The sequence below is a fragment of the Ictalurus punctatus genome, chromosome 24 (assembly GCF_001660625.3).
Source record: "Ictalurus punctatus breed USDA103 chromosome 24, Coco_2.0, whole genome shotgun sequence".
Classification (NCBI taxonomy): domain Eukaryota; kingdom Metazoa; phylum Chordata; class Actinopteri; order Siluriformes; family Ictaluridae; genus Ictalurus; species Ictalurus punctatus.
This window is the reverse complement of record NC_030439.2, coordinates 15,551,424-15,623,512: the sequence shown is the minus strand read 5'-3', so window position 1 is coordinate 15,623,512 and position 72,089 is coordinate 15,551,424. Positions and strand designations below refer to the sequence as shown.

At 40.0% G+C, this 72,089-nt stretch overlaps 1 protein-coding gene across 2 annotated transcripts; it reads left to right on the top strand.

Moving 5' to 3' along the window:
* Positions 1-12,532: 12,532 nt before the first annotated feature.
* tshz1 (teashirt zinc finger homeobox 1) lies at positions 12,533-60,748 on the top strand. Of its 2 annotated transcripts, XM_017454855.3 has the most exons (3): positions 12,533-12,669; positions 14,670-15,367; positions 56,170-60,748. In XM_017454855.3, exons 2-3 carry the CDS (start codon positions 15,328-15,330, stop codon positions 59,538-59,540), a joined length of 3,411 nt encoding a protein of 1,136 aa, XP_017310344.1. In that variant the 5' UTR covers positions 12,533-12,669; positions 14,670-15,327; the 3' UTR covers positions 59,541-60,748. The 2 variants fall into 2 exon arrangements, with proteins under 2 accessions (XP_017310344.1, XP_053531300.1); XM_053675325.1 differs by lacking the exon at positions 12,533-12,669 and having other exon boundaries at positions 14,124-15,367.
* Positions 60,749-72,089: the final 11,341 nt, after the last annotated feature.

Genomic DNA, 72,089 nt, shown 5'->3' with positions numbered 1-72,089 from the left:
CTCCTGCCCTGCAGTCACTCAATGCACCTGTCCAGACTATGACACTGTCTGACAGGACATTTACAAATTGGTCTGGGGCTCCTGGCAGTGGGTGTGGATTCAAAGTCTAGTTTTCTGGTTAATTGGTTGAACATGGACTACAAAACATATATAAGGAATACTCTGGTGTATTTTCGTTCTAATCTCTATCCACATATCTATCTCTAGAACAGTGTCAATAATTCTGACACATTTGTCCTGTACTGAGAATAGAAACCCTGTTTACTCTGAACTCATGAAAGCCTAAGGGCAAATGTTTTAGTGTTAGTAACCTGTGAAAAATATGTATTTTCAAGGCATGTGATTGTGTTTAAATGTGATGGTCTATAGGTTGTTTAAAAACCCCATCTTGGACATCTCCCTCCATCCATCCATCCATCCATTTTCCATACCACTTATCCTACACAGGTTCGCAGGGAGCCGGGAGCCTATCCCAGAAACCCGAGTACCCAGAGGAAACCCCCAAAGCACGTGGAGAACATGCAAACTCCATACACACAGGGCAGAGGCAGGATTCGAACCCCCAACCCCAAAGATGCGAGCCATGAAAGACACGCAGGTCATTTTAATAATCCGAATGGGCCACTCAGGCAATCAACATAAGCAGCTGCATAACCCGACTCTGAATACTCTGAACTTTCCCCACATGTTGATAAATATTGACTTTTGAAATACAGTCGCTGACTATTCTTTCAGAGAATACTTTCACTGAGTGGTAATGAATTCGCATTAAGCAGTAACATATTTGTTTACTGACAGAATTCAAATACCGCCCTTAGATGTTCCAACTACAATATATTTCCAATAACAGTATCCTGTTTGTGGTTTCATTCTCCTTACAGGATAATACGTTAAAATTCTGGTCCATGGTGATGATGACACACATGCTACTAATAACATAACTCGAAATAAAAACATCTCTTTAGTGTACCTCATTGTTGAGAATTGGCATTTTCACATAGCAAGAATGAGCTATACATCAATGATCTCACTTGCCAGTTGCATTACATCTGAACATTTCACAGCAAATATGTTGTGTTCATTTCATGAGCTATGTTTGAGAACGGCGAGACTTCATTAACGCTGCATGCCTCAATACAATGCTGTATAAGTTTATGTCAACTGTCAAGCATTTACCTTGCCGCAAAAGCAAAGCTGTTAGACGTTTTGTGGCTGTGTTTTCTCGACAGAAGAACAAAACAAACGAAACAGTATTACAAAAATGTTCTATTGCATGGATGAGGTCACTTGAAATGATCCTTTAAAATATGTAACCGTTCTCATCGTGTTCCCCGCTATCGCAGATAAAAATCATATTAATGACGTTTCTCCTGGAAATAATGATAGCGCTGATTTGTTTCAACATTGTCTCTAACTGATTGATTATAAGGTGATTTATGTTTTAATATAAAAAGCAGCCGAGCCCGAGCATCTAATATAATCCTCAGTTTTAAAAACAACTTAATGAGCTGATGGATAAAAAAAAAGGAATGATCAGGTAAAATGGATGAAGGAGCTTATCGGCTGTGACTCGTCTATACGTTGCTTCTGAGTATGAGTGTGTGTGTGTGTGTGTGTGTGTGTGTGTGTGTGTGTGTGTGTGTGTGTGTTTGTGGGTGTCTGTTATGAGGAGTTTTAAAAATAGATTACGATGATAATTGAATTTCATGTATGACAGGAATAGAAAAACCGGCCACTGAGATCCGGTTTAACTGAAATCAGCAAACCGTTGCTCTTTCCCGTCTTCAATAAAAACGCAAATCAGAATCAGGGGTAGGGGTAGGGGTATGGGGTAGGGGTAAGGGTAGAGTAAGGGGGAGCATCTCAGTCTTCTGCCAGGATTATTAAATCGTAAGAAAATTTATGGGTGACACTTTATAACAATTAATCAGGAGAGCTGATTAATAAAGTTATGCCTCCCTCCACCTCCTCAGTTAGGGCAGAAGCGGGGAGGTGAGCGGCGGCTGTCGTCACGGACGGGCGTGTTGTCATTTCCTTTGATTAATGCAGTACGGCGAGACAGCTCCTCCTCGAGCTCGTGCTGGTTTAACACTCAACCCCTAAACGCAGTGCAATGGAGGGAACGTGCACTCAAGAACTCCCATAGCCGCAAGGAGACATGTTAACTCGGGGGTGGGGTGCGTGGGGTGTATGTGTGTGTGTGTGTGTGTGTGTGTGTGTGTGTGTGTGTATGTATATGTATGTGTGTGCACAATCTTTCATATGGGGTTTTAAAAACAGATTTTGAGGAATGTCACCTAGTCAACCGACAACGTTGTCAGTGTGATTAAATGAGTGTGATGAATTAGCTTTAGTAACATTCTTGTAATTGCACTTGGGTCAGATGTGTGTGTGTGTGTGTGTGTGTGTGTGTGTGTGTGTGTGTGTGTGTGAGAGAGAGAGAGAGGGGGGGGGGAGCAGTGGAGATAAAATAAGCTGAGAAATGGTTGAAATTCTAAGTAACTACTAAAAGAAAGAAGGAAAAAAAAGGGTGAGAATTGGCAGACTCGTCTGAGGCATTCGTGCCTGCCTGACTCCGATTTCCAGAGCGTAACCTTGAGTAAAAACACAGAGGAGCCACATTGAGGAGGACAGCATCCGTGTTCATGTTCCTGCCTGCTTTTGGACCAGCTCCGGCGGCCTGGGTGGCTCGGCCTGACCGTGCTCTCTGATCAAAGGCACGAGGCGTATAAAAGGCGTTTATCTGAGTCAGTGTGAAGCTCCTATTTCTGGCAGCGAGGGCGAGGATTCGCTGGATGTGAGGAGGGAGGCTTGGCTGAGACGGTGCGAGCACTCCGGTGCCTCCATAAACTAACTCCTATAAAAACAGCCCTTTCACTGCTTAATGGTGTTCAGCGAAGCCAGAGTGTCGGCTAATTTTAGCTCCCTCTCTTCAGAAAAGCGCTATGCTGGAGGCTTAAGCATTCACCTACTAGCAATAATTCTAGTGGGACTCTCCATGTTGGTGCTTAAATCGTATCGATCGCTTCCCAGTTTATAATAGAGCTGCACAAAATTATAATAATTATGAGCACGGAAGAGGATTCTGAAAGGAAACGATCACATATATATGGCCTTTTGAATAAAACTAGATTTATACACGAGTGGATAAACAATTCTCCAGTACCATGAGAATATGGAGGTGATCTTTATTTCTCTTCACTCTCTTTACGTATTCTATTGTTGCAGAAACAAATTGTCAATTTAAAAAAAAGGTATATTTTTATTTTCCCCATTCCACAACCATGGGGGATGCAAACTTTTGCAATCACCTGTATATAATCCAATAGCATTCAATGTATTTCATTTAAAATGTTTGTTTTTTTTAATGTATAGATTGGCTTTTTCTTGAAAAAATGAAATCTCCTTTGATTTGCAAAGATGTAGAAGGTTGCTCCATAGAACATATTGTATGTAATTATTACAATTTACATTTACAAAATAATTAGAATTTTTTTTTAAAGGTTTTAATAGAAATCTTAAAAGAAATCCTTATAAATTTGCATAAATTTATGCATTCACACAGATCTATCATATATATATATATATATATATATATATATATATATATATATATATATATATATATATATATATATATATATATGTATGTGTATATATATGTATGTGTATATATGTGTGTATATATATATATATATATATATATATATATATATATATATATATATATATATACATACATATGAGACATATGAGAGGAGCAGCAGTTCTTCAGTTCCACGGGAATATTTAGGTGATCTTTCTTTCCTTTGCTACACGAAGAGCTTCCACTGCTGCCCTCGGGCTATATCTGGGGCTGAAAAAGCAATATATCAGCCTGTTTTCTTCCTCTGCATGCCCATATATGGAGAAGGGTGTTGTGCATATGCCTGTGATCTTAAATTGTAGCATGTTAATATTTACGGCTGGGAAATATCCCATTCTTGTTTGTACATTTATAGCACGAGGCCTTTTTTATCATCATTACTGCTTTCAGTACGTTTATCTAATGAGGACAGTCACTTTCTAAAACGTTGAAAGCCATCTGATAATAAAACGTTTCAACAAAAACTGATTTTGGGTAGTAATGTACGGTCAAGAGCAAAAATTTGCATCCTTTTAGGGTCAAAATATTGCAATGTATAGGAACAAATTTAGTGTGTTAGGTTTCATAGATATTATTTTAATTATCACAACTAATAATGTTGGTCAAAGAGTGTATGTGTGAAATTATAGATATAGTTATAGATAATGAAAAAGAAAACCTTATATGCCCACTGTTTGCCTTTATATATATATATATATATATATATATATATATATATATAATTCTTCCATGTCCTGTCATTGGCAATAGTATCCTCTCAGTTGTAATATTTGTCCACCATTCTTCCTGTTATATGTATATATTATAACTCTGAGAGATAAACAGTCATACAGTGCAAGTCAAACATCAAGAGGATTTATGTCTTGTTTTGTTTTTTTACCAACAATATTTTTTGGTTGATTTGAACTCATATTTTGAATTGTAGCTCACTCACATTTAATTTTAACATCTCAGAATTCCATTATTTTGCAAACAAATATATATTTTTTAACAAAATGGGTGAGGCTACTTTTTGCATGCAACTGTACTGTACATGTGATAGCATTCAATTTAAAAGGTTTAGTAATGTGTTTTTGTGTCTTTTTTCCTACAAATATGTTATCATCTGATAACGCTGCTAGGGGATTAGTGGAAAATATAGAAGGCCGGTACATAAGTCATCATTTTCAGTTATATTACCATCAGAAAGCCAAACACAAATGGAATTTAAATGTAAATTTTAATGTAAAATTGTAAATAAATGGCTCACAAAATTCCACAAACATGCATTCATTCAGGTATGTCCATGTGGTCATATATACACATTTCTAAATATATATGCAGTTTAATCTTAAATCTAGTTGTGTGTGTGCTTTTTTTTTATTGTATATCTTGCCTGCTTTAAAAAAACAAAACAAAAAACAACACACAAAAAAACGCCTAGCTGTTAATTGGGTATATGAACAATTGTTTCTAAGAAAATACTTAGAAACAATTGTACATATACCTTCTCTGTTAAATAATTAACTCCCAAAATATGTATATGTATGTGTGTACATATATATATATATATATATATATGCTTTTGTCTTCATAATTCAGATACAATTGCAGTTCAATGCAAAGCCTAATACTTTGAAAGTCATACACATATATAAAGCATTACAACATGCATCTAGGACCTCTAGAAAGTTCCAGAAGATGTGTGTTACATTGCACATTTCCCTTTGTATCCAGTCAAAGCTTTATGCACCTTGTGGTAATGACACAGGCAAATGTTTCAGGGCTACTAGCTCCTTCTTAATGGCTCAAAAAAAATGCTAATTGTAGCAGATTTTGCATGTCTCTAAGCAAACAAATGATGTAAACGTGCGTTAAGAGCACGCTCACACAGAATGACCATGTTCTCAGATGGTAAATATGCCGCTTAACTCCAGATGCGTTCCAGGAGCTGATCATAAGCTGAGCATAGCGTTGGAGTCCAGCTTGTTTAGCTATGCAGGAAAAGGACATGCAGGAAAACAGGAAATCTGGTTCACACACACAGCACACTTCTACAGTGTGCAAAATATTCGGAATGATCATATACACTCATTGGTCATTTAATAGTAACTTCTGTACGGGTGTATGAGCCAATCATGTGGCAGCAGTGCAATGCAAATAATCATGCAAATACAGATGAATGTTCATTTTAGAAATCAGAATAAAGAATAAAAGGGACTTAGTGACTTTGAATGTGGTAGTACAGGTTGTTTTGGTTTTTTCAGAAACTGCTGACCCAACTCACACAACGGTCTGTAAAGTTTACCAAGAATGGTGTGCAAAACAAAAAACATGGGAGAGGTGAGAGGAGAAAGGCCAGACTTGATCAAGACCACAAGAAGGTTACGGTAACTCAAATAACCACTCTTTACAACCATGGTGAGCAGAAAAGCATCTCAGAATGCACAACATGTTGGATCTGCATTGCGGTCCTGCCACATGATTTGAATGAGCAGGCCGACAGGTGTCATAATTCAATCATGTAGAACTATTTGCTTTAAAAAGCCATGAAGGAAATCAAAGCACAGGAGAGCAATTATATGTTTAAAGCATGTATCTTTAATTAGTCACCATATAATATTCATGAAAAAATGCATGAAAAATGCTAAATAAAAACAGTAAAAAAAAAAAAATATATATATATACAGTCCGTACAGAGAACACGACCCACAGGTCAGCTGCAATGGCCGACTTTTTTTTTTAAAGCACAAAACTGAGAGTGATACACACATTCCGTATCTATTCATGTCCTCATTATATGTGTGAAATTAGAAAAAAACTCTATATGCACACTATAATAAACATACAACTCGCTATCACACTTGCTGGTATATCAGGGCATCTAGTTACAACTTCACATATAGATTATTCAATGCTATGCTTTTGGAAAAACAGTGAAATATTCTAGCAGCTTCTCTAAAGAGGAAAAAATTCGATATTTATACTTCTGCAGCTGTTTAGTATGACACTTCACTACATGAGCACATGAGCACTGCAAATACTAATTTATAAGACTAGAAAAACTGATATTATATATATATATACACTTTAAAAAACATTAAATAAACCATAATTGTTAAAACTGCTCCTAGCTGTTAGAATATAAATAATGTAGAAATGCATCTAGTAGATTTAGTAGGCAATTAAAAATGACATGCCACATCTGGAAATATTTTTTTGGCCTTTTGGACATTATTACTTGTGGTATTGCATGACAGATTATTATGCTGTTTACAACCGCAAGTATTCTGAAGTAAACTTATTTAAACTGAAACTTTCCAATGAATATATGATTTATATAGATATTTTCAATCAATCTCGAATATTTTGTAATTTATTGGATGCTTAAGCAGTGTTATATAGTTTTCAGCAAATAGACCTACTAAGAAATTCAAATGACATGCCACATCTGGAAGTTGTGAACAGACATATTCTTTTGGATATTATTGATATTAGTGGTACTGCATAACATATTAATAGTGCGAGTATATCGGGGTTCATTATAGGGTTCAGATATACATACAGTATATGTGTAGTGTGCAAAGTTTCAAGAGAAGCCAAAGTCCTTTATTAGCTGTGCAAGCAAAGAAAACAAATCAGATCACTATTCTAATATACATGATTTTCTGTATTTTATGAAATATTCAATTTCATTCTTCACCCAGTGTTATTACAATAAATGAAATATATACTTATACATGTATATCAAAGATCAAATAATACTGACAAATACAACAACAATAATAATAATAATACAGTTGAACCACCATATATATATATATATATATATATATATATATATATATATATATATATATATATATATATATATATACTTCTATTTACATTTTACTTAATGTGCATGATGGTCAGAATGATAATAAACATACTATCATGCTTACAAACTGGCTATCATGCTTGCTGATATACCAGTGCATCTAATTACTAACTTCACATATGCATTATTTAATGCTGTACTTTTGAAAAATGTAAGATTTAAGATTCTAGCAGCTTCTCTGAAGAAATAATTAGAATTTTGTACTGCTGCAGCTGTTCTATAAGTCATTTGACTACATGAGCACTGCAAACAATGTGAACTGCGCTGAATTATGAATAATGAAATTTATTACAGAAGCAGGTAGTATGATATAAAGGTAGGAATACACTAGTGTACAGGCCTCTGTGTCCCAAGTGCCTTGTAGTACAAAGACAATTGCAACATGGCCTAAAGCAGATCATGTTAAACACACCAACAACACATAATACACAACTTTTTTACCTTCGGACAGTTAAGAACATGGATTAACAATATTTAAAATATGCTCGTGTTCATGACATGCCCCTTTCAGTATATTCAACAGTATAATAACTTCTTCTGTGCTTTCTGAAAGAGATGAAAGTGTAATGCGGGAAAGACTTTGGAGTTTGTGTGCTGGAAGGACTTTGGATTTTCCTCATCAGTACTTAGTTAAACTACAGGAGAAATGAGTTATGTAAAGCTGTGATGGGTCACATACTGACTCGTTCTTCTGAGCAGGCTGACATTTTAATTATGCTCCCTTATCTGATGGATTTTCAGCTAGTCCTCACCACACGTCATAAGCCTGCTCTTTATTGTTTTCTTCTTTATCATATATCCTTAGATTCAGCCTGTCAATGAGACAATGAAACTCATTTGGCCCAACTTTGACTGAAGTTTGAACATGCTGTACATTATAGAATAACTTTTTTTCAAATCTATCGTGTTCAAAAAGTGCATGAATCAAGTATATCAAGAAGTAACAGTGAGGGATTTCGGTCCCATGTGACACAAACTGGTATATAGATGAACTATGATGTAGAATTCTTTAAGCTGCAAAATAGAGAGTACTTTATTGATCTTTATTGAATTTTATTATACTCAATATACTAAGGAATGAATTCCTTTTTATTTTATTTTATTTGCTTACATCAAATACATCATCATAAAAATATTTATGAAATGTTTAATATTTAATTCCATGTTCCACCCAAGGCTATTAAAATAAATTAAATACGTACTGTACTGTATATACTAATGCTAAACACCACGTAGGTCTAAAGCGGTTTTGCTATTTGGTATGGCTTTGAAAAAAAGATATAAATATATTTATATATTTTACATAAATAGTACAAATGGCACTGATCCAATACCCAGTATATCGAATCATATCAGATTGTGTAAGAAATGGCAAAGCTTGGACTTGAATTTGGAAAATAAATTTATTCGTGGAACTGGAAATGTTTACATATGAAGCGACTTGAACAGTTTTCCCTTTGTTTGCATTGATTTTAGTATATGTATACTTATTTGTATATGCTTTATTATATATACAATGTAAGTGATTTTTGTGTGTGAAATAAAAAAAACAAAACACACACTTTAATGCTTAGCAGTTAAAAAAAATAATATCATGGATATTAGTATTGGCTGATATTAAAGATTTGAGTATCGGTATCGAAAAATGAAAAGTGGTATCATGCCATCTCTACTAAATAGCTATACTATAGTATAAAACGGTGAGTATGTTATATAGTATTTAGCTAGTAGTAACCTAGTGTACAAGGTTCTGTGTCCCACATGCTTCGTAGTACAAAGATTATTCAAACGTGCCTGAGTACAGATCACACTAAACACAGAAACACTGATCTTTTTTAGAAAATAGCCTGAGAGGAAATGTTGTTTCTGCTCTAGCGGTTCTCATACAGTTGTACTAACAGTGCGAATAATGACTTCACTATAAACGCTAGCACGTTGAGTAAAACTGCTGTAATGCAATATCATAAATGACACCTAATATATCCATGATTAAACTCTTTTTCCTGTTGTCTGATATCCCAGTTTGGCAACCGTACCACATATATACATATATTAATAATATAACATTCTGTAGTGCAAAAATAAACAATGTAGTCCAGTACAATATTTTACATGAATATTAAAAGTATAGGTAAGTGTCTATTAAGTAATAATCATCGTATAAGCATGAGGACCTCTGACTATGTTCTCAACGATGATGTCATCACCTATAAAATGAAAATATTAGACATTAGATTTAGTAAGTCTTAAAGGAGATCAAGAACCTTTTCATCTCCGTGTGAGTGAAGCATGGTGTGAAATGGCATATACAGTCTTGTTTAACCTACACAGAATGGTACAGATGTTTCAGTTTGGCTATTTTTTTTATTATTTTTTTTGCACATCTGTGTAGATGCTTTGTTTTACATCCACAAATATATCATGAGTAAAGTCTTAACACAGCTTTCCAAAAAGAACAACAGAAATTCACAAATACCTAAAAGAAGTGTTGTTTTAGAAAGAAAAAAAAAAAGCTTCTTTTTCCTTTCAGAAAAGAAAAGTGTCGTTGGAAAAGGCTCCAAAGGTTCTCCACCCACACAGAGAAATAAAAACAACACTGTTCTATGGTATGCTCAGATCTTTAGATTTTGACGTGTCTATGGACATGCACGATGGCGCCGTATAGCTCGCAAGCAATTTCGGCTAATAATGTTGATCTAATGTGACGATCCGTGCAGGAAAATCTCATTCGGAGATGGACACCCTGAATCTCCTCGTGCTTCACGTCCAATCCCTGCACCAGCTACCTTAGACTTAATAGGTAAGAGCAATAACCTTGTGTTAGTCATCGACACAGCCTGAGAGTTTGTGTGAAAATGGAAACGCAGATACGCCACAGAACAAAAGAAGAAGAGTTCTACAGAACTACAGAGTGAAAATATGGAAAATGAATAAGTAACGAATGATTATCAACCTGTAAACCTGTCGATTCATGTATACGTGACGATGTTGCACGCTGTTATGAATAATAATTGATGCAGATGTGTTTAGTCGTGTCACAACCTCTCACAAACACTAACATATTAGTATTAAAACTATTCATAATCAATATACCTGGATTTAAATTTTGCACTCGTTTTAAAAGCTCTATTATGCTTTATTTATTATGCTTTATTATTTTTTATTATTATTATTATTAGAATTTAAGTTTCAATGTCCAATAAAGCCTTATGTAGTGAAGTCTGTCTCAGAGGTAAAAATCCAGATGTGCAGGAGCCTAAAAGCAAAAAAAAGATTTTCTACATAATATAGTGTGCCTGAAAATAGTCACAGGTGGACAGAGACGCAGAAAAATGCATCTCTCCTATTTGCTCTCTCTTCCTCACACACTCAAACATGCACATGCTTACTTAGCTTATTTGGTAAAAATCTGTTATAACCTACAATACATCTGGTGAATAAAGAGAAACTGTTTATATATTTTTGTTTGCATGCGTCCTGAGTGTGTTTGCTCATTAATAATTGTATTAATGACTAATAGTTACTCTAATAGTCCACAACACGACTGAAAAGACACATTTGACTGCACTGTTTTTAATCACTTTCCTGATAAGTTCGGTTTATCATATCAAAATGGCGGATGGAAAAGAAAAGAAAAAAAGAAAAAAGAAAAAAAACTTACAAAAAGCCAAATGGCCAAAATAAAATGTCTGGATTTTACCCATGATTCAGAGGATGAACTTCAACGCAGACTACGTCCCAAATCCTCACACTACACTACTGTATGACAAAAATACTAATATAACTAGTGCATGTGGCGTTAGTCTATTTTTAACTCATTGTTTGGTGCGGATTTGGGACGCAGCCCAAGTGATTAAAATATGCGCAAATCAGATGCGCAACTATAAACGCAGCAACTTTCTCCTTAGGCCACATGTGTCTTTTGTACTAAATCGATACACAGATTGACTCTCTCTCTCTCTCTCTCTCTCTCTCTCTCTCTCTCTCTCTCTTTGTGTGTGTGTGTGTGTGTGTGTGTGTGTGTGTGTGTGTGTGTACTCAGGTTTACTTGTGCGTAAAAGCGAGAGTGGTCTTGTGGTTTACCTGAGTTCTCTCTCTCTCTCCCTCTCTCTCTCTCTCTCTCTCTCTCTCTCACACACACACACACACACACACACACACACTAACTCTGACCATCTTTACTGATTCGGGAGAAATAAAGTGAGACTTTAAAGCCACATCACTTCTATTGTTTTTGCACAAAAAGTTAATTAACGCATATAGGTCATCATATTCTCAAGGATAAAAAAAAAATATATATATATATTGTGAGATTGTTGTAAGTTATTAATAATAGTAATAGTAGTAATAATAGTAGGCTAATAATACGCGAGTAGAATTATTTAATATAGCCTACATTAGTTAAAATAAAAAGGTCATTCAAAGGTTGTGTATGGATACATTTTGCTCCTGATGTTCTTCAGGTCAGGTTCTCTGTAGGCTGTTATTTATTTCAGAGGTTGGTTTATATGTATATAAAGTTCCTATAAAGCGCAGAGCCTTGTATAGTCACCGTGGTGTTTAGTAGCAGTAGGCTATTTTCCTTAACACTCCACGTTAGTGCACTTTTTATACACTGAGAGTGCGTACAGTGAGACCAATGCTTCAAATCAGTCTTACTGTATTTCAAATAAGGACGAAATTGTTTCTTTTTCACTATTTTGTTCTAGCCTACGAATCGCGAGAGAGAGAGAGAGAGAGAGAGAGAGAGAGAGAGAGACAGAGAGAGAGAGAGAGAGAGAGAGAAAACAACAACAACAACAACAACAACAACAAAACACATATATTCAATACTCGACCACGCGCTGGAAGATTTTTTTTTGTTGCAACGTTCCGGTTGTATGCTGAGGCGTGTGTGTGTGTGTGTGTGTGTGTCCCGCTTCCCCTGTACGAGTTTCTGATGGCAGCTCGGTGACGTAAGACGCATCAACGACAGGCGACAGGCAGATTCGCGCGAGACGCGGGGATGGGCGGATGGATGGGTGGATGGATGGGTGGATAGATGGACAGATGCTGGGGCGGAACTTGGAAATATTTCCGCATTATTATTCGCCTCTGCCTGCCAGGCGAAGAGCGTAAAACGCGCTGCTGGCAAATATCTCAAGGATGCGCTGCTCCATAAAAGGTAAGCAGACCGCTTTCCACACCTAAAGAATCGGTTTGGCATGATTGTGTATATCATGTTAGAGACGCCGTAATGGACGCGCGCGTGCGTGTGTATGTGTGTTACCGCAACTGCGCGCGAGCGAAGTTACAGTTATTAGAAGGCACTGCAATTCGGAAACAAGAGCGCTGTAATACATACCTTATAGATGAGTCCGGTGTTCGCGTGCATGTGATCGCTAGCAGCATCCTCTTCTCTCTCTCTCTCTCTCTCTCTCTCTCTCTCTCTCTCTCTCTCTCTCTCTCTCTCTGTGTGTGTGTGTGTGTGTGTGTGTGTGTGTGTGAAGCACGCGTGCTCCCCTCAGCCGCCGTAAGGAAGACTATTTAAAAATCCGCTGGAAGGAAGGTGCATCGTCCGCCAGGCGCTTTCAAGGCCACCCCCTCCTTACAAAAACATCACTTAAAACATCAAACCCAGCCCCAATATCGACTTCAAAAAGAATGGGTGATGAGTCGACGACTAAAAAAAAAAAGAAAGGAAGAAAGAAAGAAAAACGAAAAGTTCTCCTTTTGTTCGTCTCAGCAAAGTGCTGCTGAGTTATAACGCTTTATAACCGGTCTTCACTTTATAGGCTAATGCAAGGAATACGTCACGTAGTTTATGCATGTATTACAATGGAATAAGCAGCCTAATTAACAAGCAGCCGTGCATACTTTGCGTATTAAATAGTGTGCACGCTGCTCAGTAGCGTACTTTTTTTTCCCACCCCATACTATTTAGCACGCGCTCTCAGACGTGGCCAGTGAACTTATTTCCCGGAGTCCCTCCCCTTCCCGTGCAAAGTGCTTCACTTCCTAGTAAGGTGCAACGAATCATCCTGCAACTTCCCACGCGTTCTTTACAAGAAAAAAAAAAAAAAAAAAAAAAGGAGAAAAAAAACCCCACACGAAATGATCAAATAATGTGTTCACAAACGCAACATTGGATAATAAGTCGGTCGTTTTGTGGGCGTGAAAGTTTTCCGCGTCCTTATAATAAACACGCGGCACGATCAAAGAGATGAAGGAGAAAGTCATCAGATCATAAAGTGTGATGTTAAGTAAGATTTCTCAGCAGCAATCATGAAATGAGTATACTTTCAACTGGAAAAAAAAGATCACACCTACCAGTGCGTCATGCTGCAAATAGTAAACTTCTTGCGTTTGAGCGTGCGTGAAGTGAAGCGCGTGAAGTGAAGCGCGTGAAGTACTACTTGTCTTTTTTCCGTTTCTTCCATTGAGATGTCACTAGACGCGCGTGAATATGTTATAGTCACACGTTAGGATAAAAAAAAGACGTCTATTATTATTATTATTATTATTATTATTATTATTATTATTATTATATGATCCGTTTTCTCTAAGAAGAAAAAACAAAAAAAATACAAAACAATCAGCTTCCCTTTTTTACTCCAGTCGACCCTGTGCGGGAGGAGGAAAGAGGAGAGAGAAGAAGAAAAAAAAAAAAACAGAGCAATTAAAAAGATTGACAGCTCGGATTTCACTGTCAGAGTGACGCTCCTGGAGGGGTGGAGTGTAGAGGAGCAGGAAAGGCAACTCGATGCGTCTGTCTATCAGTTGAGACTGTCTGAAACGCTCTCCCGTCTTCAACGTGCGATCCTTATATATATAAATATATATATATATTTTATCTCCAGCGACCAGCCGAAGCCTCGAGCCTCACCGTTTCGCTCCCGGTACTTTCACCAATTAGTTGCTTTTTTTTTCTTCTTCTTCTTCTTTTCGGAAGAGCACCTGGCTAGATTTCTCTCTCCCTCTTTCTTTTTGCAATCTTGTTTATCACGCCCGAGATCAGCTGTCCACATGTCGGCCGAGCATGCACGGACACTCTCGTTTGTGAATACCGGAGGGAACGTGGGGAAGCTGAACGCTGAAAGCTCCTCCAAAACCGCGCGCGCGAGCCGTTCCCGCTGACTGACTGACGTTAACCGCGTCTCCGTCTTGTCTTTTCTCCGAGTGCAGGAGCCTGAGCCTGATCCTGAGCCGCCCTCCTCCCAGGGACGAGCGCCTAGACGGACGGAAATACAGTCGGACTGGGTGTTGTTTTTGCGTTGGGTTTTTTTTTTTGGGTGTGTGTGTGTGTGTGTGTGTGTGTAAGTTTCCTCCCTTTTCTTTACTGCTGTCCCGGTGAAACGTCGCGCTCGAGGACGATCAGGGAGAAATGGACGGAGCGGCTGTTCAGCAGTGACCGAGCTGTGCGCCGTTACACACCGACACCGGAGATACCGCTAATGCACCGAGTCAACAAACGGCTCTGGCCGTGAACTGTCCTACCTTCAGTTTCGCAGCAGTTTACAGATTGATCCATCAACAATCTTTGCTTTCTTCTTCTTCTTCTTCTCCTTTTTTTTTGATAAAGAATTAAAAAACTGGGCAACACTGCGAGCTGAGACTTTCAAATCAACTGAGTGACTCAAAAAAAAAAAAAAAAAAAAAAAAAAAAAGAATAAAGGAGATCTCCAGATGCGAAATTAAACCTAACATCCTGATCCGGGTTGTTAAAAAGAAAGGACCGAGAACAAGATTGACCTTTTTATTTATTTATTTTCTTTTTTGTTGTTGTTGTCACCTGTATTTCGATTCTGTATGAAAAGTCAAGTGGAGAGAGTTGGAGAAGAGCATGCCGCGGAGAAAGCAGCAAGCGCCGAGGCGATCTTCAGGTAAGCCCTTTCACACACACACACACACACACACACACACACACACACACTGAACGCATGCGTTGAAGTGTTTGCTTGTAAAACATCAACGTTTCAAAACATATCAGTTGCATCTCACAGGCCGCACAGAGTTCACTATAATCACACTATAAGCATGTTACTACAAGCAAATGCTTTCGGTCTTGTATATGATCTACATCCAGGGGCAAAGCGAATACGGATTGAAATCAGAAACTTTGTGTGTGTGTGTGTGTGTGTGTGTGTGTGTTTTAAAAACTATGTTAAAAATGCGAATCTAATCGCGCCCAAAAAACCCCCCCTGGACAATAAAATGCACTTTTCCAGAGTTTTCTGCACTCCTGTGTAGTTGCCTTCCTGGATTTGATGCTTGATTGATCGCCTGTCACGTGGCCGCCTTTGATCTATTCATTCCCGATAACCATCAAGTGAATCATTCACCATGGAAACGCGCATGCGCGCTTCCCCGAGCCTGGACACGCAGGACAACTTTTGCCCCCGCTGATGAGGCGGAGGGGAGAGAAAAGAAAAGAGGGGGAGGCATTCTTGGACTTTTTTCTTGTAATCTCAGATAGAAATGAAGCAGAGAAAATGAGAGAGAGAGAGAGAGAGAGAGAGAGAGAGAGAGAAGAGGTAACCAGGGTGTGTCCTATCACTAAATCATCAATTTCTTTGTTTATAGAAGATACAGACTTTGTAACGAATAATAATGCATTTTTGGATGAAATGGATTGTTGTCTGTTAACAGGAGGCGTGCGAAATCAGTTCTTCGGTCTTTCGTTACTACTAATCTGACTTTCTGTTCCTAGTGTTTGTTTTGAAGCTTCGTCTAAGTGGACAGTTGCCTAGCAGTGGACGTGTCCTTCCTCTGAGACAGACAGGTCTGTCCCCCCTTGGAAACGAGAGCTCCCTCTGATGGAATAGCACTGACAACGAGGATTCAGGAAAACACGTCTCGGTAGTACTTAGGCCCAGAAATCCGAATTATGAGACGAAAATCAGTGACACCGCATAGCTGAGTTACACGAGACACTACTCAGTATTAAAGTGAAGCGCTGACATTTAGGCACATGCCTGTCCTTACTAGGCTTAATTTCATACTCCTAACTTGAGGCGCATCAGTGTGAAATGGATTTTTATTTTTATTTTTTATTTCCCGAACCTGGCTGAGTCAAAGAGAGACTGTCATTAAGAGTTTAAAGACTCTCCGAGGTGAGATGGCAGCTGGTAATGTGACCTGGCAGGTTGTACCTAAAAAAAAAAAAAAAAACAAGCCATCAAACCCCCCTGCCTGCAGTGAATATTGATTTAATTGTCTGTCTTTTGACAGCCATATGCATCATTGGCTGTTATGGTCAATCAGAATTTGGCAGGCCCGGTTTTCCATCAATCCCACGGCATGACACTCTGCACAATCGAAACCAAAACAAACAGGGATACCCGAAATAGTCCGTGTAACCTTGAGGTGAGAATGAGAAGAGTGAAAGGAAGTCTTAAAAGAGCATCTTTTTTCTTTTCTTTAAAGTTATCGTGCTGTGATTCGTGACTACTTTAGCGTTCATTATGGAGGACTGAGGCACACGGCTGTGTCCTGTTTCCGCTCCTCCTCCGTTCCAGACAGTCTCGGTGTGCTTTATTCACAGTTACAGCCTCGTGTTGTTGTTTTTTTTTTCTTTTCTCTTCTGGTCAGAATCATTATCCCCGCTCGGCCCGTCGCTCCGGTCGTGTTGGTGCAGTGGGAGCCGAGTGTGTCGGCCTGCTGCAGCCATTCGTTTCGATTTGCTGCCTTTCCTCTGAAGCGTACACATGCAGGCCTCCCATATCGAGCGCAGAAGCCAGAGCAGCAGCACAGGAGAGCGAAAGTCTGTATTTACATTCGAAGCCTTTTGAAGTCTCCTCCATGGGAGATGGACTCCCAAAAATTGACTGCAGTGCATTTTATTTCATTATTATTATTTATATATATATATATATATATATATATATATATATATATATATATATATATATATATATATTTTTTACACAGTCCTGGCTTATATATGGGCACAAACATAACCGTGTGAGATTCACTTTAATTCGAAAACCTCAAACAGTCCGTGTCTCATGAGGTCTGAAAATGTACGCTTGTTTTTTTTTTTTCCTGTGGTTAAATCAGGGCGCTTGAGAATAGGTCCAGACAAATAAGCAGCGAGGAGCCACAGTTTTTGAACCAGCACAGGGAGTCATTAAACTCGGCCCTTCGCTGAAGACGAAAGGCTTCTTAATTATCAGGGAAAAAAAAAAAAGCTAATAGTTCGTCTGCTGCTTTCGTTAGATAGGGGCCCTAATTATCTGAGCTTCTGATGGATTTGTGACAGCGCCTAACGATTAAAGCTGACAAATTCGGCTAGGTGTCAGCTCGGCAGCTGCCTTGATGTAATCAAGTTGATATTATACAGTTCCCATAGCCCGTAGTGCCGCATTAACTCAATTTTCTGGCGCAGGTGACAAATGGACTTTGCTACCTGACTAATCACGTCACGGCAGCGATGCTGCTTAATGACCTTGGTAATCCTGGCTCTTAACCGCACCGCTGGGCCCGCAGACTCTCTCGCCCAATCAGATGCAGTGCTTAGTCAACACACCACCATTATCTCTGGGTGTTAAATCACCACCATCCTGTATGTTATTGAACGTGCTGCCTGGGTCTCAAACCCTGAGCACTCCTTCTTAACCAAGTGCACTACTTTTTTCAAACACACCATTCTTTTAGCGATTATGCTTGGTTAGAGGAATCTCAGGAGAGGATTAAATACAGAGTTGTTTATGTAGCTGTGCTTTTGCGTGTACATGGATTTTGTGTGTCGTTGAGTAATTTTGTATTTATCGTGGCTGCAGCAGTGCTGTTTAATTGAAGATATGTTTCTAATCTCTTTTTTTTTTGGATCAGATGAAGGAGATAAACAGATAGACAGATAGCTCCTGCTGTGTTTTTGTGCATGTGTGTGTGTGTGTGTGTGTAGTGTGAGCATTGCTATTCCCTACAGAGTGTGCAGTGCTCACCCGTAAAGGATCACACTTGTTTATGCTGACCTTGGCTTACTCTCATAATCATAATTACTCTTACAAAATATTTTTAAATTACACAGTACATGGATACAAATCAGTTTAATACACATTTTTAAAGGAGGGAAAAGAAAAGAAATTATATATTACAGTGGCCTCCATTAATCCGTTAATATTGGCACCCTCGGTAAATATGAGCAAAGACGGCTGTGAAAAATTGTCTTTTTTGTTTAACCGTGTGATCTTTTGTTCAAGAAATACACAAAAATAGTCTGCTGTCATGGATATCAAACAATTGTAAACACAACACAGGTTTATCAAGAAAAATATAGGTTAAATATAGGTGTGCAACAAATATTGGCACCTTTTAGTCAATACTTTGTGCTACCTCCCTGCCAAGATAACAGCTCTGAGTTTTCTCCTATAATGCCTGATGAGGTTGGAGAATGCATGGGGAGGGATCTGAGACCGTTCCTCCATACAGAATCTTTCCAGATCCGTCACATTTCGAGGTCCACGCTGGTGGACTCTCCTCTTCAGTTCACCCCACAGGTTTTCTATGTGTTTCGAGTCAGGGGACTGGGATGGCAGGACCTTGATTTTGTGGTCAGTAAATCATTTTTGTGTTGATTTTGATGTATGTTTTGGATCATTGTCCTGCTGGAAGATCCAACCACGGCCCATTTTAAGCTTTCTGGCAGAGGCAGTGAGGTTTTCATTTAATATCTGTTGATATTTGATAGAGTCCATGATGCCATGTATCCTAACAAAACGCCCAGGTCCTCTGGCAGAAAAACAGCCCCGAAATATTAAAGAGCCCCCACCATATTTAACCGTGGCCATGAGGTACTTTTCCACATGGCTACCTCTCTGTGTGCACCAAAACCACCTCTGGTGTTTATTGCCAGAAAGCCCTATTTTGGTTTCATCTGACCATAGAACCCGATCCCATTTGAACTTCCAGTAGTGTCTGGCAATCTGAAGATGCTTGATTTTTTTTTCGGTTGAGAGTAGAGGCATTTTTCTTGAAACCCTTCCAAACAACTTGTGCTGCTGTAGGTGACTTCAGATTGTAGTTTTGGAGACTTTCTGACCCCAAGACGCAACTAACATCTGCAATTCTCCAGCTGTGATCCTTGGAGATTTTTTGTCCACTCGAACAATCCTCTTCGCAGTGCGTTGTGAAGCTCAACAACCTTTTGCCGCACATAACAGCGATATTCCTTGGTCTTACCCATTGTTATGAATGACTTAGGGAATTTGGCCTATGTGCTACCCCATATTTATTCCCCTGTGAAACAGGAAGTCATGGTTGAACAATTTCCTGTTCCTAGTCACCCGGGTGTTCTAAAAAATGTAAAACATCAATGGGAATATATTTCAAATATATTTTTCTCATATGAATTAATTGGAGTGCTAATAATTGTTGCACACCTATATTTAACAAAGATATATATATATATATATATATATATATATATATATATATATATATATATATATATATATATATATATATATATATATATATATATATAAACCTGTGTTGTGTTTGCAATTGTTTAATATCCATGAGAGCAGAGTATTTTGGGGAAATCTTTTTAACAAAAGAGCAAAAGTTTAAACAATAAAGATAATTTTCCACAGCCTTTTTCACTCATATTTACCAAGGGCGCCAATATTAGTGAAAGGCAATGTACATTAAATAAAATGTACTCGCATGTCTGTACTTTTTCCACTTTTCCCGTGTTTTTCATAGATTCCTAGTTTATTACATGAAAAGCCTGAGTGATCGGCATGCAGCAAGGCTGTAATGTATAATGTAACCGTGAATCAAGCCTGCTGTCATTAACAGGTGACATTGACCTCTTCAGTCGATATTCATGTTTAGGCCCAGCACTCAAAAGCAATAGTTTAATTTGCATTTGCAAGATCAAAACGCGTGGACTATAGGAAATCAAAGAGTATGCAGTTGTCGGGGCGGTCTGGAGCGACGAGCCGCTTGCCGAGGTTGAGTTGAGTAATGAAGATAGATGACAGGTTTTATGGGGAAAAGCACAGATCGAAATGAAAATATGTTTGGGTTTCCCGTATATCAGGGGTATGACTGCATGCAGAGCTGCGGTGCAATAGAGCTCGCTCACAGCATAATGAGCTTTTATACAATTGGGAGTTTTTAGTTTCCACATAAGTTATGTCAACTCGCCGTCCCGTCCCAGACCGAATTAGAGGTCTCCAGACTCCTGTGTGTGCGTGTGCGTGTGTGTGTGTGTGTGTGTGTGTGTGTGTGTGTGTGTGTGTGAGAGAGAGAGAGAACTGGGGTTGTGGTTATATGTAATGTTCATACTGTGATAAATACCAAACCATTAGACTAGGGGTTTGCAGTATGGTTTAAAAAAATCATATCACGATACTTGAAGTAAATGCAATACACACAATACATGTTGTGATATTTAGGTTTGATCTTTAGGTCCATGTTTAGGTCCGAATTGATTAACTAATTAAAAAGTACGTAAGAGTGTAGTGACTTTTTTTGTAACATCGTTGACAGATTATGTAAACAAATAATAAGTAAATGATGTGCAAAAGGAGGGAAAACAAACATACGGTGTCGTAACGATACATTATATCCTCACGGCACCCCACCCTACTGTTACCATGCCTACAATACTACATTACTATACTACTTTACAATACTATACTACTATAGGCATTTTCGGCAGTCGAACATGAAATTAAAACATGATTATGATTATGTTGTGAACACAGCGTAACGCTTTTGAAGAAAATAAATCATTGTTACTGTGAGTGGTTTAAAAGTATTGACAACATCCATGTTATCTATATTGTGATGTCATTTATCAGGATATAAATATTATTTTTGTTATTATAGTATCACGGGAAACAGCCCTGCTAGTCACATGGGTCAACACTGTCATGACAGTATCATATTTAAAGAATAAGACACTACAGGTTGTGCTGTTATTGGAAAGTAAACAATGACAGGTTCCCAGGTTAATGTTCCCATCCTGAAGTTGATTAATTTCCTATAACAGCACACCTGAAGTGTTTTTTTTCTCTTATACGGTTTGGCAATGTGACAATGGTTACATTTTTAAATTTTTTAAAGGACGTCATACTTCTTTTTTTTTTTTTATTTTTTTTATCCATGTATAGATTTTGAAACAGCCACAAAACAAGTTATCACTACATTTTTCACCTCCCCCCCCGCCGTGCTCTTTACGTTAACAACACACAAAAAAAACCCACGATTAGTGATGTTACCATGTTGGAAAACTGGCACTGGAGACTCCTTCTAAAAAGGAGTCTTCAGCTCCACAGAAAACTTCACCATATCAACAATTACATGTTATTTATTTATTTATTTTAACAATGTGGAGTGTCTGCTTTAATGATAACGCATTAGAACGAGTGCATTAATACTGTATAAACCTGTGATTTGTCTTGCAGCGCAAACTAAACTGAGCTGCTGTTGTAGAATATTATTCAACACCTTCCGACCAATCAGAGTAAAGAATTCAACAGCGATGTGATACAATAATACTAATAATAATAATAAAATACTGTAACATGTTACTAATCAGTTATCCTTCATTCAAGTGAACTTTCATTTAACATTTGCTTGAGGAACAGAATTATGAGATTATGAGATTATTATGCGTTCGTTGACAAGGAAACACATGACACTGCATTCGTTTTGTCCAAATTTGAAGTCCTTGTGTTGTCTTCACAAACACAAATCACGAATGCTAGCTAAAATATGCTGCGTATCTCGGTGCATCTTCTCGAATAGTGATGACATTTTGAAAAATAAACATTACGTTGAACATCAATCATATGAATGTGTAGTGTGGACACTGCATATGTGTGTGTGTGTGTGTGTGTGTGTGTGTGTGTGTGTGTGTGTGTGTGTGTGCGTGTGTAATTACTCAACATCCTGATCAGAATATGTGGAACAGCGAGGAGGTAGCTTAACACCAGTGGAAGCTTGCAGCACAGTATTATGGGAACTCGAGCTATCAAAGAGGCCAGCTGCATTTTATCTCTCCCTCTTTCCCTCTCACTCTCTTTCTTTCTCCATCTCTCAGTCTGTCTGTTTTGATCCCGTATGTTTCATTTCTCAGCTAATTTGGTCTGCAGTGAGTCAGAGCGAAGACAGAATGGGAGGGAGTGGGGGTTGGGGGGGGGGGACAAAAGAGAGAAAAGCTGAAGTCCTGCCCCAGTAATGAGAGTTTGGGAGCTTGGGGAGTACGCAGAGGTCAGCGTGAACCCATGGGACGTCGTCTCACTCCTCTCACTCCTCTAAGTCCTGTGCTGCTCTCATCTGTTCTCTCGTTTTGTCACCCTCACAGAGAAGGGAAGTGGTGATGTGGATGTTTACTAGCTTATACAGCGAGGAGAAAACTCGAGCACTCGAGCAAGCACACTAGCAGATAATCGGCGTTCCTCGCACATCCGTGCAATTCGAGATCTGCTCCGTCCTTTAAACCGCGTCACGGGGTCCAGCTTTTGATGTGTTGAGTCTCTGGCTGAGTACGATGAGCTTACTGACCTGCGAAGGATGAAACCAGCATTTCGCAGCGCGCACACACACACACACACGCACACACACTGTTGTCATGATGGAAAGATTTTGTATCATTGCTTCCATGCTAACAGCCTCATACACATTGGCTTCGACAGATGAACATGAAACGAAAGTAAACCTTTTGATGATGTTCAGTAAACACGTTGTAACGCCTCCTCAAACTCGTGGAAGTGCCGTCCTGGGACTCTGTGTTCCTCGCCCCCCGTTCTTCCTACTCCAAATATCCTGCGACATACAAAAGGCCAAGATGAAAGTGAGAGAAAGTACTTTGTTGCAGCCTCTTAACTCGTATCCTTAAACAGAAGCTTTCAGCTATTTTAGTTCGATGAGAGAGTGGAGACGGTGAGAAAGAGAAAGAAAGAGAGAGGGAGAGAGAATGAATGGGGCCTAAAATAAGAGCCGGAGAGTGAGAATAAAGGAGTGGCATTCGGAAAGGTATTAGAGCTGACAGATGAACAGAAGTGGAGAGAAATTCTCGCGCAGCAGCTGGGCCTGCAGTCATTATCCTGACAGGTGTCAATTAAGAATTACGGTGTGCCCTAGTCGTCCGCGCGGCCCAGCTGTCTCTGCGCCGCAGAAATAACACTTTACCCTTGTCACTGTGTTAGTTCTTCGCCCCGGCCTTCGCAAAATGAGCCGCCCAAGCGCCAATCGATAACCAGTGTATTAGCAATTATTTTGCACATTGATTTACGAGGGCCAACGACTCCTACTGTGCTGTTATTAGCCCGTGATTAGATCTACCCGAAAACACACACACACACACACACACACACACATACACACACACACACACACACTCTCGCAACCCTGTTGCCAGGTGGATATATGTTTCCTCCGAGGCCCTGAGGTCTAGAACAATCTTAGTGCACGGTGTTAGCTACCCGGTTAGACCCTCCATCATGAGTGGCCATAATACAGACAGGCCTCTTTAGTTCCCCCACCCCAAACACACACACACACACACACACACACACACACACAGCCATGAACGTGTGGGATGTGAAATACAGCCCTATCTGACGCAGCCAGTAGATGGATGCTGATGGAAAGAAGTGTGTTATAAGCCTGCTGCTAACACACCCAGGTGTTAGGACAGCATAATACACAATCACGTTTTTAATCGCGTGTTGAAAATACGTGGAAACACGTTCAGGATACTTTAAACTTTAACCTCATAACATCAGTTTATTAAACCACAGCGCTGCTGAATTCTCAAATCTGATTGGTCAAGAAGGTGTTGATTCATTTTCTAGAAATGCCCCTCTGACAGCAAGGCAAATCACAGGTTTACATTAAAGTGCTTGCTTTAATACATGAGCGGTTCTATAGAAACAACTTACACAGGGACTTGTACACTCCACAGATGTAAAAATGTGTTGTTATTTAACGACGAAAAACATCCAGTTGTTTACATTGTTGACATTTTTTTTCTGAGGAGACGGTTAACATTAATGGAAGGAGTCTCCAGTGGCAGTGCTTTGTATCAGTCAGTAAGTTTTCCTCCACTTGAAAGTCTTTCACGACAGGAGACTTGACATTTTTCGGTTTCTCAGAAACCATTCTTCTTCTTCTTCTTCTTCTTCTTCTTCTTCTTCTTCTTCTTCTTCTTCTTCTTATTTTTATTTCATTACTAACTTCAAGAGAGAAACAAACAGGTTGGTTAGGGAACAACTTTATACAGTAGCTTCTATGACTTAAGGAACTAACAGTTTGTTATGAACATGAATTAAAATTTCTCCATATGGGGATTAATAATGTATTATCTTATCTCATCTTATCTTATTTTATCTTATCTCATTTTATCTTATGAAATGTAACTACTGTATAAATGGATAAAAAAAAGTACAACATGCCATTCTTTAACAAAAAGAACGTGTAATTGCTGTCAGATTGCTATGATTTAAGAGGAATCAAACGCTTTGGGGTGTGTGGTTATTGGAAAATTATAAACTTCCGGGTGGTACCAGTAACTTCACTTGACGTTGGGCTGCATCACACTATATTAGTGATTAAATCAGTTATTGAAGTATTTTTATCATCTGGCACGCAGCCCTACTCAGGTCCCTCCGTAGACAAAAGCACGTTTTATATTTTAACACACATTTTAAAATGAACGCCGACCCGAACACACTCCAGGACAGCTTGTTTTTCTTTTGTGTGTGTGGATACTTGTGTCTTTTGTATATATTCATGTTATTAGTACTGTATTACATTGTCAGTGTGAAGAATAGAGCAGTAAGCAGTGTGATACTGGCTGTAAGAAGACCATCTGTGCTTTTTGTATAAAGAAGCCATGCATATTGTGGTGGAAGGAGAAGCTTATGACAAACTGCCCACAGACACCTGTTGAAACACTCAAAGTGTTTGCTGAAGTCCATTATGTTTGCTCGACATAGTTCCATTTCATTCAGCTTGATCTTTATCTGCATTTACAGACTGTAGATATACAAATATGCCACATTGAAATGTCTCGGATTTGATTGGCCAGAAGATTCATTTCTATAGGAGTGGTCCACGTAAAAGGTTTTGAAAAAGAAAAAAAAAAAAGAAAAAAACAAGCATGACATTGTTGATTTGGGGACGTGTTCTGTGAGGAGAAGTTTATTTAGCATGTATGGAAAGAGTCTCAAGTGTCAGCGCTTTGTATGTTTTTTCTCAACAAGGGAACGTCTTCAGGATTGTTTGGGTGGGATTTGCATTTCACGGATGTTCCACACCAATAAGTGTAACTTCAGTTACACAGTTAAAGATATATCATTCTTTAATAAGTCATAAATTGTCATTATTGGTGAATTCGAGTCACATCACAACATACAATTGATGATTATTTTCCCTTGTCATGTTTTATTCTGTATATAATGACAACAGTGGCCAGATTTTACACTACACATATATGCCTCATACCTACATATACATATGCAGTTATAGTGACTTTCAGTTCAAACTGTTTCACTGTTCATAAAGGACCTTTTCATATAAAATATAAGTTCATATCAATTAAAGCACTGATTTATAGTCATGTCTATCTGACATAAGGAGACACCACAGCACAATGTTAAAAAAGCACCACAACAAGCCTGAGCAATATATCATTCTCACAATATTGACCTCCGCAGATTCCAATACTACAGACGCCAATATGCAAAAGAGCGCTCAAGCAAATCGTAATATGGGGGGAAAAAAGCATATTAAAATATACTGCTATACATTGGGTTTGTCTTATTTAAACAAACTAGACACGTGGCGATGTGTCATGGTTAAACTTTGGCCTTTATGAAATTGCCTAAAATCCAAATCAATCGTTTCCTTTGGTTTACGAGTCCATGATCGATCAAAACACCTATAGTAAACTTATATGGAGCTAGAGCTGCACTGTCCAGATGAAAATAATATATGCTGCTACACGTTGAGGTCGTGGCGTGACTTTCAATATATTAAAACAAATTGGTGTATCGATTGATTTACATTTACATTTATGGCATTTGGCAGACGCTCTTATCCAGAGTGACTTATATTTATCTCATTTATAGAACTGAGCAATTGAGGGTTAAGGGCCTTGCCCAAGGGCTCCACAGTGGTAGCTTGGCAGTGCTGGAGCTTGAACTCCTGACCTTCTGATCAGTAACCCAGAGCCTTTAACCACTTAGACTCCACTGCCCCATGATACAGAGCTCTGCAATATAAATATTGAGATGATGAATAACAAGCAACGTATTTTTAATCTTTTCGAACAACTACTGACGTATTTACTAAAAACCAAACATGAATTCATGCAGTATTGCTTTCGATTGAAAAGTTGTAAGATTTAAAGGTTTATATTCAGCAATACTTGCAAAAAGTTTTGAAAATCAAAATTCCCGACAATGATTGACAGGCAAGCGTAGCCGCCTATTTGCCTGATTGGTTGGATGTTGTTGGTTTTATCGACATCATGGTGACTAGAGATTTCCTCCTTGGTAGATTTGATGTGAAAAGAATTTTTAAAAAGTGTAAAAATCACTTCTATATCATAAAACCCACAAACTACATCATTTAAAACATTTCAGACAATAATCAGTTTTTATCGTGAGGCCACATCAATGACTACAGATCAGATTTGATTCAGCAGAAACATTGCCAGTTCAACGATTCACAGTTCATAGACTCTAATAACATTTTCAGGACTAAGACCTGTTGGTTCTGGGCCATTAGTGCCAAGCATGATCGTGATTAACATGGCTAAAATGCTTTTTCATCTCCTCCTGAACTGCACCATGTTCGTCATTTCTCGAAACCTCAGCAGCATAAAACAGCGAAGCAGACAACCACAGTTAACACCCTCTCTCTCGCTCGCTCTCTCTCTCTTTCTCCCTGTAAGCCCATAATGCATTGCTCGGAATCGGCCACATAAAGACTGCTCTCGTTCTTTTATGAGCCAGCTTGAAGCACGTCTTAAAATGGTTGCGCGAAAACGCCTTGACTTCCAGCGTTTCTGTCGTGACACTTTCATTGGCTGTTTTTCGTGGAGTGTTTAGGGCTGAATCTGCAGTCCATCACTCTTTAAGCTGGTGAAAGAGGACTCTGTCACCCCCCCGTCTTTTATTACCGCACCGATAAAGACCAGGGTGCACGGAGTAGGACAATAGCGAGGTAGTGCTCGGAGTAGCTGTAATTTTCAGCCAGTGGAGAGAACTTGTATGTAACTGATAGCAGGCCAAGAAGTAATGAATATCATTTTTTGGCCACCAGTTTTATAGCGCTGATAAGGCAGCTGGGAATGGATACGGCCGACGAGAGCCGTTTGGCTTCGAGATGGACGCCAGACAGGGCAATGACTATTATATTTAGGGTGGTTTTGCGATCGGGGTGCCATTTATCCTTTGTAAATCGTACAAATTAAAAACTTTATTAAAGAATAACCACACACTTAACTGTTCGAGTAACAGGGTTGAGTATTTTAGCATAGAATTAGCAAAAACACAAAATGTACTTAACTAACTTCCATGCTAATGATATGAGGACATTATCCAAAAAAAAAATAAAAAATCGTGAAATGATGAATTGTTTAATTTGTAATTTACGTTCAGTCTATAATTTAGGTAACATGGTTATATGTTCAAAGCAACCATGCCAGACCATAGCATTGCAAAAAAGAAAATAAATGAATTTCTTCTTCCCATAATCATCACAGAATTCAGATGATGCAATTCCCTGTTTTGGAATATTCTAAATATTCCATAGTGGCCATTGTGTTGAAATTACAGGGCTGAGTGAATGTTGTGGAACAATACATTTTTGACAAGCTGTAATAGATGACTCGTAGAAAATGACGTTTTGAGCATGAGATGTACAACGGATTCACAAAATGATGCAAAAATTTGATTTTTGAAATAATTTCATGATCATATTTGAAGGTAAAAAGTAGTTATAGTGGACTGGGACAGACAAAACGCTGTTTTCTACGTGCTAAGTTATTTCAAATGTATTGTAACTTTCTTTGTAAATGTAATATCAGTAGGCCACAAATGGCACCACAAGTTAAGATTCACCATTAACACTCTCTCACTACCGGTCATGCATCGTCTCTTACCTTGTCTCTTTCTTTTCCTTTTCTCCTCTGTACTATTTTGTCTGATAGCATATGGTAATTGGTGTCAGCATCATAATCACTAATGTGATCCAACATCCTACGCTCATTCCAGTACATTCCAGGGCTGAATGAGCATAATGTGTATTGTTTGTGTATTTATGAAGCATTTCTGCTCATTACAGACAGGACAGCACGTCGTGACTCGCCTCTCTGCCTCGACTTTATCAGTAATTATAGAGATCGGACATGATTGGACTCAGATGCCAAATAGTCACATGATAGGTAGTGTAGACAGCCTCATACAGGCAACAAGTCTAAGAGAGGAGGGAACCGTAGGGACCGATCCTGCTTCTTTTCCTGCTGTTCCTATCAGTGTGAGAAAGCCTGACACATCGCAGTGTTTCATTATTGAGGCCATATGCACAGAAGCAGACAGGAGATAGGGATTTTATGAATGACACAGGCTCTGTTGCTCGCATATATACTCACTCATCAATACTAGAGTCTGAAATATGTTCGCATATGTATACTGGAATATGTGTAAACCAGGTGAAAATTTTTGGAAGGTACGGCTGCATAAAATCTCTTTCTTACAAAGGACCGGATAAGCACATAACATGACTGAACGGCAACGACAGTTACCCTTACATTCTTAACTATTCTTTGTTTATGGCTATAAATAAAACAATTCAAAGCGGTTATGTTTTGTTGCATATTACGGTAACGTTATGTATGGTAAACATTTTGTTTTTTGTCTGTGGCCTTTTTCTTTTCTTTTCTTTTCTTTTTTTTTTATGTTGAACATTAAAAACATCATGTTTTGTCGGTTTGCTCTTCAGACCGGAGAGGATAAATAAAACGAAAAGTGTGCGAGCTAATGTCTCTAGCTAATCTCTGTAGCTAATCTCTGATCCAATGAACTGTCTTTAGCTAAAAAATGTACATAAATGAATGCGATTGACCGTAACTGGTTCTGTTTAGAAAAGTCGCTGAATTAGAGCTCATATTTTTTAGCCATCAGTTAGCTCTAGTATTCTGTTTAGAATATATAAAAAATATATATATATGTTTTTGGGCCTGGGGTGGATTTAGTGATTTGGGGGACCTAGGCAAAATATTGGAATAGGGCCCTATTCAATTGCACTCATTTACCTCTATTATCTATATACCTCGGATTATACCTTGAAAAAATATATAGGTGAATTTTTAGGGGGACCTTGGCTTCTGAGGGCCTAAGGTGCTTGCCTACCTTTGCCTTGTCTGCCCCTGCTTGTGACCACATCTGGCCCATAGTATGCCAATTGAGTATGCCAACTCCTGATATAAGCACACACTCAAAACATACTTGTTTACTCAAAACTCACTTACAATGGAAGTCTAAGAGCAGTTTAAATATGACAATCAGTAATGTGCACATGGATCACATGAATCTGTATTCATTCTTTAATAGATAGGACTACTTTTTTTAGGGATAGATTATGTAGTGGTGTGGGTCTGATTTAAATAAAGTAAAATACATTACTAGGAATTATTATACTGTATTGTTTCAATGTTTAAACGGTAGATAAAACTTAAAAAAAAAAAAAAAAAGAGCTCCTTTGGTAAGACTCTACCATGTCTATCAAGCTTAAACTGCATACTGCTACAATATAGTGCATGTAGTTTTGAATTCTCATCTATAGGTTCAGTGCCCTTAGACTTCATTAGTAAGTCAGTTCAGAGTAAACACGTTGTCATGCTTTTCTCAGTAATGGGAAATGTGTTGAAATTCTTGTCCTTGGTATTCGTATATACGTTGAAGATGTGATACTGGAGTGTTTTTTTTTTTTTTTTTTAACTGTGCTTAGAAATATTCACGGTTTATGTAAGTTTAATGCGCTGACCGTGTTCACTTGGACATATTTGGGTAGTATTTTATTTATTCCATAATATGTGGCGCGGTATGTAACAAAAAACCTTTCGTTGACTGATGGGCAATATGGTGTGCTGTGGCCTGACATGAAGCTGAGTTACTGCTACTACACCGAAACTAATTCTTTTTCAATAGCAGCATGCATACACTGACATGTTTTATTTCTCCTATACAACAGTCATTTCCCATTAGTTACAATGTGTTTATTTATTAACGAATGACACGGCGTACTTTAAAAAAAAAAAAATCTATTTAAAACTCGGTTTCATGTTATTTCCTGTTATCTCTTACGCTAAAGCATCTCCAAATAATCGTTCATACATTGTTACCGAGAACCCAAAAAAGACATGTCCCTGTGTAAGTTGTTACTATAGAAATGATACTATATTAGAGCAAGCGCTAAACCCGCTATTCGCCTGGAAGCCGAAATACTGTCAGAGCTGCTGTTGTGGAAAATGAATCAACAATCTTTTGACCAATCCGATTTGAGAATTCAGCAGCGTAAGTCTATACACAGAACGCATTTTAGTCTGTTAATTAAACATCCGCTCTTATTAATATGAAGAGAATAGATTTGTTCTGTTTACTGCGACTTGTTCAGTTAAACCGAATCAGTATCACGAATTAAACACTTCTTTTCCGTTTTACAATTTGGCTGCCCGTGAACATTTTGAATGGCTTTTAGTCCGTCTCTATTCTCAGACACAGGAGAATCCACGTGTGTGTCTGTGTGTGTGCGTGTATGTGTGTGTGTGTGTGTGTGTAGCTTGTCTAGCATAGTGCATCATCTCCATGTTAAATTGGTTATGGCAGTGCAATCCAGCCCTACTTACGGGCGTCAGAGCAGCTGCAGTGTGTGACGAGCCTCAGTGATGGTGGGTCATAAATACCGAAGCTCCGTCACTTTGCTGGGAGTGTAACACTTTTAGCCATCACTCGTCAATATGCGCAACACTGCACACAGCTGCTGGGGAGTTTGTGTGTGTGTATGTGTATACATGAGTGTATGTGAAATCAAAAAATCTCGTCTTTGCTGGTTATGTGAGGACATTCAGTGCGTTTACATGGACAACAATAATCCACTCTTAACAGGATTAAGACGATACTCTGATTAAGAAACTAGCATGTAAACAGTAATCTTTAATTACCTTAATCCGATTAAAGTCATACTCGAAGTAAACACAAATCGAATTAAGACATGTGGAGTATTCCTGTTGTAGGCGCATTATCAACATGTATTGCAGACATGTAAACACCTTAATCACATTATTAACGTCGTGTGAGAGTTTTCACCGCATTTTGCGACAGGACACGATTCTACAGGGCAGTGCTCAATCGTTTTACGGCAAACAAGAGAACTCGGCTGCGTCCCAAACCACATACTTGCCTACTATAGGCCTGTAGTAGGAGAAATATATGTATCTCGGCTACTATATAGACGGTAAGTACACGGTTTGGGACGCAGTTCATGGCTTCAAGCAGTCGTCTCTTTGCACGTATAGCATGACAAATAATTAACCGCACTTAAAGCGTTCGAAAAATAAAAACACCCAAAACTGTGTACGGTACCATAATGAAGACGGACTGTATGTTGATACGTGAAATTCTGTAGGGAACATCGGACACCGTGCCGCGGTGACGTAATGACGTGTGCCGTTAATCGAACTATGTTCTATAACGTGTAAAACGGGTACATGAAAGGAATATTCTAAAAGCGACTCATGTAAACACCTTAATCACAATATTGTCTTACTCAGAGTAAGGTCAATAATTAGATTACTACTGTCCATGTAAATGTAATCATTGTTAACTGTGTTACACTTTATTGTGGGATATTGAGTTTAGGGCTGGGGAAGGTGTAAGGAATACATCATGACACAGTACTGTTACCAATTATTATCAGATAATCATATCATACGGAAAATATCGATATCTTTATTTAATCTATTTATTGTTACGGCTAATGTTGAACCCGGAAACGACCGTTCCTGTTGTCATTTACGTTACAGCAGCTATAAAGCGTCATTCCGTCACCGGCATGTCTTTTTTGTTTAGGACGACACGTGCAGCTCGTCATGTGAACAAGGAGCCACGAAGCCCTCGTACAGACTCGTTAGCGTTGGAAAACTTCAAGTTACAAAGCTGTTACAAAGCACTGACACTGGAGACTCATTTCAAGAATGCTAAGTAATTACGTCTTCACAGAAAACCCCACCATATCATCTATTACGTAACGTACGGATAGCTGTTGAAATTACGATTGCGCACAAATGACGGCTGATGCACATAGACACTAACAGGGTACAGGTAAATAGCAAAAGAATGATAAATTACTAAATAAAAAAAAATAGGTTTACGTATTTAAGAGAAGTGCTTACTTAAGAGTCAGCTGAAAAAGTGTGTGGTGATTATAGTTAATATATATACTGTGATATCATGTCGTTATCGGCCAGCCCTGTACTATTATAAGTGTCATGATGCTATGTTATTGTATTATTATTTTTGCTTTTCAGTTTTTGGAACTCTCTTGGAAACGTTTTGGGTCTTGTATATTTCTCATGTGTGTTGTGCTATCCAGAGGATCAGACCCACGTTTACAGTTTTCCACACGAAGCATGGTAAAAGACGTGCGTTCCGATCGACTCGCCGGTCGGAATCGTTGATTAAACTCGTTGTTTGCGCTAGGCCAGAGCGTGTATGAGGATGAAAGGATTGGGAGTGGGGGATGGGTGTCATTGCTGTCTAACATTCATCACTCAGTGGTTAATGATACTCTTCACTCATTCGTCCCCTCTATTCTCCCGTTCGCCCATTCTCCCGGGCCAGCGCAAGTCAGAGCAGGGGTCATGCAGAGTTCACGACCCCCAGGTGGCCACCGTAGTACCTCTGTGCCTTCAAGTGTGCATGTGTGTGTTTGTGTGTGTGCATGCGTGAGAGACAGAAGGAGAAGGAAAACAAGAGACAGAGAAAGAGAGAAAGTGTGTGTGTGTGTGTGTGTGTGTGTGTGTGTGTGTGTGTTTGTGTTTGTGTGTTTGGGTTTTCCCCTAAACCATTGACCAGCTTTCTTTCCTCTCCATCTCACCAACGTCATTGCTTCTCACGGGCCGTCTGTTCGTGTGTGAGTGTGTGTGTGTATGTGTATGTGTGTGTGTGCGAGGTGTTTTGTGAGCAGAATGGCAGATTTATAGGCTCTGTGCTGTTCTCGTGGTGTGTTAGTTGAAAGGAGTCTCTCGGCTGCTGTCACTGAAATATGTCAGCCCGAGTGTGCTTTTTTTCTTGTTTTAAATGCTGATTGATTGTAACGCACTGAACATGTTTAGCACATGTTTAGACTGTGTGAAGATATTTTGTTAGTTGTGTGTTGTTCTGCCGCTTCTTGTCCTGTTTTGTTCTGTCCTGCGAACCGTCAACCATCAAAATGCCAAGTAGGGCTCTATTTCATCCCCCTGCCTCCTCTTTCTCTGTCTTTCTCTGTCTCTCTCACTCTCTCTCTCTCTCTCTCTCTCTCTCTCTCCCCCCCTCCCTCGATGGGTTTTATCTCTTCATCTCCACACCAAATTTGGATCACCACTGTAAAGACACTGAGCCTGATTTGACTTTTAGTTCCAGCTGAACAATATGCACAATGTGTGTGATACAATATGAAGAAATGTTAATGACCTCTCAGGACATGTAGACAAAATAGAAAATACTAATCCTGGTATTACTACCCCCACCACAACTGTACTGTTTATAATACTATTACTACTACTATTACTACTACTACTACTCTTGGTACTACAAAAACATCTACTACTATTACTACTACTATTAGTGTTACTACTATTAAACCTCATCCTACTATTACTATTACTGCTAAAACTAATACTACTTCTAATATTACTAGTAGTACTAGTATTAGTAGTAATACTACTGCTATTACTCCACCCAATATTAGTTCTTCGACTATTACTATTTGGTGAATTTCCCTCTCTGAATTAAGTGATTCATCTATTCATCCATCCGTCCATCCGTCTGTCCATCTGTCCATCTGTCCATCCATCTATCCATCCGTCATCCGTCCGTCCATCCATCCCTCTATCCATCTGTCCATCCATCCATCCATCCGTCCGTCCATCCATCTGCCCATCCATCCGTCCGTCCATCCATCCATCTATCCATCCGTCCGTCCGTCCATCCGTCTGTCCATCCATCTGTCCATCCATCTATCTATCTATCTCTCTATCTATCTATCTATCTATCTATCTATCTATCTATCTATAGAATTCTCCTATTACTACTGCTATTACTCCACCCACTATTAGTTCTTCTACTACTACTATTTGGTGAACTTCCCTTTGGTGTGAATAAAGCGATCAATCAATCAACCTATCTATCTATCTATCTATATGCCTATAGTGTTCTCTCTATCTTATAACTAAATAAGTTATACAAATATAGTACATTAATAACAAGATGGGTCTTTAAGGGGTTATATTAATGTTAAAACGAATCATTTCAGCCAACAGCCCTAGTTATAATTACAGTAGTAACAGTTACAGTAATTGAGAACACACAGCAGGACTTGCCGGTGGATGTGTGTATGTGTGTGTGTGTGTATGTATGTATACATCGTGTCTGCTGCATATGTGTGCATTCACGCGGTTAGGACGAGAAAACCCAGAGCCATGGAATTAGCGTTTTTTACCCCGCCTAACACCCCTCACTGACCTGCACGCAGTGTTCAGTGGCTCGCAGCCTTAAATCAATCTCTGCATTCAATTCAGGCCCTCACAAAGAGCTGAAGCACAGGGAAGGAAAAAAAACTCTCCGGCCGGAGTTACAGTGCTCTCCTTCGGCAGAGGAGGAATGGAGGAGGAGGAAGGGAGGAGGAGGGGTCTTATATAAAGGGCACGGTGTGCGTCCATGCCAGAAGACGGTGATTTCCTTTTGCAGAGGGGCCATACATCAGAGGGCCTCCCAGCTGCACTGTCCCAAACTGACAGAATGACATGTGTCATTTATCAAAGAGGCCAAGGCTTGGGAAAACTCATATGACAAAGCCTGGGAGAGTTCACTCCCCTGCCTGTACGCGCGCACACACACACACACACATATACACACACACACAAACACACTTTCACTTCATCTTTCTCCTGCTCTCATTCCAGCTCTTCTCTCTCTCTCTCTCTCTCTCTCTCTCTCTCTCTATTTCTCTCTCTCTCTCTCTCTCTCACACACACACACACACATGCACACACACACGCTGTCCCCTCCCACCTTCTTGCCTGTTGCCAAAAAACAGGCCTGCAATATTTCTGTCATCCCAACACCATTGCTCCCTCTTGTTCTCTCTCTCTCTCTCTCTCTCTCTCTCTCTCTCTCTCTCTCTCTCTCTTTCTCTCCATCTTTTTCCCACTCTCTCTCAGCGTCTCTTGACCTACACATACGTGCGCAACCAGCAAACTTCTTCCTCCCTGCCAAACATATTTCACACGACTGTTTACCAGCAGTTGTTTACAGTTATTTATGTTTTGCCGTGTTTACCGGTCGTGTCACAAGCACTACCGGCATTGTTTAATCAGTATTACATGTTAATGGGCTTGATTAAGGCTAATCAGCATGCTAATTATGGAATGCGCTATAGTTAGAGAGACCCAGCGCTCGGTGTGCTGTATGGAGCTACAGAAGCAAGACGGTGAGAGAGTGCTGATCACAAGAGGATCCATCTGAGTCTCTTCATTGTCCCAGTCCATAGTGGGGGTGGAAAGGGTCAAATACAGTTCACACCGCATTACCCGAGTCTCTAGGGAAGGATCCAGCAGTCCTTCAAAGAAAGCTGTGTATTTTTGCTCGAGTGCTCTGTAGAGACATGGGCGGAGGGGAAGCGGATCTTTAGATAGTGTCCACTTTATTTACACTGCAGTGTAGCGCTTTTTAACGTGACAGCATGGGACGAATTCAGAACCGTCGAGACCTTGAATACCTGTGTCTGCTTTTCCATCCCATGAAAGTAGTATGAGGTTATACTACTTCCTGTATTAAGACCAGTAGCAATAATGGATAAACACATATGCTGGACTCCAGATCTAATTAGATTTGCTCCTCCGCTCCACCTCAGAAGCTGCTCGAACCAAATTTTCTATGTTTAAAAAAAATAAATAATTGCAATTGATGGGAATGTGATCAAACACAGTGGTTAAAGATGTAAATCCCAAGAGAAAAACACCTCCAGCTTGCTAGTGTTTCTTAAAATGTAACACGTATAATTCAAGTGAATTGTCTGCCTATTTCTATTTCCAGCTCCACCCATATGCCTCTGGTACTTCGCTCTTGGTACTTTGGGGAAAAAGGGTAACCATATTCAGCACAGATTATACATGTTCTCTCCATGTCCATGTGGGTTCTTTCCGGGTTCTCTGGGTTCCCTCCAGGTTCTCTGGGTTCCTCCTACCTCACAAAAACATGCTTATATAGATTCCCTAGGTGTGAATGTATGTGCAGGTTGACCTGTGATGGACTGGCATCCCATCCAGTGTATATTCCCACCTCGTGCTCAGTGTTCCTGGGATTAGCTTCGAATCCACCTCCGTGATCCAAGCCAAAACTAACAAGCAGTATGGTGTAGAACATTGTGTTCTATGGTTTCTCAAACATTACATATATGTCAGGAGATCTCAATTTTTTTGCACACGGCTTGTGTCCAATGATATTTCATCTACTTATCGCAGTTATCAAGCATTTTATTCAACGCACAAAAATGGGACAGAATACTTTTTATTTCAGGTTTGGATCGCTCGTCCATTCATAACGTGGCCAGTCAAACATGCTATGAACTATAAGAACTCAAAAATGCATGCAAGAACTTTGATAACGGTCGGTCGTGATTTCCATTACTGTAACTTATTTTTTTTTTTTTTTTTCGTTTCAAAGAAGTTCATTCATTGGCTACGATTCAAGGATCTCTGGGGGGTTCCTGCAGCCCACAAAAACGATGCAGGTCTAGTGTTCAGTGGAAGAAGCTGAGTTCCATTGTTTTTGATACCTCTAGCATGTTAGAAATGTGTGTTTGTATGCTTTGGGTTACATGACAGAAGGAGTGAAAAATTGTAAGCATACTGTCCATACTCATGCAACACACACACACACTGGATTGTTTCATTCTGGACCACTCTCGATCTCACCTCCTCTCACTAGGGCTCCTCTCATCCTTTCACCCAGTCCCCTCTTTCGCTCCCTCCCCTCTCTCCCTCGCTCTTCTGCATGTGCGTGTGTAAGTATGCTGTGTGAGAGACAGGCCAGGGCTTTTCTTTTGTCTTCATAAGCGTAATTTATTTTCGCAGATAGATGTAAGCTGACAGGCATCAGTCAGCGAGAGGTCAGTCGTTTCACTGAGTCTAACACCGGCATTGCCAAAGAAGGATGCATGTTTAAAGGCAGGATTGATTGGGGATATCGGAGTTACGGCGTCATTTATCATTGTGAATATTATCCTGGTGCACAGAACAAGATTGGGGGGGGTGGGGGTGTTTGAAGGTGGCAAAAGTTTAGTGTGTGTGTGTGTGTGTGTGTGTTGAGAGAGATCGTTTCAGGAAAGCTTTTGAAATTGTGACGCCTTTTTTACTCGAGTAATGTTATGCTTTGCTGAGAGATGGACTTTTTTTTTTCTTTTGCACTCGATTGCAAATCCACACTCACACACTCCGCCTCTCTGTTATCACTGCTCTGGTAAGACATGTTTTCCTGTCTCCCATCCTGAGAAATCTGCTCTCTCTCTCTCTCTCTCTCTCTCTCTCTCTCTCTCTCTCTCTCTCTCTCTTCCTCTGTGTGTGGCGTGGGCCTCCGTATGATTTAACGCTCCTCTCGGACCCTCCACACACCCCGCTCCTCTGTCCGCCCACTATCCCAGATCCTTCTGGATGAAGCGAGCTTCCTCGTCGTCTTCACATGTCTCCTCCCGTTCTTGTCCACGCTCGGAGTGGGAATGCTCTGCTCTCGTTGAGGAATTCATCACGATGAGTTCACGTTGAGTCATTCAAGATTCAGTGGGAGAGCCGATTTCCGAGTAATTCTTCATAAGAGACACACACTGTTATCGGTTTATACGGGTGTAAATCATCAGGTCCGGAACGATAGCAGTGTTGTAGCCTAGAGAAGTCTCCAGCTTTTTAATGGCCTTCTCATTTGACTCGAGTTCTGGGTTTGTTCTGGTTTTATAAATACCATGAATTTGATAAATATGACAATATCATTAGAGTACACAAAGGTTATGTGACATTCTTACTAAGTTGTCTTTCTTTCTGAGATGCAACGTTTACGGGTCAGATCGTTAGACTAGAATATTTTCTCTAAGAAACCGTCACACAGCAGCATAGCATGCTTGGAGGAAAGCGCTATCTGCCTGCTTACACATACAGTACATGCGCTCCCAGATGCTCACAACTGGCTAGTGTCACTGTGATTGACAGGAGGGAGGAGAGTGAAAGAGTATGCCATCTTTCCCAGGTCAAATCTCGCTCCATCGGCTCCCGGCCACGGATGGCTGTCGCATCAATGGGATTCGAACCCGTGATTTCCCAACAAGACTGCGAAGAGTTTCTATTGCGTCCCTCGGAAGCCATTCGGGATGTTTTTCGGGTTGTTTTTTCATTCAGTAACTGCATATGGACTGTATTAAAATTCGAGCAGGTTCCCGTGCACTGAAAAGAAGAACATAACAGAAACCCAGTTTACTAAAAATAAAATACACTTCATGAAAGTCTAAGGGAAGTGTTGGGGCATCAATAAAACACTTTTGTGAATTCATTCTTTTAGAGATGGCACTACGTCTTTGCTTTTAAAACTTACGGAACGTGAACCTGACTGTTTATCCATCCGTCCATCCATTTTCCATAACGCTTATCCTACATAGAGTCCCAGGGAGCCTGGAATCTATCCCAGGGGACTCAGGGCATGAGGCGGAGGACACCCTGGCTGTGGTGCCAATCCATTCCAGGGCACTATCGAATATATTCACGCAGCCATTCACACACTACGGACAATTTGGAAATGCCAATCAGCCTACAACGCATGTCTTTGGGGGAGGAAACCGGAGTACCTGGAGGAAACCCCCGAAGCACGGAGAGAACATATAAAGTCTGCGCACAGAGGGCGGAGGTGAGATTCGAACCCCCAGCACTGGAGGTGTGAGACAACAGCGCTAACAGTGCTTAGCACTAAGCCACCGTGCCCATAAAACTCCATAAGAGCAGCATTGGTAAGGCCTTCTTACAGTGTAGCAGTTGTAATTGTGAAAATGCTACATATATCATAGTTACGTATTTTAAACATTTAATGCTGGAAGCCAACAGCTGCCTTAGACTTCCATTATGAGTTAGTTTTGTTCTTCGTATGTGAGTTTTTTCTTCGTTTCCCAGGACAGGGAAATTTGCTGAAATTCCCATTTCTGGGAATTGACATATAGCCTACAGAATCTAGGATGAAAATCATTCTGGACTTTTCCTTGAATGTGAAAAGATTTAATAGTATCGGTATTGATACTGAGAGCTCTGATTTTAGATCAGCGCATCAATGTTTTCCATTAATTCATTGACAGATGGTTTTAATACGAGGCAGCACGGGCTAGATTTGGGATTCAAGGAAAAATTCCTGATTGAGAAAGAAAACATTTGCCAGTGCACTGCGACTTCCACACCTCTTCCAACTCTTTACCAGATCCAGTCTGACCACGGACCTCGCCGGGCCGTCATATCGGAGATGCGGTATAGCAAGTCGCACGGATTACTGCGTGGATTACTGTGCTGAAAAAGGCCCCAGAAACATGTCCCGCTTTACGAGCCGGATTGGTTGGGGTTATTTACGAGACCAGGCCTCTAGAGACACACTCCAAGGAGGAAACTGACACCGGCTAGTAACTCTGTGAGGAGCTCACATTTATGATGAGAAGTCCTTGCTGTCTCATCCACATGGTTAAAACATGGTGTTCTGTGTTAGACGTCTATTGTACAGACAGGAAGTGAGGCATAATGTCTTCACAGGATAGAAATGTACGTTGTTTCCTCATCCTGAACACTGTAGTTTCTTATTATGTGAAATGTGGAGTATGTGAAAATGCAACATGATATCGCGGGTGAAATGAAATATGTCGGGTTTTAATATTCGGTTGTAGCATTCCTGTATGACACGTGTGTGTGTGTGTGTGTGTGTGTGTGTGTGTGTGTATGTGTATGCATGCATCTGAGTGGGTGGGTGTCACAAATGAATGGCTGCTGCCCATATTTGTCTTCAGCATGTGCGGGTTTCCCAGTCACATAAGGGTCAGATTCTGGGAATTTGTGTGTGTGTGTGTGTATGTGTGTGTGTGTGTGTGTGTGTGTGTGTGTGTGTGTGAGAGAGAGAGCGAGAGAGAAAAGGGAGGGATGACGGTACTGGGGGAGTTGATTGATGGGTTATTGTGCAACCAGACTCAGCTAGACTGAACCGGTGAGGTCGTGGCCTGAACACAAGCTCTTTTTTTTTCCTCTTCCTGCCCTCTTCTTTTCTCACTCTTTCTCTCCTTCTGTCTATTTTTCTCTCCCTCCATTCTCACCTCTCCATATCCCTCTCAATCGCTCTCTTCATCTGCTTCCCACCCTTCCTCTCTCTCTCTCTCTCTCTCTCTCTCTCTGGCCTCTCTCTTTTTTTGCTGACCATCTCCTTTCAATACTCCCCCTGGGTTTTTTTTTTTTTCTTCTTCTTCTTCTTCTTCTTTGTCTCCCTTGCATGGATTCCTCCTGTACTTTTTTGGTGAATTATTCTCCGCAGCCGCATGTTGATTGCTGTAATTCGTCAGCCGTGTCTTCTTTCAAGCAACTTTTCAACAAAGTGCTCTCATCGCAATCACTTTTGTTATGGTTTACAACGTAATCTATGATCTGCTATCAAACCGTGTTTGTACTCCGCTGCAGCCCTCGTTTCTGCCGCACAGAGAGCGAGAGAGAGAGCGAGCGAGAGAGAGAGAGAGAGGAGAGAGAAGAGCTCGTCACGGTGAGCAATAGCTCAGCCCGCTCTCGCTGTACTTTTGGGCACAGAATAGAGCTCTGTTACATGTTACATCGCTCTCTTTTTTTCTCTTTGGTTCATTCTTTCAGCCGAGATTAAATCACGGATACGCTAGCCCCACACCCAGCGCTTGTCATTCAGACACAACACAAACAAAAAGTTCTAAAGTTTTACTTTAAGGTTCCTTTAACATCATGATTAATAAACCAAAAGTAATGCTAAAGTAACAAACCAAGTGAACGCATGTAGTAAATGATGTTTGTTTAAATCTTGTATACATACGAAATTGTATTGGCTAACAGAGGTGCCAATATTTACGGTTTAGACCATTTGATAGGTAAAAAAAAACAAAACGGTCCTGCTGCTAATTGATAAGTTTTCACCTTGCTAGCTGTTTACTATTTCTCGGCGCCCGTTTGGGAAAAAAATCAAATAGCTGTCTCGTCATATACTTACACACATACACATACATATACATACACGCAACGTACGCTAGGGTTTTAGTTTTCTCTCCTCCTGCTAGGATGTTCGCGTTAGCCGTGCGGACTACTGTTTACTCAATCCGGGATTAAAAATAAGTAGACATAAATGACCACAAATGAAATTACAGCATGTTCCTAAATGTTGAGAGTTTACAGAACTGTGATCTGTAGGTATAAATATTAGAAGTTGCTTTCCAGCCTCAGGTGAGAATTTTACCTTAACTAGCATAAACATGTTCATTAGGGCGTTGTTCATGTTGGTCATCGTTGGCTTCGTTTTACTCATTGATGGTGTGAACATTTGGTTCTAAGAAAAAGAGAAACATCAATAGAAACTTAGATAATGTTACTCGGGGTGTATTAATCCATCCATCCATCTTCTACCGCTTACTCCTTTTCATGGTCACGGGGAACCTGGAGCCTATCCCAGGAAGCATCGGGCACAAGGCGGGGTACACCCTGGACAGGGTGCCGGTCCATCGCAGGGCACAATCACGTACACAGGGTGTGTTAGTGTTCATGATAAATAATAGCAGTTAAGAGAACCTTAAGGTAAAGCTTTAGTGAATAATCTTTTAGCAGTGGTACACGATCTAAAAATATATTGGCATCAACGAATCCAAGTATTAAGGGGGAACGTGGAGATAAAATGGCTGCAGTAGTGCGCACTTTATTACCTATCTAGGGCTATAATACTGTATGTTTTGTACAGATGGGTGACACATTAAAAAAAAACAACAACAATAAAACAAAACACTGGCTCTCTTGTGCTGTGTGGGGGGCGTTTATTTTTCTTTTGCTAACATGGTTTGGCTTCACTTGTTGACCCAATGAAAAACTCCTTCTGACTGATCACGTTCCTATACATGATGAAACGTGGGCGTGGTTTGTTCCAAGATGCCCACATATACAGGGCACTAAGGTCACTGAATGGTTTAATGCGGATGAAAATGATGTAAATCATATGCTTTGGCCTTCACAGTCACCAAATCTCAATCCAGTTGAATACCTGTAGGAGATTTTGATCTTTAGTACAGTTCCGGAGATTTGTAGGATCGATGCTAAGTTTCGTTGAGGCCCAGCATGTTACTAAGAGACTTTATGTTGTTTTTTTTCTATAAATCGGTCCGTCCGGGATTTCGCAATTTTGCGATCGCAGAAAAGAATGCAAAATCGAGCAAACTCCACAATATTCGTCGGAGCTTACAATTTTTTTTTTTTAAATTGTGTCTTGTGTTCGTTATCACAACGTGCATTCACCCAAAGCCGTCTTCGATTCACGTGCGTTAAACATGAGTACAGCTAATAGATCTCGTTTAACAACAAACATCACTGCGAAAGGCCGCGCAAAACAATTTCGTGCAGGTGCAATTCCGCCAATTCAAGTCGTTTTACGCAATAAAAAATCAAGCATTTTAGGATGCAACAATCACAAAAAAATAACTCTGCGAAATCCTGTATGGACTGTTTAAATTGATCAGATGTGTGTTTATCAATGGTTTCACTACACTACAAATAGTATCATGATATACATCAAACAAGTGGCTGATATGACAGTGTAATACTTCTATTCTTATTTTGTTATGTCAACAATTTAATTAAACGCACAGATATTGTTTTCATTTTTTTTATTGTGACAGTATTGTTTTTTTATATTCAAATCACTTTCATTTGTATAGCACTTTTAACAAAAGACACTGCCACAGAGCAGCTTTAGTGAAATACAGATGTAAATTTATATTTAGATCCATAATGAGCAAGCTAGAGAGCGAGAAGTTGTTTTACTAAATATCATCTTCAAGCATTGCCTTATATTTCTACCCTATTGCCCTTTAATTCGTCAGTATGATTTTGATGATTTTGTGACAATCTTGTTTTTTGTTGTTATTATTATTATTATTATTATTATTATATCTATTTATTGTCAGAAAACCTGTATGGTCTTTATTGCCATACGCACTCTCCCAGCCGTTCCCTGACTGTTAGCAGTGTTTTAAGCAGTAAAGCTGTACATCAAACCTTGTCAGCAGCTCAAATGGGTGGCAGGCCGTGTCCATGGGAAAGAGAGAATTAAAGGCTGCGATTGTGTTGGAGTAGAATAGAGCGGGGTTGGTGCCGGGTCATCAAGGTGTAGTGCAGCCGCTCTAATTGTTTTCCATCTCCACTCTCCTTCAGAACTGCCTGATTTATGGCAATTATCCATCTTTAGGATCATCTATCAACCTGGTAGTTGCTAGGCAATGGGAGCAGCTGCTTGTGTGTGTGTGTGTGTGTGTGTGTGTGTGTGTGTGTGTGTGTGTGTGTGTGTACATGTGTGTCTCAGTGTGTGTGTTTGGTCTGCTGAGTTTTCTGTCAGACACTCAACACAGGTTATGGTCTGGTCGAGACACCATAATGGGGGATTTAAAGAAACAAAGAACATTTTCGTTCCCTGCTGTTTTCTCCCAAACCCCCACCCCCTCCCTCGCCTCTCTCTCTCTCTCTCTCTCTCTGTCTCTCTCTCTCTCTCTCTCTCTCTCTCTCTCTCTCTCTCTCTCTCCCTCTCTCTCCACATGGGGGTCCTCTGTCTGCTTTGAGACTGTTGTGTCTCTCAGCACAGCATGTATAGAACCTTATCGGTGTCTCCTCAAAAGCCATGACGCAGGAGATCATCCCATGATATCCAGGCATGTTTGGGTTACATCGAGAACTCCAAGTGCTCGAACCTGGGACCGGATTTTTTTTTTATTATTTTTTTTTTTTTAAAGTGAGGTCCTTGCCAAAAAATGGGAGGATCTGCAAAAAAAAAAAAAAAAAAAAAACGTGCAGATGGGAGGAGGGACTGAGGTGCTTATGATCTAATGGCCATTGTCTCACAGCTGCACGGCTCCTCTGTGACAGCGGGGAAAGGTGATTTATAGACCGCACAGGCCCTCCACCCTCACACACACACACACACACACACACACACACACACACACACACACACACACACACACACACACACACACACACACACACACACAGTCTGAGAGGGAGAGGGAAAGGGACAGAGAGAGCATGCGAGGGAGCAAAAGGAGAGAAAAAGGGTAAAGCACTGCAATGCAGAAGCACCTGGGTGCAGAAATGACTTTTTTTCTTTCACACTACATGATCTAAGGCAAAATATGACCATAGGCAACAAAACACATTCAACAAGAATGACTAAATTACTGAAAGTGCAGTTAAGTATTCAAACATCTATAAAAAATATAAAAATGCATTTGATTTTCACACATTAGCAGTAGTGCTACACTGTGTTCATATCATAAACCATAGAAGGTGAAAGTTCACTTTATTAGCAAAAGAAATCCAGAGGAGGCAGTATTAGCATCTAGCATTTAGCCATAGCATTTAGGATTTTTGAGCTCTTACTACGGTGATGCAGAAAAGACCTAATAAAGTAGGTCTTTATTAAAGCTTTCCACATAAAGTAGCGTTAAATTCGAACACACACACAAAAAAATATGTCACTAAAGGGAAAAGATATGGAGTGTGAAAAACATGTATTTGCTGTTGCTAGCGGCTAGTTTCACTCTGACTTTACAGTATCGAGGTAAACTTTGACCTGTGAATTCACAAACCTCTTGTGAGCCAGTAGAAAACTAGTGGGCAGGACTGGTCTCTTAAAGAAAATGGAGTAGCTGCTAATTTTTAAGTAGCATCACAACAAAAACTTTTCCCTCACTGTTTTCTTTCTGCTGCTAAATAAGTAAATACCTACGACATACACTAGGATTCTATGGTAAAATTCAGTTGAAAAAAAAAATAATCTTTGTTCTCTTTTCTCTCTGTTTTCTTTTCACCTAGCTTCAAATCTGTTATGATTGTTTTTTAAGTTAGCAGTGTTGCTGCCTCTGTATTACAATTTGACCCAAACCTGAAACCATGTTTCAGTAGACATGCACTAGGTGACTAAACGATGAACATATTTTGGTGATTTTTTTTTTTTTTTTTTTTTTTTTGCCTTTGAATACAAATACTATAAAAATTCAAACGGTATTTGAACTTGAAATGAAAAGACAGCCCTTAGTCCTAAGTAGCTTCGCCATTAACCTTCAGATTGCATTGTGTTATCCTGTGTTATTCCTGTGATGATTTGTTTCATTGCAATTCTTATGCTTTTCAAAGAAATCTGTGCCACTTAACACTCTCAATATGAAACACCCAATCAATTAATCTAATTAATTCGTTCAGCCCACCATATTAATTCACGTCCATTATTAAGAGCTTCCTTTGACGTCTGCTTTTAATTTTAAGCAATACGCTCGAATTTCGGACTCGTCCCATAAACACTTCCTCGTTGAAGTGCTGATAATGATTTGTGTGAGACCTCTAGGTTAAGGTGCCCTCAATTACACAGCAATCATGAAATTCGGTGTTTAATTAGCCAAGCTGCAGATGCTTTTAGCTTCTCGCTGTTTATATCCCACAAAGGATGTCAGTAGTTTGACTGGGGAAGAGTTGAGCCTGAAATTTTAAAGTTAGCCCAATGTACAAGACAGGCCTCTCTCCCTCTCTCCCTCTCTCTCTCTCCAAGGGGACATAAATTTGGTGTGTAATGAACTTAGCTCACTTCTTATGCGTGAACGAGGTAGATTTGTAGTTAGGTGTGGTTTTTTTTGGACCGTAGGGCGTCTATCTGTTAGCTTGTCACCGTTTAGGGTCTTAGTTTTGATCCTGAGCTCAGGTTACTGTCTGTGTGGAGCTTCATATGTTCTCTTCTTTCCTCACACCTCCAAGAACCATGATGGTAGGTAGATTGACTATGAGAAATTGCCGCTAGGTGTGTGTGCTGAACTGGTGTCCCATCCAGGCTTCAAACCCAGGCTGCATCAGAAATCGCATACTGTGACAGTACCTACTGCATTCGATTCAGTACCTTCAGTACCTACTCCTCGGCTGTCGATACAGTACGTACTGATCAGTATAAATGGTAAGCATGAATACAATCCGCAGATTCGGCGCAGATTCTGACAGCTCTTCCGTGTCAGTCTCGTTGCATTGTGGGATAGCGCAGTATCCACAGTGTCCAGTGGTTCCATACGGCAGAATCGAGGTAGAAGCAGCAGGTCATCTTGGTATTTCTCGCCTTCTGTTTTATGAATACTGAGATATCGGACATACTACTCCTTTGGTGTACGGCTTTTCGCCTACTATGTAGTAGGGTAGTAGGGAAATTCGGGCTCTGGATCCACCATCACCTTGACAGAATAGATATGTTACTGAAGATGAATGACAGTAAAGGCAATCTGTTGCCCTCTGCTGGTATGGAGGATTATTTTTACACTCACACATTTGTGTCTATTAGTCTTTGGACTAATGCCCATTAACTTTTCATAAAAAGCGACAAAAAGCAGATTATTAATTACTTTTGTTTGGTACTTGCTTGGTGTGTCACGGTTACAGTTTATAATTTAATGATGTTAACGAATTCATTTTGCATATTAATCTGTAACACATGCTCTTAGGAATTGGACACAAATTATTTGACCGCTTTTTTTGTTTTTTTTGCTTTATAAATCACACGACTGTTATGTCACACCATTCCCCTCTAAAAGACTAGACCCTTACAGTCAATCCAGGCCTGTACATGATGGAACGCATTACCTCACTGATGTAAATTGCTGTTAACAATCTGCTAATTGAGCTCCTTCATTATTCATCGGGCGTTTTGATATCGGCATTTAGCAGGCTCGTGGGCGCGCGAGGACTCTGTTGTGGTGTACGTTGTGAAAGCGTCACGGCATGGCTAAAGGAGAACAGCAGAACTCGCATCTCCTCTCCGCTGATTCCCTGCCTATTGTTTGAAGCTAATGCAAAATGCACTGTCTATATGACCCATTTTAGCGGCCCATTAGCATAATTTGGCTGTCGCGTGGCCAGTGAGTTAATGTGCTTGCAAATGACAGGGAGAGTGTGTTATACGACCTTAGGGTTTTTAAAAATTAAATGACAAAGTGGGCCGCGCTTTGCATAAGTATGGGCTCGACATTCAGAGGCGCGCGCGTGTGCGCGCGTGTGTGTGTGTGTGTATACAGTAACAGTCATGTCTTTCTGCAAGGTGAGCAAGATATTTCGTATTTGTGGGTGAATATTTGAATTTGATTCATTCAGCAGTTTAAGAAATGTTACATATTCCAACGAAAACTTGATTTGTGGCTTTAGCAAGCACATATAAATTTGGTTTAATAGTTTTAAGTTACAAGATTACTAGATTTCATCTAAATTACTCCTGACACGTTTGTATTAGGAAAAAAAAAAAATCTCCTTTCACGTGGCTTCTAATCGTGCTCAGTGTAAAGCAGAGAGATAAAGAGAAAGCAGAGCGTGAAGCTGAATGGCACACCAGTTGTGCCAGACCCTGGAGTTATCCTGCCATATGGCGGCCTGTTCCGCTCGGGCCGGCCTCTCACGAGCTGCGTCACTTATAGACGAGATGGCGCCGTTCATTTTGAGACACCTCTCCACCGTATCCACAGCAACCCAGATCAGCGCCGGTGGGTGAGGAGAGGTAGGCTGGGTCGCTGTAAAAACGCCTGTCTGCACTTCAAAGCCTCCCTTTGTTTAGTCTGTAATAAAGTTAGATGTGGCTTGCGGTGAAAAGAGGCGAAAAAAAGAGAAAAAAAAACGACAAAGACGCTCCTCAGAGCGAAGGATTGTGTGCGAGATGATGAAAAATGTGAAGGCTTTCTGCACGCCGAGGTTCACGTTGGGCCAGGGGAAGGAGGTGGGGCGAGGGGGACGAATCCGAACCCCCGGAAATCTGTCCATCCCTATAGTGAGCTCGTTACTCCTCCACACAGTTCATTCATCAGTGACCGCGCTCCAAATGGAGGCTGTAATTATTAATCACCATTCACACACAGCACTACGAGCAGGGAAAAAGTGCTTACAAAGGGTTTAAATAGGTGCTGGACTCCCATGCAGAGCCGTGGACGGACAGATTTCAGGACCATCCACTGAACATTTTGGTCATATAACCTTGGCTTGAGTCATGTTAGGAGTAGGGGTGGGAATATTTATGGATGCTCATGATTTTGATTTTGATTTCAATTTTAATACATGGTTCATGGAAAATTCATGATTTTTCCATTACGCTCACGTCCTGCTTGTAGAACATAATATTATCGTTTTCATCCATCATGAGAGACATTAGCCTTGTATTTTTTCATTTGGGCTGTCAGAACAAATTTGTACACTGATTAAAATTATATATATATATATATATATATATATATATATATATATATATATATATATATATATATATATATATATATTTTTTTTTTTTTTTTTTTCACATATTCAAAAGCAAAAAGTTCACGTTTGGATTGTTTAAATTCTCACACACTATCGTCAGAGGAGTAAAGGTTCTAATAAGTGCAGATTAATTTTTATTTTTTAGTTAAGTTAATAAGTTAATTAAATAATTTTAAAAAAAACAGCAAACAAACAAAAAACAAAAACAAAAGTATGCATCGTAAAAGTAAAAGTTTGGGGCTTCTATTTTGAATTATTTTCAAACAATTTTCATTGCAAATTGTATTATCATCAAGAACTTTTAAATATTTACATGAATTTCGGAATTTCTGTCATTTATCTCACACGTTTGCTTTAATGACAGTGTACACTCGCACATGTTGGTGTAAAACCTGGTGATCCACATTAGATCAAATCCATCGTACATTGTTAACAATTTCCAACAAATACCTCTCAAATCCGAGGCCAAATCTCAAACTGCAGTTTTATTTTAAGGGGAGTATTGTGCACTATGCAGTTTCTTCAATGCCATTAAGTTATACCCTTAGTAGTGAGCATATATAGTGATTAGAAATTAATTTGGGATGTGGCTTCACCGTAAATGATTCATGTACATATGAAACACAAATTTATGATAAATACGTAAGAAAATAGCATGAATTGTTTTAAATTAAAGTCAGTTGATGTTTTTTTTTTTTTTTAAAAGACACAGGATGCAATTCTACAAACAGTGGTGTTGTCTGTGACTGTGTACAATTATACTCATTAATATTTAAATGAATTTAAGATAAAAACGAAAAGAAGTTATTCAAATTTGGCCTAGCTTCATGTTTCAGTTTCATCCAAAACTGTGGAACTGTTGAATTTTTTTTTTTTTTTTTTTTTTTTTTTTTTTGGGTGATGCTTCGAGGAATCAATTATTTTTCCTATCCCTAGTCCAGTGAGTGTTTCTTTAAACTTACTGAAGGCTGTAAGCATTCTACAGCAGACATACATGATCACTGCAGGCCATGAGCAGACTGGATCAAACAGCATCGCGCTGCTCCAACCGGCGTGCAGAAAGAGGGGGGCGAGAGACAGAGAGAGAAAGAGATTGCTGCATTCCCACTGACATGCTGTGCATTACCATAATTGGCTTTTCTACATGATAGGACAGAGGAAATAATAATGTCATTTTATTTACAGCCTTCAGTGTCCTGGCCTCCCCCCCACCACCACCACCACATTTTCTCTCCCTCTTCCTCTCGCTCTCGCGATCCCTCTCTCCATCTCACCGTCCGCCACTTCAGCGGGCCGCCTAGGTCATATGACGTGGGTTGATCAGACCTGTCCAAAGGCATCAGAGCTGAGTGGCATGTAATGGAGACCCGGTGACAAACCACATTGGCCAGCCAAATAAGACTTGCCAGTTTTCCCATTAAAATGTCGGCTAAACAGCGTGGCTCTCCGCTGGCCACTCCAAAACCACTCTGACCGGCTAAATCAGCCGACGGAGAGGCGCCTGAATTGGACATTAGTACTGCAAATGACTGCGGTGATTGCCCCCTCTCCTGCTAAGTAAAATAAATAAATAAGGAAGGGGAGGGGTGGAAAGGTGGAAGATGCCACTTGTAGTAGGAGACACTCGGGCTGATGGCGGATTCTGCACATCTGCACACATCCTTTCAGCATCAGTCCTGTTTCATTTCCCTGGATTTTGGGGCATGCCATATGCGTGCACATATTAACATTGGCAGGCTTGTTCTGACCTCATGGCATCCATCCATCCAACCCGTAGCCTGTAGAAGATGTATGGAATCAGAATAGTCTAATTAAACATAAATCAGCAATTTATGTGGTTATGGATCAATAAATGTTCAGAAATAGTTGCACAAGTAAACATTGATTTCAATAAACGCCACACAAATGCAGATTTGTAAGAGCTCTTGTTTGTGAATGTTGTTATCTTTAGCATATCAGGCATGTTTTCTAGTTCAGCCAATCACATTACATCTGTGTTTAGACCTACGAATGAAAGCCAGCTTGGTATTATCCCTTAGAAATCTATAGTTTGTGACCACATTTGAATTTATTCAGTATTTATTACTAATCTTGCACTTTTTTTTTCTTTTTAATGAGATGATTCCATAGAGATGCAGCCCTGGAAATTTTGGACACGTTTCCAAAAAATAATGGTTTAACAATGCCTGAACGTCATAAATCTAAGATTGTTTTGGCCTTTCGTAAAGTCTAACAAAACTGAGTCAGAAGAAACACACATGCCATGTGTGAAACACCAGCGCTGTGTTCACTGAACGTAATTAAGCTTTACCTGAGTAAACGTTCAGTTTTTTTTACCTTTGTTGCATGTATATGGAAAAAGTAAGTCGGCTCAGGATAGCATAAGGCTGATGCTTTAGTGTAGTGTGTGTGTGTGTATACATACATATGAGATATTTGGATGAAAGTCTACAGTGTCGAAGGCATATTCTACATCTCATCTTTGTTGGTTGTGACAGTGAAACTGTGTGTGTGTATGTGTGTGTGTATGTGTATCTGTGTGTGAGACTTGCTCATGTCCTGCTCATGTCCCGTCGCTGTGTCACCTGTCCAAACTCTGTGAGGTCTCAGCAGCCACCGTGACAGCTCCGCTCTGGACACAGATGGCCTCGCTCTCCTTCTGCACCACACACACACACACACACACACATGCACAAACACAAGCTGACACATCTCCTCTGATTATTTTAGATATTGCTTTGTACATTATCCCTAAACATGTCTTTCGATTCCTTTTAGATCAAAATGAAGATAAAATTTAGATTTGGATAAAAATGTAACTTTTATATATATATATATATATATATATATATATACACTTTGATGTATATTTTTCTATATTGAATAATAAACTGCTTGGCACATTCACAGAAATGTCAGTAGACAAAAGAAAAAGGTGCAGAAACATTTTGATTCTCAAATTAATTGTAAACATACCTAACCATATCTTCCCCTGGTAAACCAGTGCATTTCGCATATCCTGCATTTGCATACTGCAACCTGATTGGCTCTTACATTTTATTATGCAAGAATACAGTTTTTAGCTCACATGTTCAATTTGATTTCTTGCTCCCTTTGTTTCTTAAAGAAATAACAGGAAGCATGCTGCAGTCACAATTTTTGCATTTCAGTATTAGCACAAATGAACTCCCCTGAAAGAACGTAATAATAATAATAAGAAGAAGAAGTAGAAGAAGAAGAAGAATGTTTTAAGAAATTTAGCATAACTTTAAATAATGCTGTAATGTATTCAGGACATAATTAAAGGACACAAATGTTCTCATCATCTATCAACATAGTTAATAGCTCATTAAAACTATATCATCTCATTTTGAACAATATCCAGAAATGGAACTTTCCTATCCGCTAGCGCAGCAGCTTCCTCTTTTCCATCACTACTCCTTCTTTTAATTGTATGTATTCTTGAACACTTCTGTCCTTTTCTCACCCTTGACAGTACAATGTGTGGGTTTTTATTTTTTATTATGTTTTTTTTTTTTTTTAAATACTTTGTTGATTGACAAACACAACAAGGCCCCCCTCCTCCCCTCCTCCCCCCGTAATCCCTCTTTCTTTGTTCGTCGTGACGCTTAAAAGCAGAGGCTCAATGAAAGATGTCAGCAGTCAAATTTCTGATTGGGTTATTAAGTGTGAGCGCCGTTGCGATCGTCTGGCGGCTCCTTGACGCAGATGGAGGGGAGGAAGAAGAAAAATTGCCAAGTCGGGCCTTGAAGGCTTGATGCGCGGACAGTGACACGCCAGCACGCGTTGCCTGTCACACGCCACGTGGCGTCAAAGGCTGAAGAGACGTGTTCGTTTTAGTGTCAGCTTCTGCCCATCTTTCTGCGAATGGTTCCCTCTCTCTCTCTCTCTCTTGTCTCTCTCTAGTATGCACTCTCTCTCTCTCTCTCTCTCTCTCTGTAATTATAGTGAAGAAGAAAGTTCTCTTTTCTTGTTGTTTTAATGTGATAAGCTGTCGTAAGTGCTGCATTGACTTGAGGGAATTAGCCGGGCTGCGCTCCTCCGGGCGAATATTCCTTTCGCTGCAATTTCCGATAACTGAGTTATTTGACAGTTTGTAATGTTTATTTCAATGAGTGCTGTTGCTTTACGCCGCCTGCTTGATTTCTCAGCGGGCCTCATGGATTGATATCGGTGAAAAGTTTAAAGCCGAGCTCAGATCAGCCTTCAGCGGTGTCATGCCAATTAAGTACTTAAATGAAGGATTAGTCGCTATAAAATTAATATATACTGTACACTTGCTAGACATTGGTTCATATTAATAAAAATGTAAAAAGAGTAACTACACCTCCTTTTACACAGGCGTCAGTCAGTCAGTTGCAGCTGCTCCTGCGTCTCTCCCCCAGCTTCTCGTACGTAGCCATAAGTGGCAGCTAACAAACATCAGGTATCACGTCCGGTCTGATTACAGTACGCTCAGTAGCACGCTGTTTGAAGCTGACAGCACATCTGCTTGGAGCGCCTCAGACGGATCCTGGCATCTAGGACAGATAGCTGCTGGTGGCTCGCTGAGATAAAGGAGCAACTCTCAACACTGTCTGTCTCGTTCCCTTCTCTTCACTATCTCCCTGCCTGCGTCCCCGCTCGTGCCGTCTCCTCCTCTGCTCCCTCTTTTCCTCCTCTGTCTCTTTCGATTGCCTTCAAACCTGTACAGGCTGTTTTTAGAGATTCAGCTGTGTTGTGTTGTGTTGTGTTCAAAATGGCTGATAAGAACAAACCCCCTCAGACACACTTCCTGCATTGGGGAGAAAAGGGTTTTTCAGTGCTGGACACATTCCGAACACACACACATACACGTACACACACACACACACACACACACACACACACAGACGCAGAGGTGCTTTGATGTGTTTTTCGCTGCTCATTTTGTTTATCTCCTGATGCAGATCGAAGGCAGCTGATGAAACAGGAATTTAATCCAACCATTCCTCATTACAATCTTGGTCTCATGGTCCTTTATTCACTTTTCATTAAGCAAATTAAACAAATAATGTACCTCTCGAACTCTTTCCCTCTCTCTTTCCCTTTCTCTATCTTTCTGGCTGCTGTGACAGTGTGCTATTATTCTGTTTTCTGTCACTGCTCATGTTGCCTGCAATACATGGAAACAGTTTTTTTTGTCTCGAAAATGAAACCTTACATTTGAGAACCCCGGGGTATTTTTTGTTGCATTTCGGCAATATCTCAATTTGGATGTATGTAATAATAGAAAGAGAACGTTATTTACCAACAGTGTGTTAAATCATAAAGTCGCATCATTTAATCATAAACGTACTTGGCATTTCTTTAAATAACAGACTTAATAACATTTGGTAATGATCCATCTATCCTTAAACAATTCAAGTTCATTTAAATAGCAGGGTTTGTTTTGTGCTTCGGTAAATTTCCATTTAATTCAACATTCATGAATCAGTAATGAATGGATATCAGAGACTAATTAAAAGAGACTGAAAGTACGGCGAGTTGTACAAATCTCCTACTAATTGATGACTAACCGTGGTCTTATTTAAGCTCAATGCTATATTAGATCATAGCATGTAAACAGTATCTCAAGTGAACTTTAATTGTTAGGCAGTAAAATGAATCTTCATTGACTTCATCGCACTCACGGCGTCATAACAACCGCTCTTAACAGAAAATAAAATGATTTACAGTTTTAGAATTTGGTCCATTCAGACGCGAAATATTCTCAGTCGCAATCAGAGTGGAAGCCAGTCCAGGTTTTCCATCATTCCCTGCTCTCTCTGTCTTTTTACTCATACATTCTCAGACATGCACATACACCGAGGCAGCACACACAGTGGACTCCCAGAGATTTAGTACAACATGGACCGTGACAACAAGACATGTCATTTCCACTCGTGCTTCGGCACGACACACTGCAAGAACTTCTACTACTGCTGCCAACTACACTGTGTGCAGCACCGCATCTTTGGCAATAACTCAGATGCAGTCTCCTGCCCAGAAAAGCCTGACTTGAGTGGCACAGTGGTGGGGGAAACTGGATCAAAGTCACTCACAGTCTGTGCCCTCTAACTACGAGGGAGAGAGTCAGAGAGAGAAATCATACTTTTTGTGTTGGTAGTATGACTTGCCCGGTAAATGGGACAGCTACTATAGACATGTAGATATAGACATAGCGATTCATTTGAGATTTCGGTGGCCTCGTTTAAATTTGACCATAAAAGAAGTGATCAACAATTGTATAGTCTTACCACAACATTATCTGGCCAGTAACTCTGCAGTAATAAGATCTGTAGTATTGGGATAAAAATGCTGGTTATTCACATGATAAATGCTCAGTAGAAATGGATTTTGCTTTCTAATTTTCAGCTAGGCACTCCATGAAGCATTTTTTTTCCAAACACCTGTCTGATCTCATTTTTTTTATATAATGTTCTTTTTTGCTGTTGTCCCTGGTTTTCATCCTCAAGGGGACTTATTTTTCTTGCTCATCCATGCTCTTCTTTACCCTTGCTGAGCTGTAATATTCAATAGCTTTGTTAGTCTCAGCAGTGAAGGATACTATCTATCATAGTCAAGATATGGATGTTTGCCACTTTATAATTGCAAACCTGTGTCCTCTGCCAGGACTATTGACAAGAAATCTCTTTAGGATCATTATGTAGGCGTGCAAGCACACATGCAGGGAAATTTCAAACATCAAATAATGCCTTAGAAACCTCAAAATAACTTTCAACAACTTAATCCATTTTGAAAGTTGCATTTTCTCTCCTTTTGAACCTTCTGCTTCATCATCATTTTTTTTCTCTTTTTTTCTGCTTTGGGTTTTCACAGCCTACGTGCCTGAGGACGAGCTGAAGGCAGCCAAGATCGATGAGGAGCACCTGCAGGATGATGGCCTCTCCTTAGATGGCCAGGACACAGAGTACCTGTGCAACGAAGAGGAGGATCCACGTGAGCAGCTGAGCTACCAGAACTCCCCTCTCAGCAATGGCACCAACCCTGATGCCGGGTACGGCTCACCCCTTAGTGACACCAGCGACCACCTGGCCGATTTTAAAAGTACCTCATCCAAAGAGGGCCAGGAGAGGGATGAGGACATGGAGACAGAGCCTGGTCTTTCTGTGCAAGACAGCTTGGCAAAGATGAAAGCCGCCTATGCAAACTTGATCTCGAATGCCTCATGGTCTAGCATCACAAGGGACATTATAAAAAGCAAACAAGTTAATGTCAGCAACAACAGTACCACCAGTAACCACAAGGGGAGCAATAGCATTATGAATAGTCATGCAACTAACATTAACAGCAGTGGAAGCAGTAGCGTTAGCACAGCTAGTGTTAGTGCCACAACCAGCACCACCCCAAGCAACACTTCTGCCAGTGCCACCACTTTAACCAGTAATAGCAATGGGAATGTAAGTGGTACCAGTAGTGGAAGTGTCTCTTATGACTGGCACCAGGCTGCACTTGCTAAAACATTACAGCATACACCATACCACCTTCTGCCAGAACCCAGTCTTTTCAGCACAGTGCAACTGTACCGGCAAAACAATAAGCTGTATGGGCCAGTATTTACTGGTGCCAGCAAATTTAGATGCAAGGACTGCAGTGCAGCTTATGACACACTGGTAGGCCTCACAGTACACATGAATGAAACAGGCCATTACCGTGATGACAATAAAGATCAGGAGGATGACATGGGCAAGAAATGGTCCAAGCCAAGGAAGCGTTCCTTGATGGAGATGGAGGGCAAAGAGGATGCTCAGAAAGTCTTAAAGTGCATGTACTGTGGACACTCATTTGAATCTCTGCAAGACCTAAGTGTCCACATGATCAAAACAAAACACTACCAGAAAGTGCCTCTCAAAGAACCAATGCCAGCTCTTGCCTCAAAGCTGGTGCCCTCTACCAAAAAACGAGTCTTTCATGACCTAGTGTCGCCCTGTTCACCCGAGTCCATCACTAGCACAACAGGTGTTCCACTGACAGAATCCACACCCACCAAAGACCAAAAGGTTACTAATCCCTATGTTACTGCTAACAATCGATATGGCTATCAGAACGGTGCAAGTTACACCTGGCAGTTTGAAGCCAGAAAAGCCCAGATCCTCAAGTGTATGGAATGTGGAAGTTCCCATGACACCTTGCAGCAGCTTACAGCTCATATGATGGTGACAGGACATTTCCTCAAAGTCACCAACTCTGCTTCAAAAAAGGGGAAACAGTTAGTGTTTGACCCGGTGGTGGAGGAAAAAATTCAATCCATTCCTCTTCCACCAACCACCACACGTCTACCAGTTCCAACTATCAAGTCGCAAATAGACTCTCCGTTACAGACCTCTACAACTGAAGAGAGGAAGGATTCACATGAGGAGAAAAAAGAGGTGAATGAGCCAGAGAGGAAAATTAAAGAAGAAAAGGAGGACCCATCTGACAAACCGGAGAACTCTGAAAAACCTGGCCAGTACAAATATCTCAGAGAAGAGGATTTGGAAGAGACTCCGAAAGAGGGTCTTGATATTCTCAAGTCTCTGGAAAATACTGTTTCCAGTGCAATAAGCAAGGCTCAGACAGGTACCCCTACATGGGGTGGTTATCCAAGCATCCATGCTGCCTACCAGCTCCAAGGGTCAATGAAGTCTCTCGCTGCTGTCCAGAGTGTCAAAATGCAACCCACATTCAGTGCTAGTAGCTTGAAGTCTTTGTCAACTGAAACCAGTGCCCTCATCCATTCCCCAGGAAGCCCGTCCCCACCTCCAAACCATAAGAGCAATGTCTTAGCCATGGAAGAGTTAGTGGAGAAAGTCACAGGAAAAATTGTGTCTAAAAAGGAGAAGGAGGAGAAGCCTTGTGAACGCATCCCAAAACATGTCTCTACACCATCACCGTCACCTGTACCCAAGGAGAAAAAAGACTTCCCTCAGCCAACTGACCTTAGCAAGCCTACAAAGAATGGCATCACTGAGGAGACTGAGTCAGTTGGTAAGGAAGGGGAACAAATAGAGCATTATGCTGAAACTCCAGACAAGAACGGAATGGACTCCATCAAAACGCAAGTCAGCAATGGGTGCAGTAGTTTGGGAATAATCACTGAGCACTCACCAGAACAGCCTTTAGTTAACCATCTCAGTGCACTGCAGTCCATCATGAACACTCACTTAGGCAAGGCATCCAAAACCGTCAGCCCATTGTTAGACCCATTAGCAATGCTGTACAAAATCAGCAACAACATGGTGGAGAAACCTTTTTACAGTCCAACTCAGGTTAAGCAAGTTGACTCCATCAATAGATGCTATGACAACGAAGACCAGCCGATAGACTTGACAAAATCCAAGAACAGCAATGGGCGTCCAAACAACAGCTCCTCCACTGTCATAAGCAACAGTAGCAACAGTGGAATTCCTAACAGTAATCGACCCATTCTTTCCAACTTATCTGAATCGCTGTCTTCCCCTCTGAGGGAAAATGCCTTGATGGACATCTCGGACATGGTGAAAAACCTCACAGGCCGCCTGACACCAAAGTCATCGACACCCTCTTCTATCTCGGAGAAGTCAGAAGCAGATGGCAGTGCATTTGAGGATGCCCTGGAGGACTTCACCCATGTCCAAAAGAGGAAAGGGAGGCAGTCTAACTGGAACCCTCAACACTTGCTGATCCTACAGGCTCAGTTTGCGTCCAGCCTTCGTGAAACTCCAGAGGGGAAGTTTGTCATCACAGACCTGGGTCCTCAGGAGCGTGTACATATCTGTAAGTTCACAGGTCTCTCAATGACCACAATCTCGCACTGGCTCGCCAATGTGAAGTACCAGCTCAGGCGGACGGGCGGAACCAAGTTTCTAAAGAACATCGACTCCGGCCAGCCTCTGTTCTTGTGCAGTGACTGCGCCTCCCAGTTCAGAACTCCCTCCACTTACATTAGCCACTTAGAATCTCATTTAGGCTTCAGTTTAAAGGACCTGTCAAAGTTGTCTATAGACCTTATGAGAGAGCAGCAAGCAGTCACAAAAATGATAACGGACAAGACTTTCAGTTCCCTCGGCTTGAACGAGGACGAGTCTAATTCCATTTATCAGTGCAAACTGTGCAATAGGACTTTTGTCAGCAAACATGCAGTTAAGCTGCACCTCAGCAAAACGCATGGCAAGTCTCCAGAGGACCACTTGATCTTTGTGTCCGAGCTTGAAAAGTTAGATAAAGCGTAGAGGGGCAGGCCAGTGGCAGTGAAGTGACTGACTTGAGAATCATTGCACTACATCACTGTTCTGCACTGCATACGAACTGAGCCTTCAGTCAAAATTGATTCAAACTTTTGTTGTGCAACTGCCGGACTGGACCATGATCTGTCTCTCCTTTTTCAGTTGTTGCTGGGGTTTTTTTTTCTCACTCTGTTGATTTCTATATCTTACTTTGTATTGTATTTATATATGTGTTAATTATGTGCATGTTTTTTTTCCCTAGTGAGTCCAGATTTGAACAAATTTTCCACTGTTTGTACTTTGTGGAATTGAGAATGAGACCAGCATGGTATCCATGGGCATGGTCAAAACAAGGCTGTAACATGTGAAAACAAGGAATACTACATGCATTTCGTTGAATCAATCATCCCTTATTCTTAAAATAACTGACAATTTCAGCAAACAAGTGTGCAGAAGCTATAAAGCATATATATAGAGAGTATTGAGTTATTGTTTTGAGTTTAAATTCCCAAATTTGACTTTAGGCCAACAATACCAACATCCCATTAAATCACTGAAAATATACAAAAGGCAGCGTTGTATCTTTAAAACTTCAACGGATAAGGATTGACTGGCTGCTTCAGATGATACACTTTGTGTTTTAAATGATTTTGTTTGAACATTTTTGTTAAATCAGTTGGTTTTGTTGTTAAGTATCTTTTTTTACTGTAGCAATTTGGAAATGTATGCTTTGGTACCGACTTTTCTCTTTCTATAGGTTTGCTTCGATTTTAACCTGTAAAGACTTAATCAAATCCTTATATACAGTACATATATATTTAAATGATCTGCAATGATGTACATGTACATTTTTCCATCATCATATCTTGCCAGTTGCCGCAGCTTTGTTTGTATGGTGTGCATTCTTTTATATTGTCATTTTATATATAGTAAACAAAAAGGAAATAATTATGTAAATAGATATATATGCAGACGGTATGTGAACAGTAGCGCTGATGTTCATCCTTTTGGTCCTCCAGTGTGGTTAATATTAATTGGTTTGATGGAATGCATCCTCTGATGCACATAATGCCTGACTGAAAAAAGAGCAATGCACAACAGGAAAACCAGTGCATTTCAATGTTTTTAAATCATACCATTGTGAAATGTCTCATCAACACATAAAAATATTGTTTTTGTCTCTCAATTGTAAAATAAATCCTGAGATTTCTTGACTAAGTCTCCATTCTTTAATTGTTCTGTTCAGATCATGTGATTATGTTATTATGGCATTCGCAGCAAGCAAGAGCGTTTGAAAAAGTTCAGTCTAGTATATTGGAGGGTTCATAAGTTTGTCCCTATGGGGGGACTCTTAAATCCTTTGAGAAAAAGATCTGTCCAAAGTCCCCCTGAGAAACAATGTTAGTCCTAGTGGGCCTGGACAATTTCGAATTGGGGTCCTAGAATCTCTGCAAAATTGTATTCATTCATTTGTCTTTAGTCGGCAAGTGACGGCAGGAATACACCCTGAAAGAGGCAAAAATCCATTCATTACAGGGCACCATGCACACTCATTCACACTTATGAGCCCTTTGGTATAACCAGTCTACCTATTGGTATGGTTTCGGGAGGTGGGAGGAAAGTAGAGGACCTGCAGAAACCCACACAGACAGAGGGAAAATATTAAATGCTACACAGACAGTAACCCAACCGCTGTATCAAACCAGGGACCCTGCAGCTATGAGGTGGTAACGCTCCCAGCCACACCACCATGCCATCCTGCAAAAGGCTATGTTCAACGATAAAATTTTGGGATTTGGTTTCAACGAGCCAGAGAGTGTGCCAACACTGAGCATAGAATACATTATTTAAATAATTTTTTCAGGCTAAATGTTCCAGTACAGTTTCATCTTTGTGAAAGTTGACAATTCAGCATTAACATCTTGTGTTGTGTGTAAATGAGGGAATATTTCCAGGGACAAATGCTGCTGAAAACACACTCACCAAAAGTAGGAGGAAAAAAAAAGAATATTTGGATTTAATGCATCCATCCAAGACTGCAGGCAGGAACAAAAACACACACATAGATCTAGATCCCTCTTTTGTTAAGGAATTTAACACAATCCCTGTACACATTCTATGTAAATTAGTATAATCACAACAAATGTTACAATGCGTGTACCTGGAGAGCCAACCGGAACATCAGCAGATAGATGCCATTTAAGCAGATTTGCCTACTCCAAGAAAAAAAATTTCCACAGGGTATTTCTTAAGGTTTTCTGACTTTATAGGAAAATGTCCAATATCTTATGGGAATCCAACAATTTATTCTTTTCAACTCAATTACTGGGTGATTATGCCTATGGACAATGGAGCTTTAGAGCGTTAGAAAACCTGAGGGAGCCAATGACTGATATACATGGTGTTTGCACAATAATCTAATCCTCCATTTGCAGCAGCTTTGGGGAGTTGCCGTAGCAAACCTCTGGTTAGTTGTCCTATTTGAGAATACAATCTCACTCAAATTGGCATGTTTTGATTTCCCAGTAGTCCCATAGTGTGTATGCCGAGCCTCAGCGTCGAAGTTCTGCTTTCCTTCAATTACTGCAATTTGTCATTCAAATGGTCCTTGCTGAAAGAAATGTACTTTTGTCAGAAATCAAAATGCGCACGCATAAAATAAAATTCGTTTTACAACCTAGGTCATAAAATTGTGTTGTACATGAACATTAAAAAAAAAAAAAAAAACTCAAGTGCTGATTGTCCAATCTGCACGAGAGAGAACGAGCGTTAAAAGTTTATGCCATCCGTTTCAATCAAGTGAAGGTGCAAGAAAACCTTGAGACCAAGTTGGGAGTTAAACAGACTTAACAAAGCATGAAGTCACAGTTTTGCCTCCAGAATAACAAGATGAAAGACACGTTATTAAAATCATACCTTTCGGAGACTTAGCAGATTCAGGTGTATTATTAAATTAAGCCTTCTATTTTTCCCGACACATGGGTACGTGACTCTCAGTGAAGATAAAGAGGACACGCCAGGTTTCTCTCCTGAGGAATTTCACAGAGCGACTTCCTGCCTGCCTGCCATTTACTTTTACATTTGCCGGAGGCATTGCATTGAGAAACAATAGAACAACGCTGTGTTTCACACTGAATCGCTTCACACGGAACACAGCTGGTGTTCTGTACCTTAAAGCTAGCTTTCTATATAAGCGGTGAAGCTTAAGGTGAAACGCTTAAAGACAACTGAGAAGGTAAACACTTAGAGATTTAGATATTTAAGCACCCTCACAGGTTTGTTTTGCCAGTCTGTTTTTCTTTTTTCTTTTCGAATATATTATTCCATATTCAGTAGCATTAAGAAGTAGAATAATACACTTCCGTTATTTTTTTCTTCACGTTATTACCTTGTGTACTGTATCATACCGATAAGCAAGTAAGATGCAAATTGCTTATTTGTGAGAGTAGCTTTTTTCCAGGATTTGTAGCTCGATCTTTTCTTCTAATGCAACTTAAGATTTCAACCTTGAATCTAAAAACATGCACTTAAACGTTCAAAAGTGTCTTAACACATCTCAGGCAACAGTATCTCATATTTTAAAGGTTCCTTACTTACTATGACTATACTGTAAGTGTTCTCCTCTTATATGAGGAACACGGCTGTGAGATTTTATTTTCTACCCTATAATTATGAAATGCATAACATGTGGTTAATTTTCATCCATGCTAATGGCATGACGACCTTAAGTATGTTCTAATGATTTGCTTATTTTTTTAAATTAATAATTTGCATTCAATCTACAGTATGGGCAATGGGGATGTATTTTAAAATTGATCTAATCAGCCACTATCACAATATAATTGAAAATAAAGGAAAAAGCAATGAAAGAGCCTACTTTTCTTTGTATCATGATCTTCAGGAAATTTGGACGGCAACTTCCTGTTGTGATTTGTGTGGAATATTCCGAATATGTCATAGGGGTGAATTTTTTCAGCACGACTGATTGAATTTTGCAGAATTAAAATACATATTATTATAACCTATAAAGGGATGGCTCATGACTGAAAAGGATGTTTCAAGCATGAGATTTTAAATGGATTCATGCATTCATGCACACATAAGTATTTCATGGGAAGTATTTTAATGATTATACGGTATGCCAAGGTAAAGTGTGGTTGAAGTGGGAATATGATTTCTAAGTGCTATATAGGTTGTAATAATATTTTAAGCATTTATCTAAAACATACACATGTACATGGCTGACCCTGCACTCTGACCCCAACTTCCTAATGCTGGGGAATGCGAAGAAAAGAATTTACTGTGCTGTAATGTATATGTGACCAATAAAGACTCATTATTATTTATTTTATCATTACATAAATTGCTAAAACTATCAACTAAAATAAATGTCTTTTAGCTTTACCTTACATACATATTTGTAAATGTAACATCAGCGGCACACAAATGGCACCTCAGTCATGCAATCTATGCACTGCATAATGTTAATGGTAGCATATTATGTATAATGGTGAATGTTCTTGTCCCAGTACACCATCATACCCGTATGCCGTCCCACAAAGCTGTCATCGGCAACTGCTAGTAAAACATTCAGAACTAAGTGTGTCAGAAGATCTTATAATTCACAGAGACAGCTATGAAAAAAATGTCCCTGTACATACACAAAATCAATTAAATAAAAGCATATTCATGTCTTTAAAATCCACTTTCTCTCCTGAATGTTGTTTAGCCTGAAATTGTTTTTCGAAAATGAACCACGTTTAGGTCTATCTCGCAGGCAGATGATGGCTGTCAAATGAATCAGATCAAGTAAAATTGAATCACAGTTGAGCACACAGAAGAAAACAAAGGCCTGTCAGCTAAATACATGAGGCTGATAAATTGTGAGGCCATTTTGATTGACAGGCCTAGAACATATCGTCCGGTTCACAGAATAAATACTTTGCATCCCTTCCTGTGATGGACTGCGAGATCATTGCAATGAGAATTATTTGAAGTTTCTTTAGGAATTGACGTGCGCCGCGATGGAAGTCGGCACCGTAAATGGTTGTGTTGCTGTCAAAAGTGAGCCGTGTTTGGAGATGGGATGTGTGCGTTATTCATCAAAGCAACGACGGCGCTGTGAAGAATGGAGATGTGACAAAATCGCTCCCTTATCGAATAATGATGGCTGACACCGGGCCTAATGGATGCAGTGTTTTTAATCTTGGCTCCGTGATGGACTCCGCTGGCAGGCCTACAGGTGTGCTGTGACAGCCCGTCTCTTCTCTTACTCATCACTTACACGCAGCAGACAAGACTTCATCCTTCTTCTCTAAAGCACTGGCAATTCTGATTTAGAAAAGCACAAAGAGGGCTTAGTATTTTCTGACCCTCAGCATTGGACTCAGCGACCTTCTTAATCTTGCTAAATCTTGTACGAAACACTTGAGATTTTGGGCAGAAGGTACCACGTTTCTGTACAACTCAACTTCCTAAAAGTTCTTGTGTAGTGTATATCATGCAGTATCTTTTTGATGCTAACAAGCCAACATTCCATACTGGTGCTGTCCACCTACACAGTGAGTCATCGGAAAATAAACACCTCACACCAACCCCACGCAAGTTGTTCTATCAGCTTCATTCGACACTATTAACTTGTCTTGATACTGTGAGTAGGATGGGATACCCTTGGGTTGCAAAGACGCATCAGTACTTCTCATATCCTCTGTGAAGCGTTCTTTTATATGTGTGGTGACCTGGGAAAACTATTCAACTTGGGCAAAACTTAACATTTTCTATATATAGATATATTTCTGAAAACTACTTGCTCTCCACATGTTTCCTTTTTGAATGTATTCTATGTACTGTATGTACAGAGTGTGTAAGATCTCTGTTTTGGTGATGATGATGATGATGATGTGATGGTTCAGGAACATTGTGGCCATTGTACGAGTCAGTATCTGATTACAAACTAATTGATTAGGCTTATATCTATTTTGCTATATCTTGCAGCTATCCAAAAACTTGATCAAAGCATGACATTCATTGTGTGAGGAAATTACACATAGCTAAATATGTGTGTGTGACATTTAGACTGGCTTGTTTCCCATGTTTTTTGCAGGCAGATAGCCAAGGCAAGATTAAACAATTGAACAAAAACCTTTTGATATTGTTTTGGTGAAATATATTTCTGTTTTCTTAAAACTGACGTGTCAAAGTACTACTTTGTCAAACACCCATTTTTTCCATCATTTTTTGGCTGTTTTTCCAAAATTTTGCCTCACTGACATCCAACGACTTTTGCCAGACCACCACATACAGTCATGTGAAAAAATAAGTACACCCCATTGAAACTTGCCTTTTTTGACATATTTAGACAAGCAAACATTTGATCATCTTTGAAATAGTGCCTATTAATAAAGGTGTTACACACTATGAAATGACACATAAAATGGACATTTTGTAGCAATTTTCACAATTCACAAAAAACAGATCAGTCACATGGAATAAGTAAGTACACCCTTACATTTAACACACCTTCAAATCCATAAAATTAGATTGTACATGATTGGATGCCAGTGATTAGTACCTGCTTAGGGAGTGCAGGTTGAACCTGTCTTATTTATACCCCTCTTATATCTAGTGTCTGGTGTTCCATGTGCTATTGAGGTGTATGGTGTCATCATGCCAAGATCTAAAGAGTTCTGTAAGGCCTTCAGAGAAAGGTTGTGGATGTCTATGAGTCTGGCAAGGGATTTAAAAAGATCTCCAAATTATTTGAAATACATCATTCCACTATAAGGATAAATAATCTAAATAATCTACAAATGGTTCAGATTTCAAACGACTGCCAGTTTGTCATACTGTTTTTGCTAGGACTGTCCGTCCCAGCAAATTCAGCCCAAGAGCAGATGGTCTGATGCAAAAAGAAGTCTCCAAGCAACCCCAAATTAGTTAGTAAGTCTTGCAACTATTGGTGTCAAAGTGCATGCTTCTACAATCAGAAAGAGATTGCACAAATTTGTCCTGCATGGGAGGCGTACCAGGAAAAAGCCTTTGCAAGACTACAGTTTGCCAATGAGCATATAGGCAAAGACCAAGCCTTTTGGAATAATGTGCTCTGGTCAGACGAATCAAAGATAGAGCTGTTTGGCCACAGTAACAGCAGACATATTTGGTGCAGACCAAAGACAACTTCTCAGGAGAAGCACCTCATACCAACTGTGAAGCATGGTGGTGGAAATGTTATGGTTTGGGGTTGCTTTACTGTCTCAGGGACTGAACAGCTTGCATTCATTTATTCAACTATGAATTCTGCATTATACCAAAGAATGCTTGTAGAAAATGTGAGGCCATCTGTCCAAAAGCTGAGGTTGAACCGAAGAAATAGGATAATGATACTAAGCACACAAGAAAATCCACTAGATTAATATCACATCTATTGATATTTCTGTTGAATAAATGATTGAAAAAGCTCATTCCCCTTGTGGTTTTGTTCAAGTATATCAACTTTATTAACAGGCACTGTTTCAAAGATGATCAAATGTTTGTCCAAGTATGTCCAAAAAAGACAACCATTTCCATGGGGTATACATATTTTTTCACACGACAGTATACTAATTTCAACCATGTGTTAATGGATTTTTTTTTTCTCAGACAAGCAGGACATAAAAAGTTCAGAACTGAAAATAAAAAAAGCACTATTTTTGCATTTTAAAGCATCTGTAGGACTTGGACATGAATGAACATCTCTTCCCGACCTCCCCATTTCAATTCAATGCTTTTATCGTATTCCCCTCAGCATGAGGACTATTTATTCTCACTCCTTAGTCTTGTTTTTGTAATTTTCAATTCCTTGTTGAATGTTAAACATTTGATTCAAATCAAGCAGAGCTCTCTTTAAAGCAAACATCTTATAATTTCAAACCTCCATTCCTGTGGTGGCTGCACATATTTTCCACTTAAAGTGATTTACTGACATGCATTCATGAGTGAATGATTGAATTTTGCCAGGCCTGAGTGATATTTGCACAGCATGTAATTGCAGAGGGCGGCATACTGAACAAAAGCCTCTGCACATGTTGCTATGGGATTCGGTGCAATCTCTTCTTAAATTGGTGTTTTAAAAAGAAAAATGAGAGCAAGTGAAAAATAAAGACAGAGAGATTGTGTGTTGGCAAATTAACAATTAAAAAAAAAAAATGATAGAGCGGTATGGATCTGGACCCAAATTTATGAAGAAATATATAATAAAATTCCTGTCCCTGGTGCTCTTACCAGCAAGAAATCAGTGGGGTTCATGACAGCTCTCTAGCAGAGACAGGTTGATAGGTTGCATGATGTAAGCATACCACACACAAGATAGATGAATCCAGACCCGAAGAGTTCAACTTCCTTTCTTTTTTCGCATTATAGTGTAGAACAAATGTCAAAATAACAATAAAAATCACTATTGTCATAATTCCTGCACAAATGCATAGGTTTGGGCTCTAATGCATCAGGATTGTAGATATATGTGAGTGTAGTCCTCCTCTCTTTGGTTGGGAGTGAAAATTTTAGCCCTCTATGCCACACCATCTTCTCCAGTACAAAGAGCACAAGCATGTCCACCCCACCGCTAGCTTAACCTGACACTAGTGCATGCTAGTTTCCACATGCCTTTGCTTGTTTTGGTTTGTTTTAATCAGATGGAAGGGTCCTACCGACGTTGACATGCCTTGGCTCACAGATACACACACATACAGACTCGCACTCATGCATACAGTCAGAAGGACAGTGGGCTGTCCGGCGCAGCATCATTAGCTCAGCGGAGACATGGCGGTCCTGACACATGTCGGACGCTTGCGCATAATTTGGAGGTAACACCACGTTTGTGTGCAGGCATGCTGTCAGCCGTGCAGCAGGAGCAGAGGACACTGGGACGGGGGGGAAATCGGTGCGAGGACGAGATGGAAGGGTTTTATATGGGGGAGTTCTGCTGGGCTCAAACGACTGCTTCCCCTTGACGCTAGAGAAGCGGAGGGGCTGCGTTTCAAAAAGCTACTGCAGCGATCATAGTCTCCGTCCAAGAGAGGACCTGCCAATGTGGTTCCTCCTCAAACAGGGCCTAGCTGGGATTCACTATTTGGCAAGTTAGACATCACCTTTCAGGCCAGTGCCAATTGTCATGCAATTGAATCAGCATAATTTGACAGAAAAGACATGGCTGGTTACTTTATGTCGCCAGAATGCTGCTTATTTCTGGTCGGGACGAGCAACAAGAAAAGCCCAGAGGATCAAATGTAAAAAAGAAAGTGTTGTAGGACACATACCTATTCCCCATCCTCTGACATCTACTGTGCAATAAATAGGAACATTCTTTACAATGAAGCTGATCCATTCCTATACACTTTAATTATGTCTTTGCAAGCACCCATAGTTCATCTTATATGTACAGTATAAAAACCTTCACGTTGCGTCTGCGGCCAATCGATCAACGTTTAGAATGAGTTCTTCCTGTTTTCCAGCCCAGCACTTAATATATGCAGCACTGTTGCTCTGTAGGTATTTTGTCCCCTTCATCCATCAATCTATCCATGCATTATGCATATCAGGGGTCATATTGGTGGCTGCCTCCTCCTGCACAGGCGCTAATCCTTATCTTAAGTGTAATAACAAGATTAGCCAAGGTACGGGGGCTTACAGAAGGTCCTGGTTTGACCACAACAAGGTTGACAAGGCCAGGGCAATGAGGAGATCTTGCACACTCCAACGAGCCCGGCTCATTGATTACCTTAACACACTACACAGGCCTGGGGTTGGGTCTAAGTAGTGTTTGGAGTCAGATAAATGGCAGCTAGCCACACACAGCGGGGGCCAATGTCATGCAAATGGTGTGGCGTAGGTTGTGGTTGGTCAAGCTGTGACTAAGAATGATTTCAGGCATTTCATTTTTGGCCCATGCTGAGTGGTATAATGTGACCGAATTATTTAATGGTTTAAAATAACAATTAGACAAAACCCTCCAGTGTTTCTATACTCCATGGATGTTTGATGTCATAAGGGACATTCGGAATTAGAAAGGTCAAAAGGTTAAACCAATAAAATCGCACTACTGCAGAATCATCAGAATTCACCAAGTCTGAGTCAGGAAATATTATAAAATGTTTAGCTTGAGGTGATAAAGGATACTTTAGCTATAAGAATATGTCTTACGAACCCATTTGTAGAGATGCTAATTTTCAAAGGTGATGATTTTGCCAGCAGAGGCAAGCAAGTGAATTTTAAACTTGATTCTGATGACAGTAAAAAAAAGGTGGATAATGGTATTAAAACATGTGTAAATATTGATATGGTAAAGTTTTCTGGAAGGTTTCGTAGCTTTGTAACAGTCAGAGGAAATTCTGTAGATGTACATTTTTTTGATACAAGAAGGTCTTTGTGGTTTATATGAAACAGGACAAGCTGTATTTTTTTCTTCAAGAGAGGGTGGCACGGTGGCTTAGTGGTTAGCATGCTTGCTTTTCACCTCTAGCGTTGGGGGTTCAGTTCCTTCCTCCACCTTGTGTGTTTGGAGTTTGCATGTTCTTCCTGTGCTTCGGGGGGTTTCTCTGGGTACTCTGGTTACTTCCCCCAGTCCAAAGACATGCAATGTAGGCTGATTGGCATCTTTATATTGTACGTAGTGTGTGAATGGGTGTGTGATTGTGCCTAACCCTAGGGTTAGGGTTAGCCTAACCCTAACCCTGCTGAGTACCCCATCCATGGTGTCCCCTGCCTCTGGCCACAAGCTACAAACTCTTGCAAGGTATATCTCACTGACCAGTTTTGGAGCAAGTTTGCTGGATTGAAAAATGTCATGGTCTCCAAGCTTTAAAAATGATTAAAACGTCAAAGCAGTCAGTGGTGAGTAAATGAGATACCAGATACCCTGATGTGTTAGCTATGGAAAAATTCCATGTTTAGAATTTTGCAATGTAAGTTAATTGGCCTGTTCTTTTGATGGTTATTGGTCACAATTAGAGGTGGAAAATACCAGACTTTCCAGTGAATGCTAGAACTTTGGTTTGCCAGTTCACTAGCCCTCAGGCTTCTTCAGTAGGTCAGGGATGAAAATACCATCAAGCTAAAACCTTGTTGAAAGATGTTAGTACAACATTAAAGAATAGTAGGTAATTCAAGTGCTTGGTGAAGCATTTAATAGGTCTTTGAAGACAACCAGTGACTCAACTGTTAGCTGTCAGCCCCATTCCCAAGTCCACACCTAATCCTGAATGAACATAATGGTTGGTGCGTATAAACAGTCTGACTCCATGTTCCATTTTGAGCATGTCTCCATTTTTCATGGAATCCTGGGCGCATCGACATCAGTGTTCAAGCTTGGAAATGCCCCGAATGTATGCAAGGTCCATAAACGCATCAGCCGTTAACGTATTTTATTCTTCAAAAGGACATGTCCCATATCTGTCAGGGACAGATGCTCACTGATGAATGATATATGCACGCTCAGGACGACATGGCAGACTGCTGTGGGCGCTGATGTTTAGAGTCTATTAATTTTATAGTGCAAGTTGGAATTATCCATCTGCTTAAAGGTTAACTGCCTCCTTGCTTGTGAAGAGTGCATTTCTCAGTCACGGCCCATGTTAAACACGTAGATGAAGCACGGACAAAGTTTATTCGAGTCTACTGGGCACATTGAGTGAAATAACAGCAAGGGTCCATTAATGAACGTCAATCACTGTGTGTCATGCCACTGTTTTATCGGCTTGGCTTGGACGTATGCTTCTTTAAGAGATGTATTAATAGGGAGACAAACAATCCACTTAATGCCCAAAGTGAAGTAGAGAGGCGTTTTTACAAGTCTGTAGATGAGCTTCACTTTCATAGATGCTGTCCGTGTGCTGATTTAGTGCACTGGCTGCCACTTGCCTGTCAGTCGGCCAAAGTAATCTCTCTTTGTCAGCTGCCAGAGGGGGTGAAGTTCATCTTTGCAATAACGTTAAATGCACTGGTGTTCCCTGTCTCATGCATATGAATGGATTTATATAAATAGGGAAGTTAGAGGAGTAGATAGATCGGGGGGTGTCACTTCAAACTTCCTCATCATCCATAATAAAAACATGTTGTGCCATGCTTCACATGGAGCTATTGCTTTCCTAGAATGTTCTAGTACAGGACCTCTTTTAAGGCCTTTTTGACTGCACACAATAACAAAAGTTTTGGCACCAGAAAGCAAGAACAGTGCTTTTTCCAATAGTTACGAGTTCAATATCAAAGATTCCAGTTGTATCGTTGGTGGTACCTACTGATCTAACATCAGTGTTTGTTATTGGTTACCTCACTGGGTTGATATAATGTGTTATATTGTAGGTTCTGACTTTAAAGAGATTCGACAATTGGTCGAAATCGGGTGGCAAAGTGGCTTAGTTTTTAGCACTTTTGCCTCACACCTCCAGGTTTGGGGGTTTGATTCCTGCCTCTGCCCTGTGTTTGCATGTTCTCTCTGTGCTTCGGAGGTTTCCTCTGGGTACTCCAGTGTCCCCCTAGACCACAGACATGCGTTGAAGGCTCATTTGCAACTGTAAATTTTCC

Excerpts from the sequence above, each read along its gene's own strand:
- tshz1 (XM_017454855.3), top strand. The coding sequence starts at position 15,328 with ATGCCGCGGAGAAAGCAGCAAGCGCCGAGGCGATCTTCAG. Across the intron at positions 15,368-56,169 it reads AGCGCCGAGGCGATCTTCAG|CCTACGTGCCTGAGGACGAG; the intron begins GTAAGCCCTTTC and ends GGGTTTTCACAG.